This window comes from Cornus florida, unplaced genomic scaffold (genome assembly GCF_030987335.1).
Source record: "Cornus florida cultivar Cherokee Brave unplaced genomic scaffold, ASM3098733v1 CherokeeBrave_3.0.0_Hap2_Chr10, whole genome shotgun sequence".
NCBI classification, from domain to species: Eukaryota; Viridiplantae; Streptophyta; class Magnoliopsida; order Cornales; family Cornaceae; genus Cornus; species Cornus florida.
In genome coordinates, this window is record NW_026775580.1 from 10,885,489 (window position 1) to 10,957,577 (window position 72,089).

General features: G+C 35.6%; 1 protein-coding gene across 1 annotated transcript; it reads right to left on the bottom strand.

Moving 5' to 3' along the window:
* Window positions 1-20,035: 20,035 nt before the first annotated feature.
* On the bottom strand, window positions 20,036-52,552 carry LOC132276912 (uncharacterized). Its single transcript, XM_059778553.1, has 13 exons — window positions 51,981-52,552; window positions 42,646-43,747; window positions 41,593-41,811; window positions 41,279-41,505; window positions 39,761-39,835; window positions 39,519-39,590; window positions 39,313-39,411; window positions 25,368-25,439; window positions 25,170-25,284; window positions 22,610-22,678; window positions 22,140-22,422; window positions 21,982-22,066; window positions 20,036-20,971 (listed from the first exon to the last, which is right to left on the bottom strand). The coding sequence occupies exons 1-13, from the start codon at window positions 52,113-52,115 to the stop codon at window positions 20,534-20,536; spliced, it is 2,991 nt and encodes a 996-aa protein (XP_059634536.1). The 5' UTR covers window positions 52,116-52,552; the 3' UTR covers window positions 20,036-20,533.
* Between the last annotated feature and the right edge of the window lie 19,537 nt (window positions 52,553-72,089).

Sequence of the window (72,089 nt, forward strand, 5' to 3'; positions counted from 1 at the left end):
ACCCAACCTAGCTGAAGAAACCAAAAAAAACATGATGTAAAGTCCCTAAAATGCCCCTTGAACAGTATAGGTTAAGATGGACCCAAAAAGCTGCTACATGAATTTTTTTTTCAAAATCTGCCCGCAACTGAGAGTGAAAACGGGCTACTAAACGAATTTTTCTCAAAAAACACGAAAAAGAAACCCCCCCTAAAATCGAGTTTTCTACCCAACCTCATGAGAGAAAATGAAAAAAAAAAACTCACTATAAGATGCCCAAAATGCCCTTCCAAGAAATCTGATCATGAGGGTCCAAAAAGTTACTAAATGAAAACTGGAAGCTAAACTTTACGATGGATTTCCGGCACCAAGACGACATTTTCTGAAAAACACGAAGAATAAACCCCCCCTAAAATCACGTTTTCTAAGCGACCATGTGAAGACCAGAATTTATTTCCCGAAGGAAAACCCCTAGATGCCCTAAAATCAAATTATGCAACAAAATTGAAAAATGATTCCAAAGGAGGCTCAAATCACAAAGGAAAGGGTTTTTCCCTGAAACGATCATGCACACAGACATAAATGGTGATTTTGAGTGCGCGGGAATGGTCTGCGGCTCCCGAAAATGGCCGAGTCAAAATCCGACCCCCCAACGGCCAAAAAGGCGAAAATGAACTTGAAATGGAAAATATGGAAACCAAAATTAGGAAATGGGTTCAAATTACCATTTGGCCCTTGGCCACACGTCATACAAGATAAATGAGACCTAGTGGAGGTGCCAGAACACACTTTGCACCACCTGAATTGAAAATGAACCCTTAAAGACTCGGATTCTACTATTTTAGCTCAAAAATGCAATATGTGAAATAAAATGCAAAAATGAAAACTAAATGGTGTTTGTCCCTTGGCCACACCTCACATATAGCAAATGAATGCTAAAGGATGAATTACATACACAATGCACGCACCGATGCGAAAATGACATATCACAACCCTAATTTTCATGTTTTTCACATTAAAGGCAAAATTCATCATTTTTTTAATATACAAGGATTACAAATGAAGTTTGGCCCTTGGCCATATATTATATACATAGAATGAATAGCAAAAAGTGTGCTTAAGTACATAATACAAGTTTTATCAAAATAAACAAAAGTAAACAGGATATGCTAACATGTGCATATTCAATGTCATCAAAAATGCTTCAAGACTTCTAGCCTGTCTAAGAGTGTTGTGTATCCCACAACAAAGCTTCTTTACCTGCAAAACACCCAGTAACTTCGGAGTGAATAAACAAGACTAATAAGTTTATTCGTAGGGGATGAGCATGCATCGGCTCGATTTCTTTAGAGATTTTTAGGACTAACATGATATAGTTCAAAAGGAATCATGCCACCTAACGTCTATGTCAAAGATTAGACTCAGGGATCATCCAAAGCTATCTTAGATCATTTCTAGCATAAATCACATCATCTATGTAATTTAAACAATATGGAAGCACATTATACAAAGCAACAAGATAAAGGTTCTTAAAAGTATCAACTTGTAATCTAGAATACAGAAACAACTAAAGTGATCATACCACATAACGTCTATGTTCTAAATAAGTCTAAGGAATCATCCTAGGCCATGTTGAACAATCAAAACACAAATTACAATTTCAATGCAATCTAACCAACATTAGAACTTCTAATACAACGCGTAAAGCATGGTTTCTCAAAATAAACATCCTGAAACTTAAAACGAGAAAACAAGTAAGAAACAACAAGTCATAACATCATCTAATTATCAACTTGAAATGAAATGCGAAATCAAACAAAGTGGATACTTGGACGTCACGTCGGATCAGGCCGACACTGTAGTTACTTTAGGGTTACTAGCCCATGGGTAACCTCCCTATGTGCGCACTAGACTATATAGAGGGACAATCCCCCGTACTAGAACCAAGTCCTAGCCATAGCCAAACAACAACATTCCCAAGTTTCCAAAATCAACAAGTTGTGCAACAACGTATATATCAGCATGTATATACAAGATAATCAACTATCTACCATGCACAACCAAATTTGGAAACCTATACAATATATGTTCTAAGTCCACAACTAATATGATATGATGAATGTCGAATCTTCAGTGTGCGATTCGTTACACGCTATGCATGAAAGATGTTAAATACGAAGTGTGCAAATCATTACACAAGGCAACAAAATATTCAATAAGCAAAACATATTCTCATGAGTATAAACATAGCAACTATGTTATCCAATGCTCAAAACATAACCAAATGAATATACAACAAGTCCATGTCCAGGATTTTGATATAGAAACGACTTTTAAACACAATTAAATCCATGGCTCAATTAGATAGAATTTAATTAAATAAAAATAATTAAATTCCCTAGATTCTAATTCAATTCCAAATAACCTCAAATTAATACATATTAAAGAACACGGCATGGTCATCACCTATATCCATTCTAAAACTCAATTAGGTTATTGGAACAACAAAGTAGAACTCTAATTAAATCATGCTAATTTAATTACCAAGGTTCTAAAGCAACTTCAAATGGTCCACAATTAATATATACTAGTAAACAAGTCATGGCCAATACAAATATCAAGTTAAAATCTTAATTAAGCTAATGGGACCACAAAATAGATTTTAATTAATTTTTTTAATTAAAATCTCTAGATTTTCAAACTTAACCAAATGCTCTCAATTTAACATATCTTAGAGAACATGCTAAGGACTAATGTAATATCACATTACAAGCTTATTTCATGCAAGTTACACCTATGTAAATTAAACTTTCACTAAAGTTTAATATAAAATAAAGGTTGCAATTCTCATGCAATTAATCCCAATTTAATATATGTGACCAACCATACCAAAGCTTAATTTTCTACCATGCCACAATTCAATTCCAAGTAGTATATCACCATGAGGATTAAATCTTAAATAAGGAAATTAATTAAATGAAAGGTTTCAAAACCTCACCGAATATTTTAAATCAAATATATGTGAAGGTATATGGCATGTAAATCAAGAATATCAATTCGGAATTCAAATAGAGTGAATAGTGCACTCAAGGCAAATTAATTAATCAAATTAATTAATAATTACTAATTTTCAAAACACCTCCAATTACTTTCAAATTCAACTATGTTGAAGAGCATGCTAAGGCCTAATATAATATGCTATCACACATTAATTTCAAGCTAGTTAAGGCCACATGAATTAATATTTTATTCAAGATAAATATTAAATAAAATCTTCAATACTTGTCCAAATAATCTAGATTTAATATATGTTAATCTACATATCAAGGTGTAATATAATGTCAAGCCACAAGTTAAAAACATGCTATAATTCACCGGGAAAATTAAATTTCATACTAGAAAATAAATAATCAAAAATTCTAGATTTAATATCCAAGCATGCAATTGAGTTGAATAAGCATCACAAGCATGTAATAGAGCAAGAAAGTAAATTATAACACCCCCTACCTCAATTTGAGATGAAAACCTCAAATCCCCACAGAAAAAAAAGTGTTCCGAATCCGCCGAAACTGAAGGGTTTTGTCGGGGACTACACGATCTACATGAATCCCCAAAAAGCCCCATGAAAATCCAAACTTGGCCTCAAACCCAAACTCAAAATTTGGCCAAAAACAAGTTCTAATAAGGGGTAATGGTAGAGCACGACGAGGCAAACAATAAATGCTAAGGCCGAAGGATTTCTACTTAGGAATACAAGTGGAGGAGAAGGTCAAAGGGTGGCAGCCAAGGAGCTTCCATGGCTGCCGGCCAAGAGGTGGAGAAGATGAGTGAAAATCTGATTTTTCACTTTAAGTCCTCCTATTTATATTAAGTCTCAAAAAGTGCCCCGAAAAGGCCCCGCCAGGTCTAAAAAAATGGATTTTGAGCAAATGCGCTCAAACAGAAAAACTCCGTGAACAAAAAAGATTCAAAATGAGAAAATATGAACAACGGAAGAAACAGTGACAAAAAATGAGTCCCGACCAGAAAGTTATGCCCTGAACAAGTTCGGCGGCAACCGGGTCCAAAAACTCTGAAACTGGAGAAAAATGTCCAGAACGAAATTCTAAGAGTCCACGACTTGACGAAATGTGAAAATGAATCCCGTATGACGATACAGGCTCCAGACGAGGCATTTTGCAATAACTTTCGTTAATTGCACAATGGCCCCTATAAAAAAGGTTAACTGCAAAACTGCCCCAGAATGAAAAGATCTTCCAAAAGATATTTTCTTAGATACCCCTGAAATAAAATATCTTCAAAAGATATTTATGAAAAACATCCCAAGAAATGAAAAAGATTCTGAAGAATTGCGCATCTACGCCCCTATGGGCACCGGGAGCAACCAGAGTACATTCTTGCAAAAGTAAAGATACATATTTCAAGAAAACCACTCAAGATGAAGGCACATGAAGTCAAAAACCAACTCCGAGCATGAGAAATGTGGTTGTGCCAACAATGTGACAAATGGGGAAAAGACAGAATAGGGAAAAGGACGAAACAGGGAAAAGGACGAAAGCCGCATAGTGTCCGAAAAGTGAAAATGCGAAAATGACTCGGTCCTCAAAGGAAGTTGTTAATGCACATGAAAGAGTCTCAGAAACCAATTTCGAGCACTCGAGATGACACTAAGCGACACGAAACAGAGCTCAGAAAAGAAAATTAAACAAACGAAAAAAATTCATTCGTAAAATTTCAGGAAAAAGGAAAGGGAGGCAAATGACCGGGTCGTTACATTCTATGAGTACACGACTCGATGAAAAGTGAAAATGAATCCCATAGGAGGATCCAGGCTCAAAACGAGATATTTAGCAATAACTTTCATTAATTGCACAATGTCCCCTCCAAAAAGTAATAACTGTACTAATAACCCAAAATGAAAATATCTTTCAAAAATATTTTCTTAAAAACCCCTAAAATAAAATATCTTCAAAAGATATTTATGAAAAATACCCCAAGAAAATAAAATGTTTCTGAATGAAGATATGTGAAGTCAAAAACCAGCTCCGAACTCACTAAAAGTTAATCACAAAACTCGGATGGGTCCAATATCTCACCGTGAGGAAAGGAATCATCTCCTAGAATGAAAAAGAAAATAAAACGGTGCCTCCCTGACCCACATCTCACTCCTCCAGACAAGGACTGCGATTCTATGCTCACATGAGCCTTACTCGCATCAACCGTCAAACCAAGGTCTCGAAACAACCAAACCAACAAAAAGGACAAGAAGTGTAACGACCCTGGAAATAAAGGAAGTAAAGGAAGTAAAAGGGCCTTCAGAGATGTACGTTATCTCTAAGACGCCAAAGTGACTCCCAATAAAGCCATTAAACTCATATGAGCCAAGCAAATGAAGTAAGAATGCCTAACCTGAAAAGAAATGAACCAAGGGAAAAATGGTCATTTCACACTAAAATGGGTGCCGCCGCACACACCATTGGAAAGACAATAAAAAATAGACAAAGTTAGACTCAATAATCGCCTGATTCTGAGTCTGGACGGAAAAGTTATGAATTTAAAACAAAGTGGTCTTCTCCATTTAAGGATTACCTCGACCCTATCTCACTAGAACTGGAATAACACCCACTAAAGTTGGAGTTTTAATGAGTGGTTGGTACCAATGGAAGGCTAACTTCAAGCTCTTGAACTTAGACTTAAAAATGACCAGATTTGAATCAAAAACGAAGGAGATAAGTCCCTCTGAAGTCGATGCAAGGAAACTGTCCAAGAAAACTGGAAGGAGAAGGTCCCAGGGAGGATCGATCGACCGAAGGCAAGGGTCAGCCGGCCAAACGTCAATCATCAGTCGACCGAACCCCAAGGTTCAGCCGACCGAAACGCCATTTTTCCTGAAAAGGCTACTAAAATGGTCTTGAGAGTTTGGTCAGCCGACTGATGGACCCTTATTAGCCGACCGACACATCTGCTGCAGCAGAAAAAGCTGCTGCATTGTGTGTGAGAGGTACTTAGGCCATCTCTAAGGTTCTACATGCATTTTACATGTTCCAAACAAGTTTGAAAACATTTTATAGCCCCGTTCAAGCATCCAAAACATGCCAAAACAAAGGGGAACTCAAAATGATACCCCAATGCATGAATTTTTCATAAAAATTCATGAAGTCACCCAAAAATAAGTCAAAAGTTGAAACTTAAGAATTTTGTGCAATATGGACATGCACGCAAACGTAAAAAGATATTTAAGACGCGTCCCAATGGTCCGCGACCTCAAAATATCAAGAATGCAAAATATGACCTCTCAACAGCCAAAAATGCCTAAAAACGCTATAAGTGGAACCACAATGCAAACCCTAGAATGAAATGGTGTTTGGCCCTTGGCCACACCTCATACATGATCATAGAAACCCTATGAAAGAAGAGGAATTGAATTCCCACACCCAACGCAAAAGTTACGAAGTAAAGACTTGTGGTTTTTCAAAGTTTTCACAATGTTCATGACGTTTAAGAGTGCATAGAATACATAATACATGTCATTGGCCTCCGGCCTCATCTTATACATGTTGAATACAATGAAAAGAGTGTACTTATGCACACTTTACATAAATGGAATCAAAGAATACAAGTTTAGGCAAATAAGGCTACAATGAAGCATTTCATGCTAACACTTGCATGAAATGGAAACTAAAAGCTACAAGTCATCGACGGAGCGATGAGCATCACGAACCAAGTCTTCATACCTGAACAAATCCCCCAGTAACTTCGGGGTGAGTAAACAAGTTTACTCGTAGAGAATGAGCATGCATCGACTCGATTTCTTTCAGATTTTTAGACTAACATGATATAGTTCAAAAGGGTCATGCCACCTAACGTCTATGTCAAAATAAGACTTAGGGAGTATCCTAAGCTACTCATGCAATTGAAATGAGATACACGACATACAAGCATACCGGTTACAAGTGTACTAAGCGAAGATGAAAACATGCGAGGTAAGTATACAAAACACATGTATACTAGTGAGATTGGAAACATACAAGGCAAATATGCAAAACACGAGCATGCTAAATGGAATTTAGATACGAGAAGCAAGTGCACAGTTTCAAGTATATCGAAGGAGGTCTAAATACACGAAGTAAGCATAATGTCTATGCAAATTAAACAAGGTAGGAAATACTCTATATAACACGACAAGGTCCTTATATTTTCAAGAGATATCACTTGAAATCTAAGGTTTAAAAATTTTGCATGTTGATATAAATCATTACATGTAGACATGCCACCTAGAATCTAAGTCAAGTTACATGTATAGGATCATTCCTAGTCACAATAGCATAAGGTAACACGGAACGAGATAACTAAGAAAATTAACAAGATTGAAATAATTCAATTAACACGACAAGGACAAGGTGCGAAATCAAAAATAAAGCATAATATCAATGTAATTGAACAAGGTTGGAACATTACATATAACACAAAAAGAGTTTTAAATCTTCAAGGAATAGCAACTTGAAATTTAAAGAGTGAAATCAACCAATGTGGATACTTGGATATCGCCTGAATTAAAACCGTACTCATGGGATCACTCTAGCGCTACTAACCCATGGGTACCTTCCCCTAGTGCGCACCATAGAAATACCGTTCTTTTGGGATCACTTTAGGGCTACTAACCCAAGGGTACCTTCCCCTAGTGCGCACTACAGTGTAAGGAGCTCTTTATCTCCCATACTATAACTAAGTCCTAGCCATGTCTTAATTGATATCCCCGAGTTTCCAAAATCAACAAGTTATACAAGTCAAGATAGCATTAAGATACAAGTAATGCATTAAACACATTTTATGCACAACCGAGATTTTGGAAACACACAAGTCATGCCCTAAGTTCTCAACTATCATGGCATGTGAAATGTCAAGAAATCATAGTATGCATCTACATAGACTACAAACTAGGATATATAGCACATAGAATTCATTGATGCAAGTATACCACTAGTATAAGACACATGATTTAATTATTTACCTAGCCATACATGAATAATTAAATCACTCCAAGACAATCATGCAAGTTCAATAACTACATTAGTGAAACCATGATACAACAAGTCATGATGCATGATAAAAAGACAAAATCCCCATGAAATAGATGACTAAATCATTAGAACACTAAGTAGAAATTAATTAACCTAACTAATTAATTTCTCTAAAAATCAAAGTTGTCCAAAAATTCTCAAAAAAATAATATATATGAAATCATATGGCATGCACATCAATAATATAAAGTCGGAAATCCAATAGAATGAATAGTGCACATGGAATAAATTAATTAAATATTACTAGATTTCAAAACATCTTCGATTTCCCTTAAATATACCTATGTTGAAGAGCATGCTAGGGCCTAATATAATATATTAACACATATTGATTTCTAGATAGTTAAGGCCACGTGAATTAAATATTTACTCAAGATAAATATTAAATAAAAACTTTAATACTTGTCCAAATACTCTAAATTTAATATATGTCAATGACCATATCAAGGTGTACTATAATGCCATGCCACAAGTTTAAAACATGCTATAGCCCACCGGGAAAATCAAATCTCATACAGAAAATAAATAAATAAAAATTTTAGATTTGATATCCAAGCATGTATATGAGTTGTATAAGCATCCATAGCATGTAATATAACAAAAAAATAAATTATAACACCCCTACCTTAATTTGAGATGAAAATCTCAAATGCCCACTGAAAGAAAAGTGCTCTGAATCTGATGATATCGCGGGGTTTTGTCGGGGACAACACGATGAACAAGAATCCGAAGGAAGCCCCATGAAAATCACAACTTGACTTCAAACTCAAACTCAAAATTTTGCCAAAAACGGGTTCTAATAAGGGGGAAAGGTAGAACACGTCAAGGCCTACGACAAACGTTAAGGCTGAAGACTTTTCACTAAGGAAATCAAGTGGAGGAGAAGAAAGAATGAAGGCAGCCCCTTGAGCTCCCATAGCTGCCGGCCAAGAGGGGGAAAAAGATGAAGAAATCTGACTTTTTGACTTAAGACTCCCCTATTTGTAGAAAATCTGAAAAGGTGCCCCGAACAGGTCCCGAAAAGTGAATTTTGAGCAAACGCGCTCAAACTGCAAAACTCCATGAACAAAAAAGATTTAAAATAAGAAAATATGAACAAGGGAATAAACGGTGTCGAAAACTAAGTCCCGAGTAGAGAGATATGCCCCGAACAAGTTCAGCGGCAACCGGGACCAAAAACCCTGAAACTGGAGAAAAATGACCAGAAGGAAATTCTAAGAGTACATGACTCGATGAAATGTGAAAATTAATCCCGTATGAGGGTCCAGGCTCAAAACGAAGTATTTTTGCAATAACTTTCGTTAATTACACATGGCCCCTCCAAAAAGGGTTAACTGCACTAATGACCCAGAATAAAAATATATTCCAAAAATATTTTCTTAAAAACCCCTGAAATAAAATATCTTCAAAAGATATTTACGAAAAACACCCCAAGAAAAGAAAAAGATTCTGAAGAATTATGCATCCATGCCCCTATGGACACCGGGAGTAACCAAAGTACTTTTCTACAAAAGTAAAGATACGTATTTCGTGGGAACCACTTAGGATGAAGGCACGTGAAGTCGAAAACTAACTCCGAGCACGAAAAGTGAGGTTTTGCCAACAAAGTGACAAACGGGGAAAAGATATAATAGGGAAAAAGACGAAATAAGGAAAAGGACAAAAAGTGAATATGTCAAAAAACGAAAAAAATGTGGAAATGACTCAATCCTTAAAGGAAGTTGTCAATCCAAACGAAAGAGTCTCAGAAACCAATTCCGAGCACTTAAGACGACACTATGAGACGAGAAACTGAACTCAGAAAGAAAATTAAATGGAAAAAATTTATCCGTAAAATTTAAGAAAAAGGAAAGGAAGGAAAATGACCGGGTCATTACAAGAAGGTTCCGGTTGTGGGTTCCTTACAGAATGAATTTCTCCTACCCAAGGAAGAAACTCCTTGAAATAAGAATATATCCAAGGGATACGACAGACCCCAAAAATCTCTACCAACCAAGCTAGAACAACATGCAATTTCAAAACAAGACATAAAAAGTAAACGGCTAGTATATAACATAGCAACAGGCTACCAATTCACATAAGTGGTAAAAATCACGTAAGGCATGTCAGTGTATATAGGAGAAAGACGTGAAGCATGACGACATGCTACATACAATCATGCTAAGATGAATAAGCATATATAACATGTTAAGGCAAACAAACATATACAACATGTTAAGCAGACAAGCGTAAATAACACGATAACATAGACAAGTATGGATAATGCACTAAAGCCGATGAGCATATAAAGTATGCTAAGGCAGATAAGTATAGACAACATGCTATGATAAACAAGTATATACCATATGCTAAGATAAACAAGCATAAATAGTAAGACGGCCTTGGTTTTTAAGCCAGCACGTCCTGTGATAAACTGAATGTAGATCCGATAACGAATCCAGAATGCAGAAGTAAGAAACAAGACAACAGTCTCCCAAGGCACAACACACCTCTAAGACACTTTGATAACCTTCCATGAGGTCGTGGAACTCAATGAGAACTAACGCGAAAGCAAAAGATCGAAAAAAATAATAATTAAGCCCCCAAGGGCAAAATAGTCATTTTACATAGAAATGACGTCCCTAGAATGTATATCATTTCTGAAACACATCTATGACTTCCCATGAAGTCACGAAACTCAAAAAAAGTAATGGAAGCAGAAAGCAAGAAAAACTGAGCAAAAATAGCCACAAGGGCAAAATAGTTATTTCTAAAACTATGGATTCGGGTACCACCGAGCACACCACTAGAAATACAATGAAAAACTAATCAAGATGGACTTAAGAATCGCATGATTCGGAGTCCGGACGAAGGATGTTTGTGGGTATCATTTCTGGAAACCCTTACGAGACTTCACTCGTCTACTAGGATTAACCTAGGGATTTAAAAGGTTTGTTGCATACACTAAATGCAATCGCGTTCCCTACAAAAGTGGCGATATCTTTTCATTGCTTTCTAGTTCATAGTTGTATAGTTGTTTCTTTCTTTCTTTTCTTTGTAGTTCATTGCTAGGGACTAGCAATATCTAAGTTTTGGGGTGTGATAAGTGCTCAAATGTGATACATTTTAGCACCTAAGTTAGGGTATTTTAGTCCATTCACCTATCTTACTTCCATGTTTTAGTTTTAATTTGTGTTTTTGACTATTTCAGGTCAATAAGGTTCAAACAGACTAAAAAGAGCCTTTTAGCTTAGTTTTGGAGCTAAGGAGAAAATTTAGAAAAAGTCAAAAACTGCACTGGACCAGTCTTCGATCGATCGAAGGAAGTCCTGATCGATCGAAAGAAGCTACAATCGATCGAAATTAAGGCAGTGCCAACTCAATGGATAAGGTTGCCAGCTGTCAAAATATCTCTGCCACGTCAGTTTCGATTGATCGAAGCAAGTGTTGGATCGATCGAAGCCCTATTCGATCAATCGAACCCATTGCTGGCAGTGAGCTGTTTTAATTCCCAAGCACGCCCGAGCTTCGCCAACTTTTGTAGCTGTGATATTGCACCAATCAAAGGCCTTATTTCTGACTTATTTCCTACTCAAAGAGGCTTGTATTTAAATCAAATGAGCCAATTTGTACAGAGTTGTTGAATTTCATAATTTACCAATTATATAAATAGCTTAGGTATATTTTCTCTCTCTAGAACTAGGGTTTTAGAGCAAAGCAAAGAGGAAGAAGATGGTGCCTACATTGAAGAAAACCCTTGAGGGTTCCATGACCACTACCATGAGTAGCTAGATCCTTCTCTTGGGGTTAGAGATAGCCCCTAGGCTTGCTTCCTAAACTTAGTATTTTGTAATTTTGGGGGATTTTAGTTATAAATGATGTTTTGACCATAAATAAATATAAATCTTGTGTTTTTACATGATTTGTATGAATTAATACTTCCAATTGATCTTTTATTTCTATCCATAGGTCTATATATGCTAGAATGAATGGTCATGTGCTTATCACTAGGTTTTATGAGTTTGATGCATGTCTATGTGTGTTAGAATTATGAATCTAGTGATGGTCAAGGCATCATGCTTAATTGATTACTTTTGTGGTTTGTTTGATGGATCATACTTATTTTTTGATGGATTGTGCTACCTAATGTGTGCTTAACTTAGTTTATTTTAATTACATTTTAATTAATTGAATCTTAGTGTAATCAAACAATCCAACCTTCATTTGCAATCTTTTGATACGTTTGAGTCGAAGTTAAATTCCAACACGTATAATCCCTATGGACGATCCCTACTCGCTATAGTAATGGTTTTTATAAATGTAAATTTGACTGGAAAGGCTTCCTAAACCACATTCATATTTTGACCTTACGAAGCGACATCTCGCATTACAAAGTTTGTTTTCTAAACACATAGCAAGGGGCGCGTCACTACCTCCTTAGCTTAATTAGTTTAATATCCTTGCCATTAGAATAATTGTAGTGTAGTTGCTTTAAATTCCTAGATAGGTTGACAATCCATTCTTGTTGTTTGATGATCCAAGCTTATGAGTGCAAGTAGTACATTTCTCTAGATTCTTGTGTATGCATTAATTATGGGTTTATTGAATGGTTAATGGTTTTGTTTGATAGGTTATGCTACTCACTAGATTGATTAGACAATTTATGCTTATTTGTCATCCATACTTAATATTTCAATTAATGGCACACACACACTTGATTTACAACATGAAACTCCCCTTAAATTTATAATTGCTAATGTTTAATGAAGTGAAGCTTAGTGGTGAACTTTATGCCCCAAGACCTTTCTCTCATTCTCTTTACCCTAATCTCTAGATTGATCTTAATTTGCATGTTTTTAATTGAACCGTTAGTTTAATTCAACCAACCAAACCCCTATTTGATTATTCGACCTACTAATCCGATATTGATTCCGTAGTACCTTGCAAATCCTTTGGGTCGATCCCTACTTACTCTTGCTACGTTAGTAGTGGTATTGATTTTTATAAATTTAAACTTGACAGAAAAGACTTTCTTGATTCGCACTGACTATCACACACACATTTTGGCTTTTTAAAGGACGGCCTTGTCACCTTATCGCAATCGGACAACCTGAAAGCCTAGTTTTTTATCCGACGGTGAAAGCAACACCCTCTATGTGAAATTTTGAGGGCTTTTGCATAAAATGACCTGAATTTCATCATGAAACCATCAATTTTGTGATTTAATGATGGAAACATGATAATTCGGGAATTTGTACCCACGATCGGACTACTGTATTGATCCAAATTTGATCCAACAATGAAAGCATCCCCATTGAGGGGACACTAGAGGGATTTTATTTAAAATGATATGAATTCCATCTTTGAAGGATAAATTTGAATGATTGATGATGGGAATGTGCAGATTTGAAAATGGGGAATGGGCAATGTGGGTTCAAAACTCTTAATTTTCACAATTTCACAAAATTGGCTCAAACGTGTGTGAAAATTTGAAATCAAACGCTGCAATTAAATGGATTATGATCCAATCCAATTTTTTGAGCCAATTGATTGAATTTCATGAGGGATTATGACCCTCAAATGTTGCCAAAAAATCAAAATTAGAGTACTGAAAACTCTAATTTAAATTTCATTTGGCCTTAATTGAACAATCCAGCAAGAAAAATGATTTGAAATGCTAAGATAATGACAAATTTCCACCTTTGGAGTGGATGTGGAAGTTTTGGAACCGATTGCACTTTAGGAAGTCCAAATGATTAAAAAAAAAAAAAAAAAATTGGCTGAAATAAGGGTGGGATAAAATATGGTGTCCCGAAAAATAAATAAATAAATGGGTGACGTGGTACTACTCCAAGTAACCTCACGTACCAAAGGTTGCCAATTTGGGCAGCTCACAAAGAAAAGGAAAAAAAATGAAAACAAAAGTATAAATAAAAAAAAAAAGAAAAGAATCAAAATACATGTAAAGGTAAAGTGCAAAAAATTCCCCTCAATTATGAACCAAAATGCAATAACTCCCTGAACTAAAAAAATTGTAATTAATCTCCTGAACTATGGTACTTCGTCACAATTTACCCACTCCGGTCACTGCCAGGAAAATTTTGTCCGTTATTAGGCGCGCATGCCACTTTTTTTCTAAATACCCATTTTACCCTTGCCATACAAAAATACCAAAAGCCATTTTCTTCTCCAAATCCATTACCCTAATTCGAGAGACAGATGAGAGAGAGATGAAATCCTTCTGGGGAATTAACCACCACCACAACTTAGGTCGTCGCCACCGCCATCTTCACCCGCAGCCACTGCCTCAGATCGTCACTACGACGACCGCTCCACAACCACCAGTGACAACACTATATTCCGGCGAATTAACCACCGCCACCATCCTCTCACCACGACCTCTGCCATAACCCCACAAGAATCACTACCAAAAACTCCCGGATTGAAGGTAATGCGCTTTCAGGCAGTCGATTTAGGGATTGAAGGTAACAAGGTCCACTAGTTTTAAACCCATTTTTCTCTTTCCATCTTTAATACAGATACTCTGTACTTGGAACCTTCCATGGTTGTATCATTGTAAATCAAATTGCATTTTGATATTAAGAAAGATCTAATATTTAGTAAAAAAAATAAATGAGAAAAGCAAAAATCCAATCTCTGTGGGTTAGCATCCCCTCTCTGTCTTATATATATATATATATATATATATATATATAACACATATAGGCTCTGTTCTTCCTCACCTTCCTCTAACCCTCTCCACCAAAAATCACATAAAAAAACTCACATTCCTTTTGTGATCCGTTAACCATCACCAACATTTTGGAGTCAAGTCTTGATCACAAATATGTTGTTCTCATCTTACACCTATAACCCAACTAACAGCACATTCATCCAATCTTCCAAACTTGCTAATGAAAGCAAAATCACATAGTCGGAAAGGAAATAAATATGAATAGATCATCAGAAACCCAATCCTATAATTATAGATCAACATATGCGCTTATTGCCATACTTACTTTGCCGGTTGTTTTGTGTGTCTATGTATACATTAGCATCTCTTCCTCTCTGTGTGTCTATATATATATATATATATATATATTAGCATCCTATGTAAGTGTCTATATATACACACTAATATATAGATATATATCTATACATACATATGGGAAAGATTGGGTTTTGATCAGATTTTGTTTATAGAGAGAGAATATGGAAGAGGCAATGTTTGTAGAGAGAGAATGGGAAACGGGTTTTGACCGGATTAATGTTTGATGGATCTGATGGCATGGTAGAGAGAAAGCAAGAGAAGGGAGTTGGGTGAGGTGTCAAGTTGTAATTGGTCTTTAAGATTCCAGCTGCCTTATCTTACAAGTAAATGTATAAGTGCCAAAACGACGTAGTTTTAGTGAAGGGTACAATTGTCTTTTGATTTTTTCGATCAACCTAACTGCCGGATTATCCTCAATTGCAACAAATTGATAATTCAAGGAGGTTTTTTTGTAGTTCATGAGAGTTATTTGCAAAACGCTCATAATTGAGGGAGTTTTTTTTACACTTTATCCTATATATAATAAACTCATACCGCGCTTATATATACACTAACATACACAAGTAAACAATTCTAAGCTCACATATACTCGCACACACCGTAACGCCCGCCATTACACTCAAAAATAAATGCACCAAAGAATGAATTACTCCGTGTAATTCTTAAGAAAAAAAATTATATGATTTGTTGTTAATACTTTTAATTATTAATTGTTCTTAAACCCTAAAATAAATATTTTCCTTGAAGAAATTCCTTTTTGCACCACTTTACTTTAAATATCGTTTTTCTGAAAAGAAATAAAAAAATAAAGTAAATAAAAACAATGCTAAAAATTATAAATTCTTACAATTTATATAGATTCACCACAATTAATTTTAGAGAGAATTTTTTAAAGTGAAAATATAAAATTTACCATTCATATATACTATTATTTTATTACATTTTCTTATTCTTTGGGTAAATTATAATATTTTTATGCTACCTAAATTGTAAGTTTCTTTCCCGAAGAGTGTGAGTGGAATTTTTTGGAAAGGGTCAAGTGCAAAAAAAAATCCTTGATATATAGGGTTTGTGTAGAAATACTATACGAACAGGGGTTAGTTGTACCAAATTGATAGTATAGGTAGATTTTGTATAGTATTGGGGAATTTTATACCACACGGGGACGATTTTGCATTATATTGATAGTAGTGATTTTTTTTTTTTTTTGCACTTAACCCTTTTGGAAATGATAGTAATATTGTTTTTATTGATTGATTGGTTTGGTTAAGTTTATTGATTGGTTTTGTACTGGGTTGGAATTAATGTAATCAGATAACTTTAACAAAACTTATTATTTTTGGGTAAAGTATAAAAAAATCTTTAAACTATTAACTATATTTGAATTTGCAAATAACCCAACTATATTTTATCTATAATACCTCCCAAATTATCATATTTTTTTACAAAATATCCGGATACGTATACTATATTTCATTAAATGACTATAATGCCCCTTTTTAATGAATTACACTTAATCTATTTTTTTTATTTAAATAAATTATGAAAAAAAAACTTTTTAATAATTTGATTACATATTCTCCATTAAATTTACATAAATTTACCTTTAATTTGTTTAATTAATTTTTAAAATAAAAATCTTTAGTTGAATTTTTTTTTAAATTAATTAATTAATTATTAAATTTTTAATTAATATATTACGTGAAAAGAAGGTATTTTTTATTTAAGTAATTTATTAATTTTTCATCAATATATTGTATGAAAAATAAGATATTTTTCTACAGTAGAAAAGTTTAAACTAGTTGTAATAAGTTAATCATCTTATAAAATAGTAGTTACAAATCTATTTATCCTTTTTTTTAATGATAAATTGATACTAATAATAAAATTAAGGAAAATAGTATAATTAATATTTAGATAAGAGAAAAGATAATAAAAAATAATTTACTAAGAAATGAAAATTTTAATGACAAAGGTTAAAATAGTTTTTTTTGACATATTTGTCCTTAATTATAACAAATCAATAGTTTAAAAAGGCAAATTTTAATTAAGGGAGATTATTTGTTAAAGAGGTTTTTTTTGCCAATTATTTTATAAAGTTTGTTAACTTGATGTTTGGGTAATTTAGCATAGCCTCATTTAAAAAGAGCAAAACGTTATCGTTTCTATAAATGCATAGGCGAATGCAGAGACCCAAATGCCGAAGATCCTTTCCCAAATGGGGACCAAAGCTCTGTTGCTGAGGTTGCGAGGCATGCTTGGTTTTTGTCTATGGACGCAATGGACCTTACAATGCATAATGCAGTCCAGTTGGTGATTTGGTTTTAGTTTGTTGTTGTGAATTATTTTTGTATTGGAAATGGTCCTACTCCATTTTCCAAGAGTTGTGATATGAGGGTACACCCTCATTTTATCATATAATCCCTCCATTCCAAAAAAAAAATTAAAAAAAAAAAAACAAGTAACCATTTTTTATTTTTGGGGTAACCAAAATAATTATATACTTTCCTTTTTCAAACAAAATAAGTCTTACTTTTTCTTATATATTCTTAGAGTTTAAAATTTCAAATTTGAATATTCAAAATTTAAAAGGACAAGCTAGTAACTTTCCAAGAGGGACAATGCTTGTCCCACGTGTCCCCTTAAAATTCTATACTCCCCACAAGAGATGTTCTTTTGGAACAGAGTGAGTACTAATTTTTTCCTATCCAATGATATGAAATCTACTTGATTATGAAAAAAACAAAAAACAAACAAATGGAAGAATTAGTCCCTCCTTCATCACACACACAGCGGAAGTATCATCTTATCACATCACATCAACACAAGCATATATAGAGATAACAATCATATACATTCACGCACAACAGAACATAGTTCACCCAACTTTAGGACTACGTCCATGGAGAGAGAAATTTCATTATTATGAATCAAGAAAAAGAATATACAACAACATGTCAAAACCCCACTCACTCGCTCATCATCCCTTTTGAGGCTACATGTATACACTCAGGAATCACGTATACTCTTTGTGACACTCCCTAATTTCTACATATAAGTTGGTCAGGCTTACGTATAAAAATTAGGAGATATCGAACACTTGATAATAAACAAGCACAGAGTATAACATGCAATAATGAAATAAATAAAGGCGGAAGGAAAAAACTAGCATTAAATAATTCCAACATCCATAAATCCTTGAACTCCATTTATTGCAACTTCGGAAATCTCCTAACTCAAGGACCCCTAAATCCAAAACTAAAAGTACTATTCATAAACTCTTAAAATCTAAAAATAATAATAGTAAGTCCCTACACTGTAATAACCAAAAGAATAGATGATGACAATAATCTCAAGAGCACTGAGTCCTCAACCCTATGGCTGGAACTAACATGGACTTGAAATAACAACAAAAAATGAGTCAAATCCACGAGCAAGTCCTCTATACTACTGCCCAATCAGAGAACCGATAAACCCATCATCTCTAACCAAAACCATCCCAATAATAACCCATAAACATAAGATAGCAAATATATGTATAAAGTAATAGGCAACTCAACCATACCTAAGCAAATCAACCATGCCTTAAACAACCAAAAGAATAGATGATGACAATAATCTCATGAGCGCTGAGTCCTCAACCCTGTGACTGAAACTAACATGGACTTGAAATAACAACAAAAGATGAGTCAAATCCACGAGCAAGTCCTCTATACTACTGCCCAATCAGAGAACCAATAAACCCATCATCTCTAACCAAAACCATCCCAATAATAACCCATAAACATAAGATAGCAAATATATGTATAAAGTAACAAGCAACTCAACCATACCTAGGCAAATCAACTATGCCTTAAATTAAACCATGTACCCGGGTAACTCAATCATGCCAAAAGGTACTTGCAAGATTGCATTGATAGTCAACCCATAGTAGTTCCATATTACATCCAATCCATAACATGATAAATATCATTTATAGCACATACCATATGAAGTTTATACATTCCCCATCCACATTATGTTTAATAACATTTATAGCACATAGTATGAGATTTATTTATCCTTTCCCATTATTAATATCGACGTAGCATGATACCTTACGCGAACTACTCTAACGTCGCCTAGGGTCCAAGGGGGCGGCGCGACAAAACCTCACTGTTTTGAAAAATTATCAAATTACGGGGATTAAAATACTTCTGCAGGAAACATGAGTTTCAATCGGCTGAAACCAGAATTCAGTCGGCTGAAACACAATTGTCAATCGGCAAACACAGTTTTAGTCGACTGAAACCACCTGGGTGTGAATTCTTTTAACTAGTTGCGGGTTCTCATACTAAAACATGATAATCTAATTTCGAAAAGCAGAGACAAAACCAATGGTCAATTCATGAAGCTGCCATGAATTGACCAAACCACCCCTACCTTTCTAGGTTTGAGCACATAAGACTACCAATATTTCATTTCGGCCTTATGCTAGTAGCAGCTAACAAGATTATTAAAAAAAAGGCGTCACAAAAAGTTTAAAATATCCCCCAACATTTACAATACAACCAGATGGAAACTTATAAATTACAGAACCTATAAAACAATATTTTGGTCTAAACTGATAAATCGCTAAATTAAACAAGAAGCAAATTATATACTCCCTCCGTCCCAAATTAAGTGTCACCTCTCCGTCCCAAATTAAGTGTCACCTTACCTAATTTGGGACGGAGGGAGTATAAATTATGCTCCATTTCTTTTTAATACAGTAATTTTCTAGAATTTGTTCTAGAAAGACAGTCAAAAAAGTTTCAAATACAATCATCCATGGTTCTTTGAAAACTATTATCTTCACAAAAGTCTAGAAATAGTATTCATGATAACTGAACCAACTAGACCAGTACTTTCCTGATACCACATTCTATCTCTACTTTAAAACACACAACTTCCTCCCATGCCGGTGTGTATCAATCAATCTTTAAACTTTCTCGTGTTATTAACAAATAACAAGTCTAAAGAAGCTCTTTCACAAGTCTTCTTATTCCTCACGGAGGAAAACGATGAATAAAAAATATATGGAGTTCTAAACTTGAGAGTGACAAACCACAATACAAATACAGGTATCAAGCCACAGTTACAAAAGAAATACATGATAAGAAGAATACACGAGGGCTGCAGCTCATACAGGAATTCTTTCTTTTCTTCTGTTCTTTTTTCCCTGGTGGTGTTCGGGGTAGAGAGAGAGGGTAGTCGTACTGTAAAGGAGAAACATGAACTTTGTTTTTCATTTGGAAATCCAGGGATAATATATAACACAGCAGGACCAGTACCAACAAGACATCAATCAACGCTGCCTGTTTTTGTGGAACTCCTTTTACAGACTATATAACACATGGAGAAAATGCCACCACATCCATACGAAGAAAATCGACAATTGTAGTGAAGAGTATGAATTACCCAGCTAGAAAGAGCTCCAATTATCAGAACCTTTTTTTGCTGTTTGACTCTCTGTTGAGACCTTAAAAGGACCATTTGAGCCAAATGGGTCCGCGTCATCAAAAGAAGAGAACCCTCGACTATGGTCGAAGCCTCTGCTGCTGTCTATGGAGTCAAACCTTGTGAGGGTATCTCGTCGAGGAGAAAATCCATGGTCATTCATGCTGAAGGAATCAAACCTTGAGCTATTGTCAAAGAATGGGTCCACCGATCCCACACTGTACCTCGGTGGAGAGTTACCAGCCCTGGAAAATGGAGTACTAGGAACAGAATCCTCAAAGGTAAACGGGCTTTTCCGCTCAAACGTGCCATCTGCATTGGGAGATTCGGTTTTTATTGGATTTATGTCCAAGTCACCAGATGTAAAGAAATACTTCTCTCCATGCTTCTCGTGATCCGAGTTCTGCAAGATAAAATCAGTTAGATGCCAAAAATAGATCCAAAGGAAACAACCAGATCCCTACAGCAGCTACCAGAATAGCATTATCTTACACAGCATACAATTATTACCAGCAAGTTAAACATTATTAAGCTACTCCAAGAATTTAAGTTTCAGTTTGATATGCTTTTCCGCATAAAACAACAAATTTGATGATGATGATGGTGATGGTAGTGGTGGCGGCAGTGGTTCACGAATAATAGTGTGATGCTGATAGAAGAGACGCAGATTACGTCACATCACCGGTCAGTCCGAGCATAGAAGAATAATCCTCTTTGTATTATTACATGCCGGACACACACACACAAAGAAATCAAACCACCATTCCACAAGTTCAATCAATGAAACTGCTTGTCCAGTATGTATTAAAAAGGTCAGCAAATCTATCCAGATCAAACATTGAACACTTCTCCAAGTTGCCATGTTGCCTTCTATCATTTACAACCTGATGGCATTTAATTCCCTATTAAAACATCATCGTCGTCGTCACCCTTTCCTTAATCCTATATGAATGGGGTCAGCCACATGAATTCTCTCTCCAAGCTTTTTTATTACTTGCCATTTCACCTGCTATATTTAACTTTATAAAATCATTTTTAACAACCTCATCCCATGTTATTTTTGGTCGCCCTCTCCGTCTCTTACCTTCTATTACAGCCAGTCTTCCTCTTTTGACTAGCGCCTCTCTAGGTCTCTGATGTACGTGTCCAAACCATCTAAGTCTACTCTCAGATTTTCTCACCAATGGGTGTTACACCTAATTTCTCTCTCACCTTCAGTAGTAACCCTATCTATTCTAGTCACTACACTCGGTATGCATAAATGCCATTTAATGAAAGTGTGGCAAGAATTCATAAATAAGTCTTGACCAGCCAAAAATAAGCTAAATAATGAACATGCTCCAAATGCCAACTTCTATGATGTAGAAAGCACAGTAATATGAGGGGCACAAATGTGCAAAAGAGTCAACTTACTCTAGTGCCAACACCATTAAAGCCCCACACTGAATCTATGTCATCGTTGTTGTCAAAGGTACCCCAACTCGGTTCATCAAAACTCCTGTCCACAAAGTTAGGATTCAGAACAACCATTGTAACTGAACAAGTACAAAAAGAAATTAATCCACCCATACCTATGGGTTTCTGTATCTGCTTCAGGGCTCTTTCTGAAATGGTTTTCAGAATATTCCTGAGATGGGATCTCAAATGCCGCTTGTCTCACTGGACTGCCAGGTGGGCTTTTTGCCAATTCATCTTCACTCTCAAGGGCAGGTTCCCCTTTAGCAAAAAGTTTCTCCGATTTGTCATCAGCATGTGACAATGAATCAGGGGATAGACTATCAATTGGAGAAGAATTTTCATTCCAAACAGACGTGGATTTGGTTTTTGGAGGCATACCAACATCAAAAGAAAATCCTGAAAGTACAAATTTAGAATAAGAAAAACATGTGCTGTGAGATATATGCAATTTATAAATATACCCGTCAGACATTTGGAGTAAAGTTGACACCATTGTTAGACAGAAAAAGAAGAAGAAAATAAAATGAACTACAAAAATGAAAGGACCTAATAAGATCTCATGTCAAAACTAAGGACGCCGTACCTTCGTCTTCAAACTTATCCCAATCTTCATCCCAAACAGCAGCTACCTCCGGGACTCCAGGTTGCCAGCCTTGACAAATGATCATTTCAAAAGAAAGTTCTTGAGTATACAAGAGCATCCCAGGAGAAAAGTACCAAGTAAATATTGAGATACTTATAAGGCAGCAAAATCAAAGTTTTGCCCTCTCATTTCTAAGAAAAGAGAATAATATGAGCTTATCTCTTCACCTATTGTAGTTTTATTACGTTGGTTACGGAAATTCTCTCTTTTGCATCAGTCATTAATGAACTAACTATACAACTTATTGATGAGATTCCATGGTGTGTGCTTATGATCTGATCAGTGATTACATCGTTTTAATTCATAAAGCTAAAATAGGTGTAAATATGCTAAAAGAGAGATCTAGATAAAAACTCAACAATCAATAGAATTAAGGTAAGTAGGAACTAACAAAACTAGGAAGACAAAGAAGGAGAAATTGAAAATTGATGATCTAGAGACACCAAAAAACAAACAGTTCTATTTCTAAGCTGAACTATGTACAAGGAAGGATACATAGAAAGTAATGAAGCTCAAAATATTAAAGGACAGGTTAATTATGTATACCTTAAACCCAATACTGTTTGGCAGCCTACAGATCTGCAAGTGTTTTTCCTCTCTCAAACTTATCTCTTTCTCTCTTCTCATATGTGTGAAGTTTCTCAATTTCTTGGCCTTTTCATGATGAATCTTATACAAGTTTTCTTCTTGGTTGAAGATTTACAGTCGTGGATGCTTCAGAAACCCCAAATTGATTTCTTATCATTTTGTTGTTGGGTTGGGTTGTTTATTCAACTGGACACAGAAAGATTGGCTACACCCAGAGAAGCAAAATTTATTTTACCTCATGTTCTCACTTTTGAAAGGATTTCTAAATTCTCTGCGTAAATCAGATGTATTTGTGATATTATCTTATATTTCAGCTTGGTCCTGTATTTGGATAACAATCCAAATCTTCCTTGCTTGGAATTTGCAAGAACTTTGTGGAGGCAATCTTGCCTAGGATGGAGGCAATTTTTTTTCTGTAATTTCAGCTGCTAAGTTTCACCAAACTTGCAAGCAGCAATGGTTCTGTGAATTAAAAATCCACCATCACATGCAAAAGAAGGAACGTGAACAAGTCCAAGACTGTATTTACCATTACCTACGCCAAAAGGAATTTAGTGACCCTCCTGTTCAAGCTATAAGTTATGCTTGCTTATCATTTGAAAAAAATTACAACTACAGCAATCCAAAAAACAAAAATAAAAACAAAATTATTGAACTTACTTTTGTTATTTTACTTTCAAAATTTTGAAAACAATGCGCATTAATGAACTTGATTTTACTTTCTATTTTAGATCCAAGAAAGCAAATGAAATTAAAATCATGATTTTACTTTTGATGAAAGTAGAAGTAGAAATCACTTCCTGTTAGTATATGGCCCCTTAGTAAAAGCTAATCAGAAGCAACTACACCGAAGAAAAAGAAGAAAGAAGAACAGGGGCAACACGTGTCCATAGAAAATAACACAAAATAATTTGGATAAGTGCATGACAATAAAAAAGGCGGCCATTATTCAGTGTTGTTCCCGCCTACGCGGGATGTTACAAAGGGAAGACTAGAGTCAGATGAAACCTTTGGCATTATTTTGCACGAAGTGACTACGTAGGAAGCATGGACACGGACATGATACAACACAGATACACCGACATGTCAAATTCTAAAATAGTAGGACACGAACACGGAGTGGGCACGACGAATATAAATATAATTTTTTATTTATATATTTATTAAGAAAGACAATTATATAACTTTAATTACTTTATAATTTCTATACTAAAGTTACATAAGTTAGAAGGTGAAGCTATTTGAATATTCTTTTATTATTTATGATATTACTATTGTATCCTGTCATTGTAGTTATGTTTTTGTTCTTCTTACATACTATGACATATGTTGAATGTCAATTTTTTAAAGAAAAAGAGGTGGGGCAATTTGATATATGTTCATAATGTTATATCTAGTACTGCCATATATTTGTTTTATATAAAGACAGAATGTGGGTGTCCAAAATAAGTTGACAAAGTATCCGAGATGTGTCGAGCAAGTGTCCAAAATAATAAAAATTATATTTAAATTATGGACACGGTCATGAAATGTTGGAGACGTATCAAGGAATGTCCATGAAGTGTCGCTATCCAAAACGGACATGACACCTCATAGAAGTGTCCGTGACCTTATGCTCGTCAACCCAAGCTTTTACTTGATGAGTTATTAAACTTATTTCAACTAGAATTAACCAAGTCACTTGCTTAAGCATATTTAATTATACTTCTCAAATCCCAACCGAGGGGAAAAATTTAGAAAGATAAATGGAACTTGGAACATAATGAAAATCCTATAGAAAGGAATATAAATGACAAAGCACAGCATTATGTAAGTGTGGGGGGAATCTGAAGCTATACAATATTGTGGGATTAATAAGAAGCACAAATAAAATAAATAAATAAGAACAATAATTAAGAGGGAATGAAGCTACCAATGGGAAGTTCAAATAGTGCAGCTGACTTGACATGTATTCCATTTTTCTTGCAACGTTCAGTTAAAGCCCTCATTAGCTCCTCAAGATCTGACTGTATACGATCAGCACGAACCTGTACAAACCAAAAAACATTCAAAGTTGGACTGCTTCATATAAGATCGCCATATAACATTATAGCTAAGTGGTTACAGTTACCTGAAGGATACCATCTGCACTGCCACCTTGTTCCATGTTAATGATTGCCTGATGCAACTCCGTCTTCCTCCCCTAGAAATACACCAAGTACAATTTACATCAATTAATAGAAGTTCTTAAAGTAAATCTTATATAAAATGGTTGTAATCCAAGGCATACTTATTGTAACAAATGATGGGGGCAGTCCACAAAAAACATGTAGAAAATATGAATAAAGGAAATAAGGATATTGAGATGGTCAATTGTAAAACAAAATTACAATTGGCACAGGTCAAGGATACATCAACTGCACCAGTAATGAACCTAGTATGGATATTACAGGTAGCCTGCACAGTTGGAACATCTTCTAGGCAACCACAATTTGGAAGTGAGATTATTAGAACTATAGTTGCGACAAGTACCGTAACAAAAATCAGAGTCTGTAATTTTGGTTTTATTTTCAAAAGTTGGATTAGTTAGTTAGAACTAGAATTTACTTCAGATCCATGGACTGTGAAGACAAAGTATTAGAAGAATAAAAGGGTAAATAGTAATTCACCAACTGAATTTTTTTTCTCACCAAATTAGGGATTATATGCCTTCATCTATTTCATGAAACATTTTAGGGTTCCCACTCAATTGGAGATCGCCCACCTGCTGTTTGCAGATGACACTAGTATTCTGTGATGCAGATGAGTATCAGATGACATATTTGCAGGGTCTTTTGATTTTATTTCAGGTGGTCTCCAGTCTAAAGGTCAATGTGGGTCAGAGTGTATTGGTTCCAGTAGGGGAGGCTACAGAGATCGATGATTTGGCTGACATCCTTTGTTGCATGGTTGGATCTTTCCCTATCCCGTTGTTGAGAGGTTCTAGAGGAGGCTTGCGGGGCGGACGAAGCAGTTGCTTTCGAAGGGTGGGAAGGTCACTCTAATGAAAAGCATGTAGTCGAGTCTTCCTATCTCTCTTTCAGATTCCTTCTTCGGTGGAAAAGAGAATAGAGAGGCTTCAGCATAACTTCCTTTGGGGCGGCATGGGGAAGGAGTTCAAATACCATCTTGTCCGTTGGCAGCAAGTGTGCAGGCTGATACATACAGGCGGCCAGGGGATCAGGAAACTAGAACCTTTTAATAAGTGTCTTATAAGGAAGTGGTTGTGGAGATTTGGAGTGGAGAAATAACGTAGAGAAATGAGAAAGAACAAGGTTAAACCATTGAATTCACAAAGAACATACTCACAAGAGAGAAACTGAAATTATATTGATAATGATGATGTATGTAGACTTACATCTCTTGCCTTTACATAGGCAAGTCAAAAATAAGAACAAAAAAAAGAGAGAAAGCATGCGTGAAATAATATTAAAGAGGAAATTTGAGATTTGATGGAGCACAATCCTCCTTAAATCTTGCAATGGAGAATAATATCTTCTACTATTGGCAACTACACCAAATCTTCTTATTTATTTTCTGAATTCTCCTTAATTCTTGCAATGGAGAATATATCTTCTATTATTGACAACTACGCCAAATCTCCTTTTGACTTTTCCTTAATTATTTACTTTTTTCTTCTATTCTTTTTACCTTTTCAGCCTCCCTGATTTACGATGATCCTGTATGCTCAGATAATTGTGAGCGAGCTGTTCTACATCAGTCTCCCTTGCGTAAAAAGAACTCGTCCCCTAGTTACCCAAATCTAACGGATAATATTCATGTATGTCAGCCACATTGAAGGTAGAAGAAATGGCCATGTCAGCAGGTAAATCAATCACATAGGCGTTGTCATTGATTTTCTTCAGAACCTGGTACAATAGTTGTATGTTCCCACTAGAAACCTCTCTTTTCTTAGATACACCAAAACCAAGTCCCCTTCTCCAAATACTCTTTTCCTTCGTCTCGTCAGCTGTAGCCTTGTATTTGGCGTTAGTTTCCTCCAGATGTTTCTTGACACTCCTGAATAGTCCTAATGTGCTCAGCCATTTTTTCTGCAGCAACACTATTCCCCAGCAACTTCGGTAAGGATACCAAATTCAAAGCAACTTTTGGAGAACAACAATACATAACCGCAAACAGGGATTTGCCAGTGAACCTGTCAACCATGCAATTGTAAGCAAATTCTACCTGGGCAAGAGCAAGATCCCACTGTTTTGGTTTCTCTCTTGATATACAGCGAATTAGATTTCCAATGGTCCTATTCACCACCTCTGTTTGGCCATCAGTCTAGGGTGACTGGTGCTACTGAAATTAAGAGAGGTATCGAATCTCTTCCATAAAGTCCGCCAAGAGTGAGACATGAACTTGGTGCCACGATCTGAGGTAATGGACTGTGGCACCCCATGTAAACGAACCACCTCCTTAGAGAACATATTGGCCATTTGGACTAATCGTTCATCTTCTAGAATGCAATAAAATGGGAAATCTTGGAAAATCGATCGACCACCACAAAAACAGAGCCTGCTCCTTGTTGCGTCCTCGGCAACCCTAGAACAAAATCCATGGATAAATCCTCCCATGGAGCATCTGGAATAGGCAGCGGTGTGTAAAGACCAATATTAACCTTTATTAGTTTGGCAGATTGAGCACCGCCGCACATGGTTCTCCACGTCACGCTAGAGTTACGGCCAATAATACCGTTCTTTTACCAACTCTCGCGTCTTATCACACCCCAAATGTCCTCCTAATCCTCCTCCATGCAATTCACGAACCACTTGCTCCCGCAAAGAACTCCATGGAATACACAATTGATTGCCATTAAAGAGAAATCCTTCCTGCATGTGCAACCCTTTACAGGATTGGCTCATTTTACACGCTGCCCAGGCTTGGCCAAAATATTCGTCTACCTCATATAACTCCTTTAGGCACTCGAACCCTGTGATTTCAGCCCTCATAGTCACTGAGAAAGCTATTCTCCGACTTGGTGCATCTGCAACTTTATTTTGTTGGCCTAACTTGTGTTTTAGCGAGAAGGTGAATCGTTGGATATAAGCTGCCCATCGTGCGTGCATCCAATTAACACTGCTTTGATTGTTAATTGATTTCAATGCCTGGTGATTTGTAAATAGCACGAACTCTCGCTGGACAAGATAATGCTCCCACGTATGCAAAGCTTGCACCACCGCATAGAATTCCAACTCATAAGTAGTCCACTTCTTGTGTGCTTCACTCAACTTCTCACTGTAAAACGCTACTGGTCTTCCTTCTTGTGATAGAATTGCTCTGATTCCCACTATTGAGGCATCAAAATCCACTTGGAATAGCTTCTCAAAATCTAGAAGGACTAAGATCGGGGTTGCTGACAGTTTTTCCTTGATTAAGGCAAAACTCATCTCAGCTTCCTCTACCCTCATGCATTCTATGATGGGAGCCACAACTCTACTGAAGTTCTTGATGAACCTTCGGTAGAACGTGGCTAAGTCATGAAAGCTGTGTACTTCTCCCACATTCTTTGGCGTAGCCACTCTGGAATGGCCCTCACCTTCTCCTCATCTACCTAAATGCCATCACTACAAACCACATAGCCGAGGAACACTAGGCTTGGGGTCACAAAGCTACACTTCTTCATAGTAATGAACAGTTTATTATTCTGCAAAGCTGTTAGAATTAGACTCTGATACCAACTAACATAGCGGAAATGATAAAGAACAGGATTAAACCCTTAAATTCACAAAGAACACACTCACAAGAGAGAAACTGAAATTATATTGATAATGATGATGTTTGTAGACTTACACCTCTTGCCTTTATATAGGCAAGTCAAAAATAAGATGAATAAAATAAAATAAAATAAAAAAGCATGCGTGAAATAATATTAAAGAGGAAATCTGAGATTTGATGGAGCACAATCCTCCTTAAAGCTTGCAATGGAGAATAATATCTTCTATTATTGGCAACTACACCAAATCTTCTTATTTATTTTCTGAATCCTCCTTAATTCTTGCAATGGAGAATAATATATTCTACTGTTGGCAACTACACCAAATATCCTTTTGACTTTTCCTTATTTATTTATTTATGCTATATTTGGTGTGCAAGAATGGAATAAAATAGAATGCCCATTTCAACCATTCATTTGTTTGGTATGCAGGAATGAAATGGAATGGCCATTCAATTGGAATGAAAATCCATTCCAGAAAATGAAAATTCATTCTATTACTAAACCTATGGAATGGCCATTCCATTCCACAGTAAGATTAAATATTTTTGTAATATTCCTAAAAAGGCCTTCATCACATTCCAATAAAGCAAAAAAAAATTGTATAGATTAAAAAATATTTCACATTCCATTTTTCAACTTCTTTATTAGACGTGGTAAAGGTCTTTCACCTTCCATCTCTTTTGAATATACCCAGGCTGCCATTGAGAAAAAGTTACAGGATTTTCAACCAAATTGCAAGTATTAATATCTTTATCTTCTATGTATATCACTTTTTTTTTTTTTTTTTCTTTTTCTTTTCTTCATATCTTTGTGTTAAAACGTTTGTGTGATTTCTCCATCTTTCTCTCTTCGAACATTTATATATGGAGCAATGATAATATAAAATAAAAATTAACAATCATTTGGAGTCAAAAATAATATTTTATTTTATTTTAAGGTTTTTCTTTATTTTTTTTTTAATGGCAGTATTGGGCATCTTATAACATTCCATAATTCATCGTTAGAATATTAATTAGATTTTTATTAAAAAGAAATGCCATTGAAAAGGGTATTTTTGACAAAAATCATTCCATTCCAAATTTAATGATGGTAAACCAAACAATAGAATGGTAATAATCATTTCATTCCATAACGATTCACCGTGTCACACCAAACAATGGAATAATATTCTCATTCCATTCTATTCTCATTTTCATTCCATTCTGAGCTGCATTCCATTCCATTCTTGCACATCAAACGTAGCCTTTTTTCTTCTATTCTCCTTACCTTTTCAGCCTCCCTGATTTGCAAAGATCCTGTATGCTCAAATAATTGTGAGTGAGCTGTTCTACATCAAGAAACATGCTTTAGAGGAGGATTATCTCTTGCAGATTTGGGGAGAAGAGGGGCGGTTGGAGCTCTTTAGTCGTGAGGAGCCCTGGAAGGGGTTGGCATTTGGAAATTCATCAGAAAGGGATAAGATAAATTTTCTAAACGCATCAAATTTAGGCTTTGGATGGTAGAGACCTTTGTTTTTAGCAAAACATTTTGTGGAGACCGCTCATTGGCATGCTCCTTCTCTAGGATTTTCCAGATTGCTCAAGATAGATAGGCCTTGGTTGCTGACATTACCAGCTTTAGAGGGAGTCTGACCTAGGATGCGCGGTTTGGTAAGGCACCTCCAGGATTGGGAGTTGGAAGATGCCATGGGGTTTTTGGAGCTGCCCTACCGTCAAAATGTGAGTGGCAGAGGGTCCAACTTCTGGGCATGGCTGACCTCTTCTCAGGGGAGGTTCCATGTTAGCTCTTTCTGTAGGAGTCCGAGTCTCTCAAATGTTTCGAGGCCTTTCTTTCCGTGGAAGGCAATTTGGCTCACTAAAGCCCCTCTCAAGGTAGACTTCGTTGCTTAGACGGTAGTTTTGGGGAGGATTTTGACTCTGAATAACCTAAGGAGGAAGGGACAAATTATTGTCAATTGGTGTTGCATGTGCAAGAAAGATGAAGAGACGATTAACCACCTTCTTTTGCATTGTCCAGTGGCCCAGGAGAGTTGGGTTTGCTTTTGAGTCTGTTTGGGATTTAGTGGGTCGTGCCTTGGTCCTCAAAAGTCACAATAGAGGCTTAGAGAAGTTATACATTGGTTCCCAAGCTTGTGATTTTTGGAGGATTGCACCCTATGTGTTTGGTGGTGTCTATGGAGAGAATGGAATAATAGATACTTTGATGGCAAGGAGACTTCTATTGGGGCTAGGGTTGCAAACGAGCCGAGCTTTGGAGTGTTTGGGCTCGACTCGGCAAACTGAAGGGAGTGTCCGAGCTCGGCTCGTGATTGATCAAGCTCTCACCAACACTAATCGAGCTCGGTTTGCCAATGTTCGAATATAATCAAGCCGAGCTCGATTGCTCGTTTACGAGCATAGGTATATACATATATAAGAGCAGCAAGGGGAAAAGATAGAGAAATTTGTGAAGACACATAAACTAGAAGAGATATACATTAACTTTCATGGAATCAAAGCATACAATAGCGTATATGTATATATAAGAGCAGAAAGGGGAGAAGATGAAAGAGAAATTTGAAAAAATAAAGAAGAAAAGGAAGAGATATACAGTAACGTACATGGATATCAATTGCTTGAGTGTTGTCGGATTTTTGGTCACCGACCAGTGGTTATTAGTTCGTGTTATGTGTCGTGGGAATTGACTCGTAGTTGCCGATTTTGCTGGTTGGGAATGTTTAGGTTAGGTCGTGGTTAGGTATGCAGAGGAGAATGGTTAAGGAATAGGGTTCACTAGTTGCAAAATACATGAGAGAGAGAGAGAGAGCAGATGGAGGCGGCCTTTCTTATTCCATCAACCCTAAAATATTCTTTGCATAATAACCACAAACTCTATATACAATTACAATCTGACCCCAACATAAATATATATATCTACATATAAATGTGCTACATACAATTACAATCTGACCCCAACTTTTGTATATATTATAATTGGGTATGTGTGTGTATATATATATATATTATAATCGAGTATATTCGTGAACGCATTATCGAGCCTAGTTCATGAACGGTTCATGAACAAACGAGTCGAGTCTACTAATATTCAAACTCGACTCGTTTATAAATCGAGCCTTATAATTCGGCTCGAGCTCGGTTCACTTATTAACGAGCCGAGCTCAAGCCAAGTAATTAACGAGCCGAGCAAGAGCCATTCGCAAACAGCTCGGCTCGTTTGCAGCCCTAATTGGGGCGTTGAAATTCTACATTATTAGTTCTCTTTTTTGGTGGGTATATTGGAAAAATTGTAAATATTTGGGGGAGATAGTTGATTTTTTTTGGATATATTGATAATTGAGGGGCCCTATTCGGTCCTCGTGTAGTTTTTACGAGCTGCATTCCCCGCTTGAACGCTAATAAAATGTAAAATGTCAAAAAAAAAATTTGTGCTTACAATGCTTGAAGGAGACAGACTCTGACGATGAGCTTTTGTTGTTTTTGGGTACCCGAGACTATAACGGTCCTTTCGTTTGTAAGCGGGATGCACTCCCCTCTTGAGCGGTTTTCTAATGTACTTTACTTATAAAAATAAAACATAAATAAAGAGATGATATTGGTATCAAGCCTCCTAAATCTATAGCTAAAGTTATGCGTAGATAACCAATGGGTCTTTAGCCCAATGGTATAACCTCCCTACTCTCATAGAGGAGGGAAGCGGTTCGAGCCTGGCATTGGCAATGTGTGCGCAAGTACTTACCTGACCAAAAAAAATATAATAATAATAATTAAAAATATATATATTTAAAAATAAGAAGAAGAAGAAGAAGTTGGGTGTAAAGAATGGGATGATTGCCTTGTTGGACAATTTATTGACAAAAAACTTCCATTTTTCACCATAAACAGTATTACAAGGTGATTATGGGATAAGAAAGGTTTGGTGGCAGTCATAGCAAATAGGCAAGGGTTCTTCTTTTGATTCTCAGATTGCAAGCTATGGATGCTATTTTGGATAAAGGGCCTTGACGTTTTTCGGATAGGCATCTGATTCTATGAAAATGGAGTCCAAAGCTGCAACTAGTAAAGGAAGATCTAAAGAAGATACCTTTGTGGGTTAAGATTCATAAAATCCAACTGGAATGAGGATGGTCTGATTTACATTGCTAGCTCGGTTGGGATCCCCCTATATGCTGACCAGATGATTCTGAGGAAAAGAAAAGGATATCCTTTGCTCAAATATGTGTTGAGGTGGAGCTAGCAAGCAATTACCTACCGAAATTGATCTATATGTGGACGATAATGAATGGATCCCAATAAAAGTTGAATTCCAATGGTGCCATCTGTTTGCATTGAATGCAAGGTATTTGGGCACTCGAACACTAATTGTCAAAAACTTGCAAAGAGTAGTGGTGGGGTCTTGGATGTTGGGAAGAAGGTTCAGAGTAGATGGATTTAAGTTAAGAGGAAGGAGAAGGAAGTGATTTGTAAAGATCGTATTAATCCTGTTCTACTATTCTGTTGAGGTTGTGATGACCGTGTCATCTTTTTCCCTTTTTCCGGCATTTTTATTTATTTATTTATTATTTATTTATTTCTTTATTCCTTTTCGCGTTACCTTAGAGTTTTATAGAACCCGAGGTAGGTTTGGTGTCCAGAATCGGTTTCCGTCACCGCACGCATTTGCTTTATTTTATTTTACTGTCGATGCATGACTTAATTGTGTAGAGAAGCATGCTTATTTTAATTTTATTTTCTAGGGGTATAAATGCATAGTTTCTTCGAAAACATTTTCTTTTTTTGGGATTATTTGTGTAATTAACTTTTTAAGATATTTTGTTTTAGGGACCTTTTTGTAATTATTTTTGTGAGATATTTAGAAGAGGGACCATTTTGCAATTTGTGAAAAGTATGACAAGTGTCACCTTTTCCTTGGTCCACTAGTTGACTTTTGGGTGGAACACTTGGAAGCTTAGGATTTTGACAAGTGTAGGTTTGTGATTAAACGTTGTGAGGAGGCCTAAGATCATGACAAGTGGAGGGGTGTGATGTGTGTGTGTGAGAGAGAGAGAGGTGGTGTTAGTATAGGTTTTTTAGCTTTACAACTATTTTAGTTAGTGGACTTTCTTGTATTTTTCTTTGCCTTCCTCATTTCTCACACCTAGACTCCATTAAAGGCCTCGAAACCCTAGCCTCCATAGCTTTGATTTCAAGCTCCTTGCCCTCATCTTTTGGTCTTGCACTTGGAAGACAAAAGCTTCCCCTCACCCTTGTCTACCACACCTTAGCTTGGATTTCCATTTTGCTTCCATTTCTTTGAGGTTTCTAGAGATACAATTCTCTAGTGAGGTAGGGGATGTTTTATGTTTATACCCTTAGTGTTTTAATGTGTCTTTTGAGGTTAATATACATTGTGTGCATGTTATTTAAATTCTAGGATCGCATATAGATGAATATTGTATGTAACTAACGTAGGGTTTCATGTTGTTAAAGGCTTGTACGTGATTTACTTCTTGTATTGATATTATTTCATTTGGAGGTGATTTAAATCCTAGTGATTTCTAATTGTTGTAATTATGAAGTTCTTGTGTAATCTTGTCAATAATTTAATTGTGAAATTGATACTATGTTGTTGTATAATTAAGGGTTTGAGACTTACTTTGTGTTAGCATGAATGGATTCCCTAAAATTGACAACATTGTATTAGTGTATTATCTATTATCTCCTCCATCTTCATTTTTCAGATCTTTATGAATGGATATATTCATATGATTTGGGTATATGTATATGTAAACCTATAAATCAATTTAGTTATATATATATATATATATTAATATTTGATACCCAGGTCAATGATAGATTCTGATCTTCTCCGGCTTGCTTTCTCTTTATCTTGTTTTCTCTTTGGCTGCTTCTTTATCTTCTTCCTCTCTATTTTAAAAAGAAAGAAAAGTCTCCGGCGTGTCTTCAGGCATGTCCAATTGATGTCCGGCGACTCTTCCAGCGTGTCCAATCGGTGTCCGGCCGTGTCCGTTTAATTAAAAAATACAGGACACGATTTGGGAGTGTCGAACACTTGTCCGAGCTTCTGACATGCTTGTCCGCGTCGGACACATGTCCGACACTAGTACGCAGCCTATGATAGCCGTGTCGGTGCTTCATAGGCTGACAATAACCCTGTGCTATCCTATGTTCAGAGTTTCTTGGAAGTTGAAAATGCTAAAGCATGAGTTAAAATCTCTAAATAAAAAAAAGTAAGAGAATATCTCTGTCAAAGTTTTAAAGAAAGAGAACAGTTGTTAACTATTCAGAAGAAACTGGATGCAAACCCTTTGGATGGTGCTTTAAGAGCTGAGGAGAGAGAAGCTATGCAAATTTTCTATCATGATTCCAAAGCCGAAGAAAGTTAGTTAAAGCAGAATTTTAAAGTCCAATGGCTAAGACTAGGGGGAAAAAATTTTAAATTCTATTTGTTGTCCATTAACCGAAAAAAGGCTATTTACAGCATTGGTGTAATTACTGCTGAAGATGGCAGTAGAATTGAACAGAACATTGTCAATTGCCATGAGAAATTATTATAGTCTAATGGCAGGAATTACAATTTGAATGACGCTAAACTACCATATTCCCACCTAAATAAAGACCAATAGAGTATGCTAGCTGAATAGGAAGTGAGAAAGGTTATGTTGATCTTAAATCTGGTAAGGCCCCAGGGCCAGATGGATTTCAAGCTTCCTTCTTCAAAAAAATTTGTTTCTTCTCTTCTGGTAAGATGTTGACTGAATGAAATTCTATCATCATTCCTTGTTCTGTTGTTCCTATATGCACTAATCCCTCTAAAGCACCTGCCAATTTCCTGCTGCAATACACTTTGTAAATGTGTTTCTGAAATCACTGCCAATAGAATCAATTTGGTGCTTCCTAGTTGTATCTCTAATACCCAATCTGCTTTTGTCTATGGGAGGTACATTTCTGACGACATTCTGCTAGCTGAAGACTAGTTAAGGAATTATCATAAACAAGGGGAATCCTAGGTGCTATGAAGATAGATGTGAGGAAAGCTTATGATTCTCTTGAAATCATGGTTGTTAAAATCGCAATCCTGATCTTAGGATCATACGATCCTTTGATCCCATATCACACAATCGATCTAGATAGCACCAAAGATTGTTTCCTAGTAGTATCATTGTCGAATCGTTCGGATTGCAGGTGGGATCCTAGGATCGGACGATCCTATGTGATCCCAGTGATTCTACATTCTAGGTTTGTTTCTTTATTTTTAAAGTTGGTTGGGCCTATAGGGTAAGAAGCCCAACCTTTTGGTAGCCCAATTGCATAAAAAGACATGGGAAAAAAAAAGGTTAGAACTTAGAAACTTCAAAATCAAAATAGAGCCAGGGATCAAAATTTCTCTCCCACAAAGACCCACTACAGCAGCTCTCTGGCTATTTTGACCTCCGGTGAGCTCCAGCAAACTCCAGCCAGCACAAACCGCATCTTTATTTATCCCCTTTTTTAAAAACAAAAATCAGAGAGATTGTTGGTTCTCCCTCTGTTATATCCCTTTGTTCCTTTTCTATGTTATTTTCCACTTTTGTTACTTTTAAGTTTTATCCATCCGTTTTTCTTTTTCCTGAAGAATCTGAAGATGAGATTTTTTACAAATTTGCATGATGATTTAAGCTGTTATTAATTTGTATTTTGTCCAATTATTGGGCTATTGCCAGTTGTTTTTTCAGTAAAATATGAACTAAAAACTTAATTTTCGCAAGTTTGCATGATGATGTTAAGCTGTTAATTTGTATTTTGTATAAATGTTGGGTGGTTGCCTATTGTTAATTTGTATGATCATGCTGTTCTTAAAGTGGATAAATACAAATGTTATAACTCATATTGTAGATGTCTGCATCTGGTTCTTAGATGTTTGTATGAACTTATCCCTAGATATATGTTACATATGTTTGGAGTGGCATTTCTATATTTTTTTTTTGTGCTTTGGGCTTATTTTTTATTTATTTTATAGATTTTTTTAATTAGAAATTTAGTTTGAGTTGTTTTTCCACTAGTTTTGGAGAAATTTCCGGTCCCCGATCTGATCTTACGGTCCCAATCTCGACAACCTTGCTTAAAATGGAAATTTCCATTACAAGTGCTTGAAGCTATGGTATTTCTTGCAGTGGTTATCCTGTGGATTAGAGCATATCTAGTGTCAGTTAAATTCCCAGTGGTGATAAATGGTGAGTTAAATGGGTATTTTGGTTGCAGTAGGGGGGGCTTAGGCAGGGTACCCCATTTCTCCCAACCTTTTTGTGATTGCCATGGAGGCTCTAAGCCTATTTATTCAAAAGGAAGTGGCTCTCAGTTCTGGTTTTGACTACCATTTGAGATGCAGCAAGCTTCAGATTACAAATTTCTCCTTTGTTGGTAATTCAATGATTTTTTGTGCAGGTAATGTGAATCTCATTACAATTTTAAAGTCCACTATGGATAAGTTTAGCTTTGCTTCAGATTCATTCCCACATCCCTCTAGAGCATGGCTTTTATGGCTGGAGTTGATGATCAAGCGCTCATATCCTATCTATTCTGAACTTTCAATTGGCTGAGCTTCCATAGATTGTAATGTTTGGTGGAAAAGATTACAAGGAAGATTAAGACTTGGGTTAACAAAGTTATAACCTTTGCTGGCAAATTACAATTAGTTAACTCTATCCTATTTTCAATTAGTGTATACAGATTGCCATCATTCATCCTTCAAAGAAGATAACTGAGGACATTGAAAAGCTTTTGAAAAGTTTCTTATGGGAAGGAACTCATCAGTTCTCTGGAGGTATAAAGGTGTGCTGGGATGAAGTTTGTCTTCCAAAAAAGGAGGTAGGTTCAGGAATCAAACACGTGGTTGTTTGGAACAAGGCTGCTCTGCTGAAACATTTGTGGGCTCTGCTGCAGCTTTCCACTGACACTCTGTGGGTCAGCATTTTGATTTTGAAGGTTCCTGGAGATTTTTCATGGACTTGGAGAAAACATTTAAATATGAGGGAATTATTAAGGAAGCATGTTGGAGCAATCTGAATGTAGAAGAGAATCTGAGAAGATTCAAATTAATACTGGTACAAAAGATGTTAGGTGTCAAGGAATGGACATTAAAGTAAAAAATGCTCATGTAATCATCATACCTTCCAGAGCAGCTGGACCATGGTTTAAGCTGGTGCACAAAGTTTATGCTCCTAAATTTTCTACCAATTTGTGGCTAGCAATGAAGGGTAGATTATATATTACGGACAAAATAATCGCCATGGGGTTCTATAAATCATGTATCTGTGTTTTTTAAATCAGTAGCATGAGACCAGCTCTCATTTGTTTTTTGAGCGTGCTGTTACTGGTTGCATATGGTCTGGAATTACAGCTCTGTGCCCTCTTCATGGCCAAACCAGTTAAGCCGGATTATCAACTCCTATTTAGCTAAGTTAAAGGGGAAAAGCCTATTTGCTGTCACTGGGAATCTTATTTTGGCTGCTACAGTATAATTTGTTTGAAGGAAAGAAACTCCAGAATATTTGATAAAAAAATGTTAAACCAGTTCCTCAAGTCCAGCAGGAAATTATTGATGCCATCAGATGCAAGCTTAGGGCTGCAAAAGACTAAAGCATCCAAGCAGAATCCATGGTTTATTCAGAATTGGGATTTACCAGCTCATGCCTAAAACTTTTCTGAGTTTCTTGCTTTTCAAAGGCTGCTTTGTTTTTCTGCTGCTTCTTTGTAATCAGTATTTGAAGGTTTTCTGCTTTGGTTATGCTTGTAGGGCTATGTAGTTTTGGATGTCTGTCCCTGCTGCTTAGCTTTCTGTTATGCAGTGTTCGTGGTTTTGGTAGTTTGATAAGGTTTTTTGTTTGTCTTGAGTCCGTCTGTTGGTCTGTTAATTTGTTGTGTTTACGTTGGTGGTTGCTCTGCTGGTAGCCTTGTAGGTTTTAGGTTCCTGTTTTGGGAGGTGTGCCTCCTTGGTTTTTGTACATAATTGTTCCATCTTTATAAATTTTATCTTAGCACAAAAAGAAAAAGAAAAAAAAAGTTTTTTACTTGGGGTTTTCTGTGTAAAAATTGTTTATGTAATTGCTTGACATTTTATTAATGCTCTCAATATTTAAATCATTGCTATTGCTGCATCTTAAATATAATCGTTAAGACTTTAAAAGTCAGTTATTGTTAGGTCACCCCTCCTGTAGATCTATGTAAGGGCAAAGCACACTCTGACTATCTGAGCCTAGAGTAACGACCCTTAGCATTTCAATTGGTATCAGAGCATATCAATGGTGAGTTTCTCAGGAAGGAAGGGAAAGATGCACTACCTGAAGATCCCGAAATGTGGCCTCTTCAATGGACAATTTAGAGGCAATTTCAGCTACTTGCTTATACTTTTCTTCATATTTCTTAGCGAGAGACTCTGCCTGAAATACAATCATTGTCAGAGTCAACAAAAACCAGATCTCCAGCACAAAAAGAAATCCATTTCTCAACAAAAGAGAGAATCAATTATTTCCATCTTAGAAAATACCTCACGCTTATCTGCTAACGCCCTTTCCGTGATCTCATTAAGTCGATTATCACACCTGCTTTTGTACAGAACCTGGGAGAAGAAAAGGAAACAAATGAACTAAGAACAAAAAAGGAAAAAAGTGATCTAGGATAAGTACATGATGAACTTTGAATCTATAGAATGTATGGCCGCAGAATGTTAAATAATGTGTACATCTTGGGTATGCATGACTCCAAGGATTAAAAAGGGGAACCACTCACAAGGTCCTGCATTTTTGTCCTGTAGAACTCAAGCTTCTCTTTAGAATCTAGAAGAACCTTTTCCTTATTTTCAACCTACATTAACAAAAGTAAGAGACTCAGTTGACATTCATGGTAAAGATTGCATTAAAAGAATTGCATGGCACCACGAAAGCATGTTAAAGTTTCTCCATAAAAAGTTTTTTTTTTTTTTTTTTTGGTCCTTCCACACCCTCCAGCAGCTTGCAGCTTGTGCGACAGCCACCTTTCTTTTTTTCCCCTAAATAATGCAAGAATTATTAATGGAAGAAGAAATAAAAAAATAAAAAATAAAAAAAAACAGAAAGCTAATCATGACCAAGTGATCCTTGCAATTTAAAATCACAGAATCCAATTTTAATATTGCTCTTGACCTCAAGATTCTTGCAAATAAAAGAAATAAATAGAAGGTTGAAAAATAAGAAAATCCAGCCGCTTTGCCCCAGCTAACTCTATCCTTGGGAAACCAAAAGAACTGCCGAAGGAAAGGGATGTTGTCTGTCCCTTGGCCCAGTACTCATACTGGAAACCACGATCGAGTTCGACTAAACAGCAATCTTCCAGTAAACAACACCAACCCCCTCCCCTCCCTCCCCCCCCCCCCCCCCCCCCCCCCCCCCCCCCCACCCCTTTTTCCCAAAAATAAATAAATAACAACAAAAACTAAATATGTTCTTCTTGGTCGACTTTGATGATCAAACCTAAAACTACATACCCAAACACATAAAATTCAATTCAGAAGTGGGGATACTCGGTTCCATTTTCTTTTCACGTGTTGTTCCATCAATTTCTAAAAAACTTTGCAATATATTAAGATTAAAACTTGAGACTGATGCATTGCAGACAGTCTTGTAAATGAAATCCCAAATCCCACATCTAATCACCCAAATTTCAGTATTTTCCCAACAGAATTATTTACTTGAAACATTAATTAAAAATTGCATCATATTATTCATTAAACCAAAAATAACATGAAGAACATACACAAACAAAGAGTAGGGACAAGTTGATAACAATTTTAGGGGGAAAAAAACTTCACCATGAACTCCACCATGATGGGTTAGAATAGCATTAGAAGTAAACTTCATCAATTGTTCACAGAAGTTACGGAACAACCAACAGAAATGACTAATTGTCAAATGAAAGACAACATTGAAGGGGGTTTCTCAAAGTTTGTGGAATAATAATGGACCCAATAAGTCAGGTCAAATTTTAGCCTTTACCAGGCATAATCCATTAATTTCAGCCAAAAACATGGAAGCATTTTCCTCACTTTCTTAACAACTTGCGAACAGCCTCTTGGATTTGCAGTATCATTCAATTAACCATCACTTGGTTTTTGTTATCAAGACGTTGAAATTTCTTTGTTTATTGGCCTCATGAAACCAGAAAACAATTCAGATAAGGAGATTTTAAGCAAAAAGTAGGAGAAATTATTTTTTCTAATTCTAGCAATTTTGCAGGGAATGAACCACGGGGAAAAGGGGGGCAGGGTAGTACATTCTTCTGTGCTTCTGCAGGCTCTTCAGAATTCAAATTCAGTGAATTTTGCTCCCCATCCCTGAGTTGATTCAGATGAGAATTCTCCGTTGATGGCATTCTTGCCTTCTGGTGATTAAACTGCATTGTTGCATCAGCCTGAGGAAATGTTATCGGCATTGAAGGCCTCAAACCAGATGCAGGTGTCGCTGGCTGGGCACCATGGATCCCTTGCTGAGGCCTCAAACCTAAACATAATGAAGGAGAATGAATTACTGAGAAGAAAATTTTGGGAAGAAAGATTGAAGTACTTAAAATTCAACTGAAATAAATACCAGCAGTGGGTCCCCAAGCTGTGGGTCCATATGAAGCATTGACCTGACCAGTCAAGGACAACAAAGTCTCATCGAGCAAAACATTACTTGGAAGCGTAGGTGGAAGAGAACGGCCTTCCCTGTACCGCTCCATTAGATAAAGAGCAATGCAAAACTCCCTCAAAGAAAGCATGCTATCATTATCTTGATCTGATAAGTCCCAAACCTGCTTTAACACCTCTGCCGAAGGATAACGACATAAATGAGCAAGATGTAATCAAAGAAACAAACCAATCTAAATATTATTTTTTTTACATTGCTACACAAGGAAAATAATATATATATATATATAAGAAATCAAAAAAACATGGGACTCTATAGAGCTTCAATAACAAGGGGGGAAAGAAAAGAATAAAGTATATCATGGAACATTTTAAGTAGAACAACTTGGTCACTCCATCGTCCAAGAATCTTGAATGCCAAGTACTCACGTTTGCAAAGTTATGAAAGCCCGACTCTTTGTCATGCACTATCCAAGAGGAATTTATTGCTGTCCTTGTTATTTTCATTTTACATTCAGGCTAAGAGACTACAATAAAATCAGGATCTGCACTCAAGTAGGCAGGTAAAGGAAATTTGGAAACTAAGCACTTCAAATGTGATACAGAAGGAAATGACAAATGAGTACACTAAAGCAGGTGAAAAATAAAACCCAAGGGCCTCGGGGATTTCCCATTACTGGGGGAGAGATCAAAGACCTTGAGCTTGCAGAAGTGATGAAACTATTTGGAGAAAAGACGCATAATATCCTTCATAATGCAGTCAAAGGTATTCCCTCGTCCTCCTATGAATGGGTTCTTTATCAATCAAAAGGCAAATAATGATGAAACTGTGAAGCTCAAAGACATATAGACATATACAGCGCAACATAAATTTGGTACCCATAATAACACTGCAGAAAGAAAGGGCAAAGAAAATATTTGGGGGGTGGGGAGTTTCTGACATCTGACAAACAATAAAAAAGGTAAAGAATACATAAAGCAAAAAGCTAATCTCGTAGAAAAGTATATCTACCTCTCGGCAGTCTCCAACTCAAGAATAAGTTACGCGCCTCGTTACCAGTAATTTTTCCATCCCTGTCACTATCTACTTCCACAAACACTTTCGTATATTTCTGAACACCTGCCGGTGTCATTCTTGGCCATGGAATCTGGGACTGTTCAGAAGCAGACTTTCCAACCTCAACTGAAATTCCAGCTGATGCAAGCGAGGATGTATGTTGAGATACAACCTGTTGGTTTGGTTTCAACTGTGTCTGAGTCTGCTGAAGCTGACCTCCTCTAGACTGCCTCATAAAATTACTCTGTAATGACTCCAATGGATCAGGCTTAGCTGAAGAATGGGACCCAGTAGATACCGGAGCAACGGCTGACGAGGCAGGTGCACTGTTGACCGAATAAGTTTGTCCAGAAGAACCATGCATAGTTACAGATGGGGTGGCAGAAAACACATCGCCTCCAAATATTTGGTCAGAAGCAAACCCATTTCCAGATCCAACTGATGCTTTGAAATCTTTAACTGCTGTTAAGGAAGGTGTTGAAATTAGATCCTGTGGTTTGGATACAACTGAGGCCATTGACTGACTAATTCCTTTATTAGGGACTTGTGATGTTGCTCCCGTTGGAGTTCCACCAGTCCTTCCACCAAGCCAATCGCTTGAGATGTTTGAGTTCGGAAGACCAAGACCCACATTACTACCTCCAGTGGGAAAAGCAGGGCCTGCAGCACCCTGTGCTGGACGCGAAGCAGTACCAGTAGCCGTGGGAAGAGGCGGCCTCGCTGAATGATTTCCTTGAGATGAGAAAATTTGTGGGTTCATATTTGCATTTGGAGGTACTTGTCCTCCAAAGCCATGATTTTGGGATGCTGTTGGTGCAACTGCACCCATCTGAATCGCAGATGCAGCAGCCATTGGATTCAACTGAGGTGCAGGAGCAAGTGCTAAATTAATCTGCGGAGCAGGAATTTTAGCTGAAGCAGGACCATATAACGCCGCCTTCACAATATCTGGTGTTAGATCTCGCTTACTTTGTGCGACAGTTACAAGTTTAAGAGCATTATAAAATTCAGCACGACCAAGGAAACCACTACGGCTCTGATCAGCATGCATCCATATCTACAGTTGAGTGGAAGAATGTGTTAATCAAACTGTCACAAGCCCCAAATTAAAATCTATAAATTTTGTTCTAAAAAGTCCAAATCACCACAAAAAGAGTACTGAAAGAGAAAAGGTAGAGCAGTACTAGTAATAGATTTCCCATTTGTACCAGTAAATGAAACATTATAGAATACAAACAGCGCATTGCTACTGTGTCCAACCAGGCAAAGTATGATTGCTCCTCTAAATAAAAATTGTGGGAAAATAAGATTTATTAGTTGTGTACAGGCTGTTAATAGCTAGGGATTTATTGGTTGTGTACAGGCTGCTGTTAATAGCTAGAGATTTATTAGTTATTGCAATCCCTGATTTCTAGGGATCAGGATCAGTTTTTATTAGCTTCCTAGAATAGCATTATTCTGATGTATATATAAGAGTGTATTCCCAATTCTTTAATCAATTGATTCGATTACCAATTTCAGTAATTTTGTCATGGTATCAGAGCTCTAGGCTCGTTTTCTGGGTAATCGTCTTCTCTTGGCCTTCTTTGCTAGTTCTTTTTTCCTAGTGTTCTTGTTCTGTGAAAATCCAGTGTTATCAAACCTGTGGATTCCATCTCTCTCTCTAAATCATGCCAGCATCTACTGAAACCAGCGACACTTCAGAGATTCCTGTAACTGGAAGCAACGGCTCTGTCCCAACAGGAGAATTGCAGAATATCCAGGCAGCGTATAGGTTGAACGGGAAAAATTATCTGAAGTGGTCTCAAATGGTCCGCAAGTTCTTGAAAGGAAGAGGGAAACTGAGCCACTTGCTTGGTAATGGTCCAGAGAAGGAGGATCCTAAGTTTGATGCTTGGGATGAAGAAGACTCTATGGTTATGTCATGGTTATGGAACTCTATGTTACCAGAAATCAGCAACACTTGTATGTTTTTGAGCACGACCAAGGAGATATGGGAAGCAGTCAAGCAGACCTATTCCAAAGTACGTGATGCTGCACAGATCTATGAGATCAAGACCAAAGTCTCCGCTACCAAACAGGGTAATCGATCAGTCACCGAATATTCCAACCTCTTGAAGGGTCTATGGCAGGAGATGGATCATTATCACTGCATTCAGATGAAGTGCAGTGAAGATGCAGCCATCCTTAAGAGGTTTGTTGAAAAGGACAGAATTTATGATTTTCTTGCAGGTTTAAACATCGAATTTGATGTTGTAAGACTGCAAATACTTGGAAAAGAAGATCTGCCAACCTTAAATGAGGCAATTGCAATTGTTCTTGCTGAGGAAGGAAGAAGGGGTGTTATGATTGAAACTCACACAATAGAGAGTTCGGCCTTGGTGTCAAAAAACACGGCTATGAAGAATTATGGCTCCGAACAGCGTTTTGGAGAAGGCAATGGGCAAACTGATATGTCAAAACCATTCAACAAGGATTCTCTGTGGTGCACATACTGCAAAAAATCCCGCCATACTAAGGAGAAGTGCTGGAAGCTCCATGGAAAGCCTCAAATTGTGAACAAAGCTTGGTCAGAAAAGAGTGGACAGCCAAGAGGACAGGGACAGGCACATGTGGCAACCACACAATCCAACAGTGAAGACAATCTTTCAATCCCATTTGCTGAATTCAACAAAGAAGAGATAGAGAAATTAAGGAGCCTATTAGGAACGTTGGAGAAACCGTCTACAGCAGGTACTTGTTCTTTGGTGTTCTCAGGTATTTCCTCTCCTTCCCCCTCTTCTTATGTTTTTAGTGCTTCGAATATAGTCTCCTCAAACTCCTGGGTCATTGACTCAGAAGCTACAAATCACATGACCCACTCCTCAAAAAAATTTATTTCATATACCCCTTGTCCTAGCAATAGGAAAATAATAACAGCTGAAGGTTCAGTGACAACCGTGGTTGGTCAAGGAGATGTTTTTTTGAATGACCACCTTACACTTAAGAATGTCCTCCATGTCCCAAAACTATGCACCAATCTTGTGTCAATCCAGAAACTCACTACAGATTCTAATTGCAGTGTGACGTTTTATCCTCTCCGTTGTATATTTCAAGAACAGGGCACGAAGAGGATGATTGGACATGCTAGGGAGAGGGATGGTCTATACTACCTTGAAGAATCAAATTGACAAAATAGAGTTGAGCGTTTGTCACCATTATCATTTCTTTCCGAGTCATTCAAATCCAATAAAGATAAGATATGGCTTCAACACCTTCGTCTTGGTCACCCATCATTTAGTGTTCTCAAAATAATGTTTCCTTCATTGTTCAAAAGTTTATCCATTGAAAATTTTCATTGCGACGTATGTGAACTTGCAAAGCACAAACGTACTTCTTTTCAAATCAGCAATAAAAGAACTTCTGTTCCATTTACCTTGATTCACAGTGACATTTGGGGACCTTCCACTGTTACTAATGTTTCTGGGGCAAGGTGGTTTGTCTCATTTATTGATGATTGCACTCGTGTCTTGGATTTTTCTATTAAAAAATAAATCGGATGTGAGCTGTGTTTCCAATTTTTTTCAATATGGTCAAAAGTCAGTTTGGTGTGGTGATAAAGAGATTCCGATCGGACAATGCTAAGGACTACTTTAATCAAATTCTCTCTCCGTATTTCCAAAAACAGGGCATGATACATGAATCCTCTTGTGTTAGCACACCTCAACAAAATGGGGTGGCCGAACGAAAGAACGGCCACCTTCTTGATATTACAAGAGCTTTCTTGTTCCAAAAAAATGTTCCAAAACAATACTTGGAGGAGGCTGTTTTAACCGCTCTCATCAATCGGCTTCCTACAAGAGTCCTTGGTTTTAAAAGTCCAATGCAGGTCCTTACACAGTTCTTTCCCAATTTTAACGCATCTAATAATCTTGTTCCAAAGATATTTGGTTGTGGTGCCTTTGTTCATGTGCATTCTCAAAACAGGGGAAAACTTGATCCTCGAGCTCTCAAATGTGTCTTTCTTGGCTATTCCTCCACCCAAAAGGGCTACAAATGCTATCATCCTCCGACAAGGAGATTTTATGTGTCTGCTGATGTTACTTTTGTCAAACAAGATCAGTACTTTAACGGTCCTTATCTTCGGGGGGAGACATCCTTCATAGAAGATAAGGATAAGGATTTTTTTCTCCTTGAGTTTCCAGCCCCTATCTCTCATCAATCCGAGTCAAACATACTCCCAAACATACAGTCCGAGCCAAACACACGGTCAGAAGCCGAGCCTCATACACCCAAATCACAAGGAGTGTTACATGGGAATCAAACTCGAGACTCTACTCGTCCATTGCAAATTTACTCAAGGAAAAGAGCACCAATCTCTCAACCTGTGCAAGTTCAATCACCCAAATCTGCTCCTGATAATGTTGAGGTAATTACTCAACCTAATGATAACACTAATGAAACCTCTGAACAAAATGATTATGATGTCCCTATTGCAAATAGAAAAGGAACTCGAACTTGTACCAAACACCCTCTTTATCTATCCATGTCATATAAGAATCTTTCTCATAACCATAGGGCCTTTCTTACTAGCTCAAATACAGTCCCTATTCCCAAAACTTTATCCAATGCATTAGGAAATGAGAATTGGGAAAATGCTATAAAGGTTGAAATGGAAGCACTTGAGAAAAACAAGACTTGGGACTTGGTGAGACTGCCTAGAGGGAAGAAGTCGGTTGGGTGTAAATGGGTGTTCACAACCAGAGGAAAGGTATAAGGCAAGATTAGTTGCCAAAGGGTATACACAAACCTACGGCATAGATTATCTTGAGACTTTTGCTCCAGTTGCTAAGATGAATACTGTGAAAATTCTGTTATCAGTGGCTGCAAATTTTGGCTAGAGATTACAGCAATTTGATGTCAAGAATGCCTTCTTACATGGCGATCTTGAGGAGGAGATCTATATGGAGATTCCGCCTGGGTTTGGCTCAAATGAAAAGGAAGGAATGGTATGCAAGCTTAAAAAAGCTTTGTATGGACTGAAACAATCCCCAAGAGCTTGGTTTGGGAGATTTACCAAAGTGATGGTGAGTATGGGATATAAGCAAAGTCAAGTAGATCATACATTGTTTGTAAAACACTCAGCATTAGGGGAAGTGACAGTATTGTTGGTCTATGTGGATGACATCATAGTAACAGGAGATGACTTGGAAGGAATGGAGAGTTTGAAGAAACAGTTAGTGAAGGAATTCGAGATCAAAGAGCTAGGAAAACTGAAGTACTTTCTTGGTATTGAAGTAGCCCACTCTCGGCAAGGGATTTTTATATCACAACAAAAATTTGTGTTCTTGTTGGCTGATACAGGCAAGCTGGGATGTAAGCCAGTTGAGATACCTATGGAGTCAAACCACAAACTTTGTGATGCTCCAGAAGACATAGCCGTGGATAAAGGCTCTTTTCAGAGACTTGTGGGGAAGTTAATTTATTTGTCACATACCAGGCCGGATATAGCTTATGATGTGAGTGTTTTTTTTTTTTTTTTTTTTTTTTTTTTTTGATAAGTAGCTTATGATGTGAGTGTTGTGAGTCAATTCATGCACAATCCCAAAGAATCACATCTCAAAGCTGTGTATAGAATTCTGCAGTACTTGAAGAGTACACCAAGAAGAGGAATTCTGTTTAAGAAAGGGGAAGGACTGACTCTTGAAGCCTACACAGATGCAGATTATGCAGGATCCGTAATTGACAGAAGATCAACCTCGGGCTATTGCACCTTCCTAGGTGGTAATCTCGTTACTTGGAGAAGCAAAAAACAGAATGTGGTTGCAAGGTCCAGCGCAGAAGCTGAATTTAGAGCGATGGCACTCGGGATATGTGAACTGCTATGGCTAAGGATAATCCTGGAAGATTTGACAGTCAGATGGGAAGGTCCAATGAAGCTTTACTGTGATAATAAATCAGCCATCAATATTGCACACAATCCCGTGCAACATGACCGCACAAAACACATTGAAGTGGATAGGCATTTTATTAAAGAGAAGTTGGATAGTGGCCTCATTTGTACTCCTTTTGTTCCTACTGGAGAACAGCTAGCAGATTTGCTTACCAAAGGATTGCCTGGAACCGTTTTTCAGAAACTAACCAGCAAGCTTGGAATGGATGACATCCATTCACCAGCTTGAGGGGGAGTGTGGGAAAATAAGATTTATTAGTTGTGTACAGGCTGTTAATAGCTAGGGATTTATTGGTTGTGTATAGGCTACTGTTAATAGCTAGAGATTTACAGGCTACAGGCTGTTAATAGCTAGAGATTTATTAGTTATTGCAATCCCTGATTTCTAGGGATCGGGATCAGTTTTTATTAGCTCCCTAGAATAGCATTATTCTGATGTATATATAAGAGTGTATTCCCAATTCTTTAATCAATTAATTCAATTACCAATTTCAGTAATTTTGTCAAAAATAAATATAAAAATTATTTCCAAAGGAAATAGTGAAGTGGCACAAATGCAAGTGCAACATCACAAATTGAAATAGAAGTAGACAGCTATCTAGGCCACAAACAACCACAGGACAATGTCTATATATTACAATCTGTAAAACATGTCACCGATATTCAAATAGACATGTCTTGTTTTCCTCAATTCTCTTTTTTGTATTGGTTAGGAATAACATTCACAAGGGTGCAATTAGACACTAAACTTAAACAACTGGGGATTTTTTTAAAAAAATAAAAAATAAAAAATAATAATAATAATAATAAAAAATATATATAAAAAAGAAGGAACAAGAAAAAAAGAAAGAAAAAGAAAAAGAAAAGATAGGGTATGTTAGCACTTAGCTCCTAGGTATTAGTCATTTTGTTAGTTTGGTCAGTCCTTTTTAGTCAATCACCCAATCATGTTGATTTATTGATGTAATATTAAATGAATGTGCATGAACATATGGTGATAATTTGCATAATTAGATGGCGCCCATAATCGACATGGTACACACACACTAGGATCAATGTAAATCTGGAGTGAGTGGACCATAGGACTTTAAATTAAACAAACACTTACTTATATGGCCTATAACCTCTTAAAGAGTATTAAATATGAGTGAGATTGTTTTTTTCTCACTAGAAGAGAAGATGGGTGGTGGACTTTGAAAGAAAAGAAAGTAAAACTGATGTAGGACAAGAGAGCAGCCTTAAATAGCTAAGAACTCAAAGAATTCAGAGTCTGAAAGTTCAAGAACTAGGGCAGAAATTTGGAGGTTTGATAGTAGAAATGTACAAAACCAAAGGAGAAGTGGTTGTTAATTAAAATAAACAGAGCTATGGTTCACAATATTAGTAGAGAGAAAGGATTGAAAACAACAAAAACCTACTGGAATCACACCAACAGGTCCAGGTATCACACCTAGAGAAGGCCTCACACCCTCACAAATTGTGAATCACTCACAAAGAAATCTCAAAGATATTTTTATTCATTCCTTGACTGCCACAGCAAGTTTACATCATACCCTTCTTATAGCAGCTTATGACCCTCATATTACCCCATGATTGAGGTAATCAAAAGTTGACTCTATAGCATAATAAAAGTAATCACCCCGTAATTGAGGTAAACAATATTTGACTCTAGCATAATAAAAATAATTACTATGGACGGATGTAATTTGATCGAAATTGATGCAAGCTACCATAATTATGCAATTTGACCAAATCCCCCTAATTATGCAAGACTCCAAGTGGAAGCTACCATAATTATGCAATTTGACCAAATCCCCCTAATTATGCAAGACTCCAAGTGGACCCATCGTCTAGCATGTGCCAAATTAAGGTTTGAGCCTTAGAACCCTCCTTGGCACGCCTTTTATATACCTTAAAAGGCTGCTGCCACTGTTCTCTATCAAAAAGTGTCTAAGAATAAGATGTTAAAAGAAACGACATGAAATTTAAAAAATTAAACTAATATAATGTGGAATAGGATGGCAAGAAGCATTACAAGAATAACAAAAGAGATTCTTGGGGATCAAAAGAAAGAAGGATGTTATCTAAGAAAACTTGATGGCGGATGATATCCAAACCTTCATATAAACAAAAAGGGAGTGTTATAAAATTTGGTAAAAAAATTTAGAAGTGAAGAAATCTTAGAAGATACAATTTTGCAAAGAAGGAAGCTAAAAAATTACTGAGAGGAAGCTACGAATAGAATATGTGATTTGATTGACATTTGCCCTTGGACCGAAATGGACGAATAGAATTCATGGAACCAACCATAAAAAGTTAGAAGAAAAGATTTGTTGAGTTAAATTTGAACAAAATAACATATTGAACTTGGACCCCCTCAAAAGTAAGTGTTCTGACATAATTTTGTGAATTAAAGTGTGTGTTTCATTAAATATCATCACTTTTTTAAATTAATCAAATGTAATTTGTTGGAGGGAAACTGATCCCAATATGTAGAGAAACCTCTCTCACTATGATAAAATGCGGCATCAACCTCTTTGGAGTCTTGGACTGAACTATTTGTGCAAGTACCAGCTTCTAAATAAAAATAAAAATAAAAGGTCTTCAATCATTATTTGGCTAAAAAAACATTTATGAAATGAATTAGGCATCTTTATACACAAGACAAACATTGGATCATTTTAAGAGCTTTTTATCACGCGTATAGCTTGTCAAATTGAATGAATTATTGAGAAAACAGAGTGGTTTCTTACATTGTTCTAGGCACGTGATTGGGTGATCCTGGAAGAATAATGAGTGACATTTATTCATTGAACCTTCATAACACTGGGACAACATCCCCTATGGTTTTTACTTTGTCACTTTGATCTTATTGACTTTATTTCCATTGCTTGATGGTTGATCATGCATGGCAAATGCTTAATTAAATGGAAATTACAATCGAAATTACAATCGAACTTAAAGTACATTCAAAAAGAAAAGAAGAGACATACTCAACCCAACTTTGTGTGTGTGATCACATATCCACTGGATACTTAAACAGTTATACTTTACCATGTTAAACCAGGTCTGTTCCAACATAATTCCATAATTACAGTTTAAGACCTCATTCAACTTCTAAGTTATCATAAACGTGACACGATTACAAATGCCCATCATTTGTATTTCATTAAGCCAGTAAAAAGAAAGATAATAGATATACGATCAGGCCACAAAAAAAGTAAGTCAAACAGAAATAGCATAGTAAGTTATAATGTTAAAGAAATTTGGGGGATATCATTCTCTAATATGTCAAAAATCAAACTTCAGAAGATATATGTCTCTGTGTGTATATATAGAGAAAGAGTATTTATTCAACCTGAGCAAGTACGTTTTTGGGTAAGCTGGATCCTTGAAAGAAAGAAACAGCTTCAGCCCCACTGATCCTGCCATCCTGATCCAAATCCGCTCTTCTGAAGTAAACATCAAATAGATCCATATTCGACCCCGCCATATTTCCAAATCAATAGCTGGAAAGCGCGACTCAAACTTCACAGTGATATTTGCAGATCAAGACATTAATTACATCAAGCAGATTTACAAATATGAGCAAATCGACGAACAATCATCATAAAAAGCTAATCATATATACACATTCGAACACTAGAAAATACACAATGAAATCAATCAATGGTAACAACTACAACTAGCAGCAGATGAATTTTGGGTTGTGTTCGTGTGATCAAAAGAATTGGATCGTGACGTTGTCGAAAAAGAATTCACCGAAAAGCGTTGGAAGACTGATATTTTCGAGAAATTTGGAAATTGTTGGAAAGTGTGGAGTACACAGAAGAGAACGTTTCTTGTATGTGATATGAATTGCTCACTATTTGTTTGTCTTACCCCTAATTCAAACAACAGAGAGATTTTAGCACGAACAATTTGGGGATTGGATTCTCTTCTTTTCCCTTTATTTTTACGTTTTTTTTTTAAAAATTTCTGAAATGACCCCAAAACTCTACCACATTTGTGAAAACCGCTGCCAAATGTCAAATACTGATTGTTGAAAATAAGGGTCAAGCGCAACCCCTCTACTATCGATATAATGCAAAAAGGTCTTTGTGTAGTATAAAACTTTTCTATACTATCAATTTGGTGCAAATAGGTTCCGATTTGGTATAAAATAATGATAATACCCTGTCAGTTGAATAAATTAATAACGATAGACACATAATGTAAAATGACCCTTTTATCTAATTTGTGTAAAATTATGTTTGTTTAGGATAAGAATAAAATAAACCTCAATTTGTATAAAATTGGTATAAGCTAAACCAAATAAACCTAAAATTAAATATAATAAAAACTCAAACCAAACAGTCCCCTACTCTATGAGACACACTTATGCCGCAGTACAATGAAGAGCTATTCCGAGGATCTTCAAAGGAACCTCAAATAAGTTGCACAGTAACACACTTTTTTGGGTTTAATGCATCTAAATACTCAACACTGATGAAACCATCCAAGAGAGGACAGTCATAACTAATAACTCATGTCTGGCTGATGTTTAATATCCAAGAGCATTACTTTTCCATAGTTAAATCCACCTGATAAATTTCAAAGATTGTTGGTAATTGATGTACCATGGTAATATTGATGTAATATTGTTATCAACTACTGTCAGAAAATGCTTAATGAACACTTAAAAGTCTTCAGCTAATAATTCCTAGTCCACAGCCTAAGCGTTTTGCTCACACAGATCCAATATCACAAAGAACTGACTTTTGGAGAGGAGAGAAAAAGAAAGAGTGGAAAAAACATGAAGCAAGCACTGCATTTTAGATGAAGCACATCTGTCTCCATAATCTCGTCACATCAAACTCACCAACAAAGAGTAATTATAAACTACTCTAAAATCTCAAATTTGAACATTCGTGTTGAAGTGAGAATCTACTTCTCTCAGCTCACCAAAATTGCTAGGGAGCTCATGGGCACCGACAACCACTGTGCGGGAAACAATATATAAAAACTTAGAAACCGAGCTCACTGGCTTTTTCCTTCTCAAATGTCTCAAAGTACCGATATATGATGGTAATTGCAAGCATAAGTGAGTACTTATATATAAGTCAAAATGGGTATGATATGGGGGTTATGTGCACATATGGGTGAGGGGCAAAATGGGAATCAAAAGGGTAAAATACGATTTTCATATTTAGTTTTCGTCAAAAAGTGGTCAGAGGGGCTTATTTGCACATTTTTTAAATTTTATAGATTAACATGCACATTTTCGAAATGTAAGGACTAGTTCTGCACAAACCCTATATATCATTGGGGGTTTTTTGAACTTAACCCTAAAAATAGCGTGCCCACAACCAAGATTGCAAGGATTTTCGTTTGAAAAAGAAGAAAAAATTAATAATTAGAAGGAGACCACACTACTTATTGTTTGTGGAATTCCTAATCAGAAATAGGAGTGAACATTTGGAGGTACCATAGTTCGTTAGAGATCAAGGATTGTGCACATCTATCTAGTAACTAATCAATTATCGGTGGCAAATAATTATTCAATTGTTTAAGAGGTATAATGATCTAACCTTCTATGCTAATTGATAACTAATAATGATTCGTTAAAGCTAATTGAGACGATCATGTTCCGCTCATGAAAAATATTTTTAAAAAATTGCTTCTGCTTTATATGTATTTTCGGACTACCCAACAACTCTATGATTCAAGTTCCAGATTTTAAGCACTTTGGTTCCGGTGAAAATTTTCGGGCTTGTCTAATTTAAAGTAAGGGTGTATTAATTCTCTAAATCCTTGATTTTTAAGTACTCATATGTGGGTAATGATGCTTAGTGTACTAGAATTTGCTAGGTAGTTGTAAGTTTTGCATATTTACACGTAAAACTTTAAATGGATAAATCTCGTATGTGTAATGGGCATAATATATAGGGCTAAATGTGCAGTTATATGATATGCAACCTTAGCGCTATGGGATTAGAGTTTCAGCACCACTTTAGCCAAACCCATGCGGTACTAAGGTGTTGCTTCTACTCGCGTAAGCACTTTGTCAGCCTAACTCCTATGCACACCTTAGCCAACACACTCCCCACGTGCGCTTAGTATTGTAGTGGACTCTACCCTCTTCTCACTTGGCTTACACATTCACACACACTTAGGCACAATTTAGTTGGCAAAGAAACAACACTTCCATTACTTCAAAGAATGCTTTGTACAAGACTGGCTACTCACTCTCTATAAGGCTCTCAAGACTCACTCTAGGACTTGATAGTTACAAAATGAAGTCATACTATTTATAGGCATCCCTATCCCTAATGGGCGATTAAGATGCATTCTAACCGATGGTGGAGATAGATTCTCTAGAATCTTTTCCCACTTTCTTCACACTTCCATGCATATCTTCAAGTATCTACATTATTCTACACAACTCTAAACTACCATAGAGAATTCTAGAAAACTTCCATGCCATGCAGTCACCATAAAGCGTCCTACTTAACATACGTGTGTCTCCTGCATGGCATAACCTCCATCGGTGGGGCGTGACATACTCCCCCACCCATTTCCATGACGCCCTCATCACGGTTTTTTTCAACTAACCCAATCTCTTGTAGGTCATTAGCACTTGCGCATATGTCCTTGGCCCAAACGTATATGCACCTTCGGGAGGTGTAAGGTTCTCACGAGTTCCATCATGTTGACTTCCACCTTTTAACTCTCCTTCCTGCACATGAGCGGCACCATGCATGTGGCTTTGTCTTCCTCGCCTCTAAGTATCATCAACATACCAAGGCATGGTATTGGTGTGGTGTTGTTTCGGTCCATGAATTCCAGCCCCACCACCATGTCGTTATTGTAATACTCCGATATTTTAAAGGAATTATTAATGGAAATAAATTACTTTTATTTTATTTTAAATGATTTATTTGATTTAATTTGAATTAATTGTGTTTATTTTTTTTTTTATATTTTGATTTGTTTTATTGAGTGCTTAGATTAATTGTTTTATTTATTTATATTTCGTGAATTATTGGTAGGATGATTGATTGTTTGTGTACTTAATTATTGATTGAATTGTTAGCGTGTTGATATGATGTGACTTAGTTGTACATTCTTGTTTGTTTATATGCTTCATGTGATTAGTTATTTTAATTTAAGTGTTTATTTAATTATTGTATTTATTAAATTAATTGGATTGGGCTTAAGGAAAGTTGAACCAAAGGATATAGTATTGGGCTTGGATGAAGCCTAGTTGGGTTAATTAATAAAGGCCCATGGTTATATGATTATTTAAAATTATCATTTTTGTATAATTATAAATGTATATATTTAATTATATATAAATATAATTAATTAATAAGTGTTACGGAAAGATTTATAATTATGGATATATATATATATATATATATATATATATGATTTATGATTTAATTAACCAATGGTTAATTATGGGAGATATATATGCATATGTAATATATTATATATTTATATATATTATATTATTTAAAAAGTATTATTTTATTTGGTAGTCCTACTAGGAATAGGATTTAGGTTTTAATGTATATAAATATACACATAAGGCTTAGGGTTAAAGAGTTTACACGTTAGAAAAATAAGAAAGACAGAGAGAGAAAAAGAAGAGAGAGTTAACAAGGAGGAAGCCGGATTAAAGAAAGAAGACGCTGTAATTGAAAGAGACAATCCAAGATTGAAGCGTTGGTTTCGTTTCGAAACCTTCAGGCAAGTTCTTTCTAACTCTCCTCTTAGGACCCATATATTTATCACCTTGAGTATCAATGTTTAGATTAAATTTATTGTTTAAAATCATAGTTAGATCGAAATAACTAAAAGAATAAATTATTATATTTTTATTTTTGGATTAGTAGATTTTAAATTGTATATATATGTGTTACTTATATTTTAAGAATCAAGTTATAGGTTGATCTTGGACCCATTAGGATTAATTAGGGTTTCTAGAGTTTCTGGAATTTTTCGATAATTTTTAGAATTTTCTAGATATTTTTCTGAATTTATTTTATATTTTTTTGAATTTTGTTATAATTATAAATGTGCATAAATAAAATATTTATATTGTTCTATGAATTAGAGGCTGCGACGCATCAATAGGGTTTCTGATCCAGTGTGGTCGTTTGTAAGGTAGGTTAGTGCAACCCCTAATCTAAGCCATGGGATTAACTTAATATATAATGGATTGATTCGGTGCTATGCAGCACATGATAAGATGATGCACATGGGGATCTGGTGGTTTAGATTAATTAATACAAGGGTGATGGATTAGGTACATCACGGCACATGGAAAGATGGTGTGCCTGTACGCCTGTACCGTGGATGTAGAATGGTCAACAATATATTGATCCAGTGTGGCTGCGTCTTGTAGCTACGGTGCGCCCAACCAATGAGGACAGGCCAGCACACGCAGAGGGCAAATCAGGCGCGTGTACAGCGCGTGTAGGCGCGTGAGGACAGCTGCCACTATGTACGAGCGCGTGGAAGCGCGTGCAGTGAAACCAGGCGCGTAGGGGAGCGTGAGGCACTGTTTAGGGTCTCGTTAAGGTCCTGTAAGGTCCGGTGAATTTCCAGAATTGGTTTTAAGCCTATTAGGTTTGAAAACAACTCCTAGAAGAGGTGTTCTTGGTGTCCGGAAAGCCATAAAGTGTTACTACAATGATAAGTAGCATTTATTTTGCGTAAATATAATAACTTATTATATTGTTATGGAATGTGGGGTATATATGTATATATATATAATTATGTATATATGTGTGTACATGGATTTTTTTAAATTGTGATTAGTATGGAAGGAAGGATATATATGTATATATATATATATATATATATATATATATAGGATTTAAATAATCAAGGATTATTAAGGGAAGTTTATACACATATATATAATATATATATGTCTGATAATTAAGATTATTAGTATTATTTTTTTTTTTATGTGGTATATATATGGATAGACTGGTTGTTAAATTAGGGATGTACTTATAGTCTACATGAGATATCTATGCATAAATTAGTTATCATTGAGCCTACAATTTGTACATGGATGAGTTGTCATAGGCGTAAATATATTGCCTAAGTATTTGTATGAATAAAATACATACATGGGAAGCATGGATGAGTTGCTAGTTTATTTGTATAAATAAATATACTTAAGGAGGCATGGTTGAGTTGCCAATATATAAATAAATATATTTTTAATGGCATGGTTGATTTGCCAATGTATAAATAAATATGCATACATGGAGGCATGGATGAATTGCCAATATATAAACAAATATATTTATAATGACATGGTTGATTTCCCAAAGTGTAATTATATTGTTGTGTATTAGATAATTAAAATGTATCATCTATGGTTACTGTTTGTGTAAGTTGGATTAGGATTAGATATTCTTAAAGTAGATAGTCTAGTACCTACAGGTTGGTGTATTATTTTATACATATTAATAAAATAATACTGGTAGTGAAATGGATGATTTGTCAAAGTCTAGATATTGACTGTGTGAGTTAAATACTTAAGATCATTATTGGTTTGGAATTTAATATAATGTTCTTTTAATTATATTTTATGGTTTAAATTATTAAATTGCGGTCTAGGATGGAGTCAAGGCTAGAGGAGTTTCTTTAAAAGAAATTATAAATTGGACTAGGTATGATTATTAGTTAATCATTGATAATGGTTTTGGAATTAATGAACTTGGTAATAGTTGTGATAATTATATTATATATAATTATGTACATTAAAGATAAAGACTTTATTAGGTTTGGTTTTGATCAGAGATGATCTATTTATTGGTTTTCAGAGGTCTGGTAGAGAGAACTTGCTCGTAGGGTTTAACCCGCGATTTATTTTTTAGGTTATTAGAAGTTTAAGTCTTAAGGTTGAGAATCCGCAACTGAAGGACTTATCCATTCTTTTTTCTTATTTCAATGTAAGATATTTTCTAATTGTTAGATACTAGATTTTATTTAGAGATCATTGGATTATTGGTTTATGTTATCAGGGATCCTTGATTTACGGGATTCCCGAGTTATAACTTTTGGAGAATTATTAATGGAATTTTTATTTAATAGATTTTTCTTCAGCAAATTATTTATTCCTTATTATTCATTTTTGTACTCTGTGCTTGTTTGAAATACTTTAATTGTTTTGATATCCCCTGATTTTGTGCGCGGACTTGATCAACCTGTGTTCCGAAATTAGGGGGTATTACAGTTATCGTCCATCTTCGCAACCTGGAAGTCGGTCTTGCCCTTCCACCCTTACATGCATAGCTCCACCTCATTGCACATTCTGCTCACTGGTGCCTCCTTGGAGTTAACGACCTTGATCCAGCTCTCCCTCTTGCGCATATCCAAGCTAAGTCAATGTGCCTCCTTGGGTAATGAAGTTGTGCGTGGCGCCTGTGTCCACCAATGCTTGTACGGCTTTGCCACCAACCTGCACATCCACATAGCGTACCCGCAACTACCTACTTTGCCTTGCCCTTCTTTTTGGTGTCGTGTGCCATGCTACTCAACATCTATATAGCCTCCATGCACCTATCTTCATCGCTGCCTACATCGTTCATCTTGTCCTTTGTGATACCCCTAGATTTTCGAGTGCGGGTTGACCAGGCCACGCCCAAAGACCCAGGAATATCAGAAACAATATGGTAATAAACGAACACATAATACAAATGGATAAATAAAGAATAAATAAAATATTAAAAGGAAAACTAGAATAATTATTTAATCCTTAAAATAACTTTCATTAAATAAAAATCTCCCCTGATAACAATAATCCTCCAAAATACAACTCGAGAATCTATACAATGTGGACTCCTATAAAATCCCAAACTGAAATAAATAACAGTAATAACTATCTACATCTGAAAATTGAAAACATAAACTAGAATCCTACATAAACGACTAGAAGAGTGATGGTAACTGGTCTCTGCTCTGCACGAATAATATCTACACATGAGACTGACATGGACCTAAAAAATAATGTGATAACTGTGTCATTTTTTTCCCTTTTTCCTACATATTTATTTATTTATTTATTTATTTTTGTATGATTTAATTAATTAATTATTTGTTTGTTTGTTTATTCCTTTTCGCATTTCGTTAGGGTTTTATAGAACTTGAGGTAAGGTTTGGTGTCCAAAATCAGTTTCCGGCACCGCATGCATGTGCTTTATTTTTACTATCGATGCACGACTTAATTGTGTAGAGAAGTATGCTTATTTAATTATAATTTTTTTTTGGGAGTATGAATGTATAGTTTCTTCGGAAACATTTTCATTTTTCGGAGTTATTTGTATAATTAACTTTATGAGATATTTTGTGTTAGGAACCTTTTTGCAATTATTTTTGTGAGATATTTAGAAGAGGGACATTTTGTAATTTGTGAAAAAGTGTGACAAGTGTCACCTTTTCCTTGGTCCACTTGTTGACTTTTAGGTGGAACACTTGGAAGCATAAGATGATGACAAGTGTAGGTTAGTGATTTAATCTTGTGAGGAGGCCTAAGATCATGACAAGTGGAGGGGTGAGATATGTGTGTGTGTGTGTGAGGTAGTGTTAGTATAGGTTTATTTGTTTTACAACCTTTTAAGTCAGTGCAAAATCTAGTAAATTGGTTGTTTTCTTCAAACTCTCACCTAAGCTTCCATGGAAAACTTAAAAACCTAGCCCTTATACCTTAAAATCAAGCACCTTCCCTTCACCTTTTGGTCTTGCACTTGGAAGACAAGTTTCCCCTCACCCTTGTCTACTACACCTTGTCTTGGATTCCAATTTGCTTCCATGTTTCCCTTTATTTCTAGAGATACAATTCTCTAGTGAGGTAGAAGATGTTTTATGTTTATACCCTTAGTGTTTTAATGTGTCCTTTGAGGTTAATATACATTGTGTGTATGTTATTTAAATTCTAGGGTTATATATAGATGAATATTGTATGTAATTAACCTAGGGTTTCATGTTGTTAAAGGCTTGTATGTGATTTACTTATTGTATTGATATTATTTCATTTGGAGGTGATTTAAATTCTAATGATTTCTAATTATTGTAATTATGAAATTCTTGTGTAATCTTGTCAATAATTTAATTATGAAATTGATACTATGTTATTGTATAATTAAGGGTTTGAGACTTACTCTGTGTTAGCATGAATGGATTACCTAAAATTGATAACATTGTATTAGTGTATTTTCATTCTCATCGAGAACTTGTATTGCAAATGCTATTGTAGTTTTGAAGACTTAGTGTAGGGATTGTGTAGTTGCATGTTTAGGGCATACAATACTAGCACGATTTAATCCCTTATATTAATAACACGATGTTAGTATAAGTGTGTACAAATTAAGGACTTGATTGTGTGGCTATTGAGTAGTCTACATTATTTTAGTATTCTGACATTATTGATATATTTTCAATATGAGTGAATCATGGTGTGTGTGCCACTTTGGCCTTGGGAGCATGGTGGTCATCATTTTGTTCATGAAGTTCATGGTATTATAGGTTGTGTGTATAAGACATGCATGATATGATTGAAGGATAGAAGCTATCCGACCTTAAGAATTGGACATTGATAAGCGCCAAATATTGTATATTCAAGCACCCTTATTTGCATTAGTTAAGTCCATTAGTTGGTTCTATTGTATAAGTTATCTTCATTTGCATGTTTTTATATATTTTCAGGTTTGTTTCCCAAAAAGGAATAAAAATGATGTTTTGGTGAGTTCTTGAATATCAAAGCATGTCGGGGCCGGGGCTCTACAGTTTTGTCAAGCTTATATGTGTCATTAAACTCATGGCACTCTGGCTGAGCCAAAGGTCAAATTAAGAGAAGTGTTTTTTAGCCCAGGACCATTACGGACGCCCGCCAGCCTTATGCACAAATCCTGCGGGCACCCGCCAATCTATGATCGAGGCATTAAATTCCAAGGAATGAAAGAAATTCATTCCAGTAGGTTTCAAATTTGGTGGGGCCCCGCCATGCACTGTGGGCGCCCGCCAATTGCAATCAGCAGCCCCAAATACCCCATTGCTAGCGCGTGGATGCTAGCCTTGACACCTCGCGGGCGCCCACCGTCCGCTGCGGGCGCCAACCAAGTTGCAGACAACAGGTTGTGGGTTGCATTGTTTCACCCAATGTTATCCCCTTAATTTAAGGGATAGGTCTACACTCTCTTAGGGATTTTGGGCCATGAATTAAGAGTGGTTGGGAGGATATTTTTGTTTATTTGAAGGCTTGAAGCATTGTATTATGATCATCCAACATTGTAAGGTTTTCTAGAGAGAGAAATATTGTGTTCTTGAAAGCTTGGGTTGTTCTTGGCTGCTAAGTGCAAAAATGGAGGGAAAGATCTCCTCAACCTCTTCCTCCCTTATTTACATGGGTAACTAGCTCCCTTTCTAGGGAGGTGATGAAACCCTTCTTTGTAAGCATGCTATAGTTTTGTTTTTAATTTGGGGAATGGATCATGTATATGGTAGTTTCATAATCTAGAGCTCTACACAAGTTGTAATGGATCTTAATTTCTATAAATGATTATGTTGAATCTATTATCTTGTCTTATATTATATTTTCTCATGATTGTATGGCTTGCATTTTCATAGTGAGAATGGAGATGAGATTGTGAAATGGTTTTTAATGGCATGTTGTATGAGAAGTTTGATAGTCCATAGCATAGGGCCTTTATTTGATGGATTATTCTTGGTTTTTGACTTTATGTGTTATTATCATTTGATTGAGGAGTTTGATAGTCTCTAGCTTAGTGAGCATGTCAAAGGCTACCCCCTAGTTTCGGTAGTTCAAGCATGTAAAACTTTGATGGATTATACTTGTTTCTTGATTTTATGAACTTCTTGAAGATAATGTAGCAATCTTGTATTACTACATATCATTATCATTTACATAAGTTGTTTCCCAAGTTAATCACAAGTTAGCATGTTTATATAGTTGGTGGTGGAGTCACTTCCCTAGCCCTCTCTACATAAGGTCCTCTTATCTTAAATTCCTTCCATTTACAGTTTTATGCAAATTTCATTTCTAGTTTCTAAATGACAAACAAAACCAAACCTTACACCTCTTTCATCAAACAAAGTGATTTTAAAAACCTTGGTTGCCATAAACTTGCAGTCCTTGTGGTTCGAGTTACCCCTATGATAGCCCTATTTTACAATGATTTGTGCTATTGCAAGGATTGATTATTATTGGTAGCATATACCGACCCACCAATTTTTAGCGCCGTTGCGGGGGATTTGCAAACGGTTTTGTAACTGAGGTTTAAAGATTGACTTTGGTTTGATTGTGAATATTGTTTATGTGGATATTTTCAGTTTGGTTTTGGTGATATTGTGTTTTAAGTACTCTTGTGAGATTCTATCGACTCAAGGCTTGCCGAGGAGAAACCAAAAGATTGTAAGTCTAAAGGACTCCGGTTAAGTTTTTCAAAGTTCTAGTAAACAAAAGTTGTGAATATTTTGCATGTGTATAAATTAGAGACCTTTGATTGTGAAGCCCTTGTCGAGGTTATTTTTGTTTTTCTGTATTGTAAAGCATCGGTCCTTATCATGGCCATTTATTTTCTGTCTTGTTGATAATTGAGGAGAAAGGGAACATTGTATGTGGATGTTATGGTGAAAGGGTGTTGTACTTGTTGTGTTAATTTTGTTGTTGATGTTGGGTCATAGGTCATTATCTTTGCCAACTTTTGAAGAACCAATTGACATAAATTCATTTAAAAGGATTCTTAGAAGAAACCTTAGGGAATATGAAAATATAAGAGGAATTGAACTTGAATTTAATACAATGGTAAGAAATGAAGAAAATTTGAGGGATGAGGAAATCAATAATGAAATGGTTGAAATTCCAAATATGGTACCTATGACTTTTATGGACCATTTAATCCCTACCACTTATGCCTCTCCTTCTTGCATAGTGATGCTAAACATCGATGCAGCCCAATATGAGATCAAATCTAGCACGATTCAAATACTTCCATCCTTTCATGGCTTTGAAAATGAAGACCCCTATAAGCATCTTGACGAGTTCCTTGAAATATGTTCTACCATCAAGATAAGGGGCTTCCCTGAAAATGCACTCTATTTGCGTCTCTTCCCATTCGTCTTAAAAGAGGGCAAAATATTGGTTAAACTCCCTTGTTGCAAATTAAATCACTTCATGGGCTCAACTGCAACAAGAATTCCTAAAAAAATACTATCCAGTGAGTAAGACCAATCAAATGAGGCGTTTCATTCTTAACTTTTCACAAATCGATGTGGAACAACTCCATGAGACTTGGGAAAGACTTCAAGACCTCCTTAGGAAATGTCCGCACCACCTAATTCCAAAATGGCAATTGGTGCAAGCTTTCTATGATGGTTTGACCGAGCCACATAGACTCATGGTTGACTCATCATGTGGAGGGATGTTCATGTCTAAAAATGCGGATGAGGCTTGGACCTTACTCGAGAATTTGAGTGAAAACTCATTACAACATAATTCTCATAAGGCTCCAACCTCAACTAATACAAAGAACACCAATCTATGTCAACCAAAGACAATGAGGGAATAATCTTCTCAAGTGGATATCATAGCTCACTGATTCTACCAATTAATGGCACCACATTTCTCTCCTTCCTTGTCTCAAAATTCATTAAGTACGGTGTGTGCATTATGCACTAACCCATTCCATCTCTCAGAAGATTTCCCCACACCGAAGCAATTTCCTAGTAACAATCAAGAGCAATCGATTGCCATGTTTTTTAGGCCTGAAAATAATCCTTACTCCAATGCCTACAATCCGGGTGGAGAGATCATCCGAATTTTTCGTGGAGCCAACCAGCCCCACAAAATTCGACATTTCAAAATCAAGGACAGTAAAATCAGCCCCCTTCTCAATTTCCAAATCAGCAATTTCAGGCCTCTTCAAGTTACCGTCCACCCTATAATCTAAATGTTTCTACTCCACCTCCTGTGTTTCCAACTGATGAGATTCTCGCTGTAAATAAGCAAATCATGGAATCCTTTAACAAGCAACTCTTGGAATCCTTGCTGCTACTCTCCAAATGGTTCATTCACATACTCAGTAAATAACTAAACTTGAGAATCAAGTGGGACAAATAGCTAATTCAATGAACCAACTTCTTTAAAGAGATAAGGGAAAACTTCCCGCTCAATCATTTGAGAATCCTAGAGGGATCCAAGTGATTGACGAAGTCCCTCCTCCGAGTGGGCCTACTCATGAACATGTCCAAGCAATCACCACCCTTCGGAGTGGTCGAATTGTGGACAACAAGGTTGATAGAGGAAAAGATGGAAATGCTCTTCCTCCCAAAAATCTAAATCCTATCTCATCTAATCCAAATTTCACTCCTGAAAATCCAAAGTCTAGCACTAAAAATTTCTAGTTTGTTACCCCAAATGTGGAGACCTCTTATAAGCCTAAGGCTTCGTTTCCTCAACATCTTCAAGAGTCGACACATGTTGGGAACAAAAGCTGTAAAATTCAGGACATGTGGGAGGTCTTTAAACAAGTAAAGATCATCCTACCTCTCTTAGATGCTATCAAGCAAATTCCTCCCTATGCCAAATTTCTCAAGGATTTGTGCACTCAAAAGAGCACTTCCAAAAGTCATTTACCGAAGAAAATAAGACTAATTGAACAGGTGAGTGTGATAATTCAGCACAGCACTCCTCCAAAGTATAAAGATCCAGGTGCCCCAACAATCTCGTGTGTCATTGGTGACCACAAGATAGAGAGGGCCCTCCTTGACTTAGGAGCGAGTGTGAACTTGATTCCTTACTCAGTTTACTTACAACTTAGGTTGGTTGAGCTTAAACCAACTCTGATAGTGTTGCAACTTGCTGATAGATCTATTAAGCAACCACGGGGAATCATCGAAGATGTTATCATAAAGGTGGATAGGTTCTACTTCCCGGTAGACTTCGTAGTTTTTGATACGGAACCAGTCCATAACCTAAGAAAACACATTCCTATAATTCTCGGACATCCCTTCCTAGCTACAACTAATGCTTCCATTAACTGTAGGACAGGATTGATGGATATCTCTTTTGGGAATATAAATGTTAAGCTCAATATCTTCAATGCTATGCAACTTCCTCCGGATAATAGTGAGTGTTTTGCAATCACTATTGCTATTGAACTCATTAAAAATCCAATCCCGCCTCCTTCAACAGAAGATCCCCTATAAGCTTGCTTGGTCCACTTTAATTTTGAGGATTTGATGTGGAGAAATCTATTCGGGAAGTCAACTCCTTGCTTGATATTCCATCAGACTTTCCCTTTCCTGCATGGGAAGCACCGAATCCATCTCTGTCTGGGGATTTTCCATTTCCTTCCATTTCTTCACCAGAGTTACCTCAACATTTTGAGGGTGGACCACCGGATAAGGGTAAGGAGAATGTTGACAGTTTACTGGAAATTCTTCCTATCATTCTGGTCAAATCTATAATCATTGTCAAAGATACTCAACCTGTGAATGAACCATTTGAGTATAACGAGGTATGTAACCTGGAGATTGCAATTATGGAAGGTCATGATCCTCCCGTTGTTATTCAAGACAATGTCATTGATAGAAACTCCATAATCTCGCATAAACAACACCTTTACTTGAATCTGAAAATGAAAAAAAATGAGATTGCAAGAGATACTCAAATCCCTTAAGGTCAAACTTGTTTCTCTTCGGAAGCATCAATATCCCTCACCATTCATTGACCCAAGTTTGAGACCATATGAAGGAGGAAAGTAGCATAAGGAACGTTAAGGGACCATTTCCTCAATGGATCCCCATTTTTTTTGCACTGACCTGATCTTGGTTCGTCTAGCTATTGATATTAAATTTAGCACACTTAAGAAGCAATTCTTTTAATTCCAAAGCTTCCCTCTTCCAAAGTTGCCTTAGCCAAAAAAATTCCCGGAAAATAACTAAGTGTAGCTTAAATTTGAACTTTTCCGAACCTATCTCAATTGTGTTCCAAAAGTCACTTTAGGCTTACTTAGTCATTTTAAGGTCTCGGTACCATTTTCAGAATTTTTCAAGGTTGTTTGGCAATTTTCTCGAAAAATCCAAAAAATTACAGGAAATTCGGACCCTAAAAGTAGCGCTTTTGCAAATGAGCTCCGATTCCAGTTCCAAGGGTTATACAGGGTGTTTAGGGTCTATAAGAGCTTAAGTTTATAATTGGAAATTTTTTGGATCCCGGCATGGCCTCCGTTCGGCCGAAATGAAAAAAAAGTTTCTGCCTAATTTGGCGGGCGCCCGCCAGTTCCTGCGGGGGCCCGCTAGGTGCCACTGGGTGCCGCAGCTGCACGCCAAGCTTGGCCTATGCCATGTTTTGGCATCCTGCGGGGGCCCGCCATCCGATGCGGGCACCCACCAAGCTTCAGATTTCATTAAAACCCATTGAACCCAAGACCCATTAAAAATTTTTTAACTCCCTCTCTCTCATTCCAGTTGCAGCCACTTCTCCCTTTCCCTAATTTTTCCTTTCCTTTCACCCTACTTTCTCACTTCCATCTCACCTTCTTCCATCTCCATCATTCTCTCAAACCCTCATCTCTTATCCTCATTCCGTCCATTTCGTACCAAGCAAAGGGCCCTTTAGTTTCTCCATTGTTGGGTAAGTTTATCCTACTATTTTTTTTTTTTTCAAGTTTTGGATTAATGGAGGTTGGGATTGAATGTGTGGAGATTTATGATTGTTTTGGGGCTAGTGTATGACAATTACAGGTCAAAGTTTTTGGGTTTTCTCCATTCTCATTTACTCTTTGCTCTTTGCCTTTTTGTCTTGCACACCAGGTGTTCGATGAATTGCCTAAGCCAACTCCTTTTTCCAAATTGCTCCCAAAGCTTCCTCCAAGCGTGTAATACCCCTAATTTCAAAAAGATAGTCTCGATATTATTTTAATTGTTTCAATTACATTTTAATTATTTATTTGATTTCTTGTTAATTGATTTCTTGACTAATTGTTTACTTGTTTAATTGATTTAATTGTTTATGTGTTAATTAAATTATTTGTTTAAATTAAATTGTATGTGATGGTCTGTAGAGGAATTTAATTATTTTATTTTTCTCTTATTTTATTTTATTTTATATTTTTATTTTTTTAAGGAATTGGATATGGATAGTAGTATTGGACCAACCAATTGAGTCCCATGCACTACTTGGATAATGGGTTTAATGGGTACGGATAATTACCCATGGATAGTTGTATATATATATATATATATATATAAGGAAAGTTTTTTAGTAATAATCTGATGTATATTTATATATTATATATAAAAGGATTACACATATATTATACGTAATATATATTTTAGTTACCTTTTTAGTATTTAAATTTTATTTTATTTTTAGTATTAGTTTGACTTGGATTGGGAAAAAGATTAAGATTATTTTATTTGCCTATAAATATATAACTATAGGGTTGTAAAAGGGGTTAGAAAATAAATCACGAAATATGAAGAATATTCAAATGCTTGTTTAAATATTAACTATGATACCCCTCGATTCTAGAGCCACGAGTGATCAAGTCTGAGCACAAAATACAAGGGATATCAAACAATTAATATTTAAACAAGTATTTGAATACAAAAAGAAAATTAAAGAAATAAATAAATAATAAATTGAAGGGAACTAAATAATAAATCCTTATTTAAAAATCCTCAAATATATAATAATTAAAAATCCCATACTAAAATCCTCTAATCCTCTGATACCAGTAATTAATTAAATTACAACTCGGAAATCCATACTGTGGACCCCTAATAATATCCTAACTGAAATAAAATTAATAAGTAAAACATGAAGAAAAGTCCTACGTAGAGTCGAAAGAGTGAATGACTGTCTCTGCTCGGCACGAACAATCTCTAAGACTGGAACTGAAGAACATCTGAAAAATAAAGCTGGTCAAGCCCACAAATAAGTTCTAATCTACTACATCTCAAATAGAGACCTGATACACATACACATTCTAATTAATTCAACAATAACTAAATAGTCCATATATAGATATATGCACACTAAAGGAACCTCACTAGACTATAGAGTTGTCTCAACCTGAATAGTAGGTAACATGCAAAACGCACGTATAGTGGGCATGAGTACCAAGACCTACAAGGGCACACAACTATATTATATCTAGCTACACATCCCAGGCAATATAGCACCCTAATCACTGATCTTGAGACTTAAACTTATATCATGGCGTATAATTATATATGTAAAATCCGTCCTATCCAACTATCAAAATAAACTATCCAATTATTATTTTAATAATATGTCATCAAATTATTCCGTTGACCTGACACGAATAAGTAGGACTTAACTCTATGGTTAATCTGTTCCCTTATTAAAAATAGGTAGGACTTAACTCTTAAGTTAATCCGTTCCTAATATGCCCCCATTCCATAATGGTGCATTAATCCATATCATTATCAAATAAAAGTTTCCAATCCAAGGATAATGTAAATAATATTTACATCTAATAATCTAAATAAATATGATATAAATCATATATATATATTTTAAATATTTAATAAATTTATTTACATTAAATCATGCAATCCAATTCTTAATGAATCTATTTTCATTAAACCATATTTAATACTGATCCATCAATTTAAAAAAATAATAATAATATTAATTTAATATCTCAGCATTAAATTAGATTAACATTAAAAATATTTAATGCACAATCAATATTGTTATGTACCAAACTGATTCATTTCTAATACCCACGTGTACACTTTATGAAGAGAACAAATTCCAATTATAATTATATTACAAACTGATTTATTTTAAAATCATTATCTTGTTCTTCCTTGTTCAGCGTGTATCAGTCATGAAGGAAACAAACCCATTATTTACAATCTAATTCATAGGATCCTAGAATACCAAGCTTACCAAGCTAATTGTTGTTGATCCTAGAATACCAAACTTAACAAAACTAATTGTTGCTTCCTCGTTCGGCGTGCTAAATTTATGAAGAAGCAAAAGTCAATTACAGTTTTAACTAAAACTACAAACTGATTCCTGCCCTTTTATAAATCGCCTTGTTCGGTGTGCCTAACTTGTAAACAAGCACTAATTTTGACTTTACCCACATACTTATAAACTAATGCATCATGCAAGGGAAAATTATTTATTTATTTATTTCTATTATATTTTTTTCCACCATTGTATTGACCTCCTCGTTTCGTGTGCATGCTTCATGTAGGAACAAACTTTAATTTTATATTCAAACACACCACTGATTCATGCTAGCATAAGTCATGTAAAAATAATATAAATTAAATTAAAACCAAGGCCATAAACAATGCTAAATTCGGCAGAATAAAAGAATTAAGTCCAATTATTAAACATGAATTTTGAATTTTAAATTAATCCATAAAATTTGATCCAATTAATTTATTTAAAGAACCTATAATTAATCTAACATGCATAGAGTATGAATCAGAGGAGAAAAGAAGAATTAAAACTTACCTTTAGTGATTTGATAAAAAACCCTAACCTCCTTCTTCTTCTTTCTCTTCCTTCCTCTAAATTTTTTAATTGCATTTTTATTTATTTACTTGATTATTTGGCTATTTGATTACGTGTTTAATTGAATTGGTTAATTAAATGTTTTATTTGTTTAAATGTTTTATTTGACTTAATTGATTGATTGAAAGTATGTGCTGAAAGTTATTTGAATTAGTTGATTTAATGATGTGTTTATTTATTTGTAATTAATTGTAGATTAAATAATTAAATGTTTATTTTGCTTTATTTTATTTTATAGATATGGTTAGTAGTAATGGGCCAACCAATTGGGTCTCATGGACTATTTGTATAGGAGGTTTAATGGGTATGGATAATTACCTATGGATAATTTTATATATGTGTGTGTGTGTGTGTGTGTATATATATATATATAAGGAAGTAATTTATTTATTAATATTATGAAAACTTTAGTATTAATAAATAGTCTGATGTATATATTTAATTTATATATTTATATAATAAGGATATACATAGATTATATATTTTAGTTACCTTTTTAATATTTTAATATTATAAGAAAAGTAATTTATTTATTAATATTATGGTAACTTTAGTATTAATAAATAATTTGATGCATATATTTTATAGTAGTATAATAAGGATATACATAGATTATATACGTAACATATTTTTAGTTACCCATAGATAGTTTATATATATATATATATATATATATAAAAGAAAAATAATTTATTACTTAATATTATTGTAACTTAGTAGTAATAATCTGATGTATATATTTTATATATTTTTATAATAATGATATACATAGATTATGTACATAATATATTTTTAGTTACCTTTTTTAATGTTTTAATTTTATTTTTTTCTTTTATCAAGTTGACTTGGATTGGGAAAAGGATTGGGTTCTTTTATTTAGCCTATAAATATAGGTTAGAAATTAAATCAAATAGTATATTTTGGAGGAAAAAGGCAAAGAGTTTAAATAGAGAAATTAGGAAGAAAAAGGAAGAAGGAGGTTAGGGTTTTATCAAAATCCTTAAGGCAAGTTCTTCTCTTCTCTTCTCATTTGATTCAAATTATATACATGCTAGATTAATTCCAGGATTAATTAATTAAATTAATTGAACCAATTTGCATGATTAAAAACTAAAATTACAGTGTATGTATATATGTAATGGGTTTGTGTATATGTTTGGTAATTTGGACAAATTGATACATGGTGTGTATTCTACAATGTTTAAATACTGTTTATGAATTGTGTTGGAATTATTTGGGTTTTGTTTAGGATTTTGCCTACTGTTCACAATATGTTATTAAATTTGTTTTAATGATTTTTAAATTATTAAATTAAATTTATGGAGGATTTTAAAAACATGATTTAAGTACACATGTTAAGTATGAAATTTAATTAATTTAAAAGGTTAAATTCATTAAATATGGTTTGATTAAATTATTTTAATCAATTATTTGATTTTAAATAAATTTGATCAGATTGTGGAAGAGTACAGTTATTTGAGATACATGTAATTTTTATGAGATAAATTCAATGCATGCTACTTAGAATTGTTATATTTTGCTCAATTAAATGTAAAGAAATATCTGTATGATTTATATCATGCTATGTATGAATTTATTTGATGTGATATTATAACTGTAGTATCATTTATGGATTGTATGCATTATTTGTACCAGTATGAGATGATGGCATATTAGGGACGGATTAACTAAAAACGTTAAGTCCTACCTATTCATGTATAACAGAATGGATTAACTAAAATGTTAAATCCTACATATTTTCATGTCAGGCATAACAGATATTTATTTTATGTTTGGATAGGACGGATTATATATATATATAGTTATATGCCATGATATGAGCTTGAGTCTCAGGATCATGGTTAGGGTGCATATATT

Coding starts and splice junctions, on each gene's coding strand:
- LOC132276912 (XM_059778553.1), bottom strand. CDS start 52,115: ATGGCGGGGTCGAATATGGATCTATTTGATGTTTACTTCAGAAGAGCG. Junction 41,812..42,645: donor GAGTTGGAGACTGCCGAGAG/GTAGATATACTT, acceptor ATCCTTCGGCAG/AGGTGTTAAAGCAGGTTTGG. Junction 25,440..39,312: donor CCACATTTCGGGATCTTCAG/GTAGTGCATCTT, acceptor GTGTATTTCTAG/GGGAGGAAGACGGAGTTGCA.